The sequence below is a fragment of the Mytilus galloprovincialis genome, chromosome 13 (genome assembly GCF_965363235.1).
Source record: "Mytilus galloprovincialis chromosome 13, xbMytGall1.hap1.1, whole genome shotgun sequence".
Classification (NCBI taxonomy): Eukaryota; Metazoa; Mollusca; class Bivalvia; order Mytilida; family Mytilidae; genus Mytilus; species Mytilus galloprovincialis.
Window position 1 is genome coordinate 30289654 of NC_134850.1, and position 60948 is coordinate 30350601.

The 60948-nt window shown below is 31.8% G+C and overlaps 3 protein-coding genes across 3 annotated transcripts in view; all 3 read left to right on the forward strand.

Moving 5' to 3' along the window:
* Nucleotides 1-17376, forward strand: part of LOC143057467 (uncharacterized) — a 21490-nt gene extending 4114 nt beyond the window's left edge. Inside the window, exons 4-5 of the mRNA XM_076230775.1 lie at nucleotides 9758-10093; nucleotides 15324-17376. Of these exons, the coding sequence (XP_076086890.1) occupies nucleotides 9758-10093; nucleotides 15324-17302 (2315 nt within the window). The 3' untranslated portion in view covers nucleotides 17303-17376. The remainder of the gene's footprint in view (nucleotides 1-9757; nucleotides 10094-15323) is intronic.
* Nucleotides 17377-32114: 14738 nt separating this feature from the next.
* Nucleotides 32115-49147, forward strand: LOC143057952 (uncharacterized). The gene is made up of 8 exons (XM_076231422.1): nucleotides 32115-32178; nucleotides 36708-36900; nucleotides 38609-39656; nucleotides 41344-41636; nucleotides 42706-42843; nucleotides 44731-44829; nucleotides 45882-45973; nucleotides 48901-49147. The coding sequence occupies exons 2-8, from the start codon at nucleotides 36714-36716 to the stop codon at nucleotides 49030-49032; spliced, it is 1989 nt and encodes a 662-aa protein (XP_076087537.1). The 5' UTR covers nucleotides 32115-32178; nucleotides 36708-36713; the 3' UTR covers nucleotides 49033-49147.
* A 7265-nt stretch (nucleotides 49148-56412) lies between these two features.
* On the forward strand, nucleotides 56413-60580 carry LOC143056275 (short-chain collagen C4-like). Its single transcript, XM_076229365.1, has 3 exons — nucleotides 56413-56700; nucleotides 57604-57678; nucleotides 60033-60580. The coding sequence occupies exons 1-3, from the start codon at nucleotides 56454-56456 to the stop codon at nucleotides 60506-60508; spliced, it is 798 nt and encodes a 265-aa protein (XP_076085480.1). The 5' UTR covers nucleotides 56413-56453; the 3' UTR covers nucleotides 60509-60580.
* The last annotated feature ends 368 nt before the right edge of the window (nucleotides 60581-60948 follow it).

Here is a 60948-nt window from a genome sequence, read left to right on the forward strand (position 1 = left end):
GATTTTGTCATTTGCCTAGGGACTTTTCGTTTAGAATTTTTCTCGAAGTTCGGTATTTTTGTTTTTTTTACATTTGAATAGCAAAATAAATTCATTTATCTTTTCAGTCATTTAAGACGCATGTTATTCCATGTGCTTCGTTCCACTGATAATTTTTTTGTTATGCAAGGGAAATTGATATATCGCTACTGAGGTGGGAAACACTTATAATTTCAGTGTGATTCTCATAAAACATTAGTAGGTTCTGGTATCTTGTTGATCATAGTATGTAAAGTGGATATAAGAGAGATAACTCATTTTCTTAAATAGACTTTATGCATCGATGATCACTTTACTCCAAATTATACAAATGTATGCGATAAAACCCTTGTCCTAGACTTTTTGTCGTATATTCGAAATCTCCTAGTTTTATACAAGAAGTATCAATAAAAATTTTGCCAAGCGACCCTTTCTTATCTTTTCATTACTAAGTTTATAGTAAAAAAGCCATTTTTTTAATCTTTTAAATCCTCGTGATTTTCCAAAGATTTTGAAAGAAAAAAAGGCCGATTTGCTGTATGGTAAAAAATAAACTACAAAAAGTGAGTACTATCATTCTAATGAATGTTTTGTGTGTATAATTTCATTTAACGATTAACGCGAAGTGAAAATAAATATTTTTAACGTCGAGCCGGATGTATCATAATCGTCGCTATCTTGTTTGCATTGTTTACAAAAAGAAGTTCGGTCAACGTCGTCTATCGACAAATAAACAACGTCAAGAACAACTACCGGAAGACTTCTCGGCCAATCATATCATCGTATTCCCTAATATGCAAATCATATAAGAATTATTTATATTTAAAATGTATATATACCCTTAAACGCTTTGTCAAAGGTTCTTTAACGAGCAGATAGTATGACTCTTTCCTGGAACACTATTATAATAAAAATATTAAACTTGTAAATACTCTAAATGAAAACATATATCTTCCTTTTATAAATGTTTGATGAATTGATTGGTGTTTAACGCCACTGTCAGCACTTTTGGGATATTTCGTTGAGGTCGGTTCTTATTGGTAAAGGAAACCAGAGAAAACCACCGACCTTGTGTCAAAAATCTAATAATCCAAGTCAATAAAGATCGGAGTCGCACCTGCCATGTATACGTACGGGATTTAAACTCATAACATCAGTGCTGACAGGACACAGTTATAGTTGGACTACGTATTTATATTTTATATAAAGAAATATATCTTCCTTTATTGACAGAGATTGCTTATATCTATAGAAGACTGAAATATATGTCGATGAATGATTAAAATAACACGATCTACTATAAATAGTTCTATGCCCTCTCCCTGCATGTTCAACCATTCCTGTTGTAATTACTGATAGATTCTTTAATAATAGGGATAATTTTATAGAAAATCTATTTACTTGTTGTTTTAGTTTCTTTTTGTAAATATTATAAATAGATGGATTTAAATATTATCACTTATGCTTTCATGTGGCGAACACAGGGTCAGATCTTAAGAATACAAGTAAAAAAAAAATTCACAAAAAGGATAATTTTTAGTGCATGAACAAAACAACATATAGATTACAAACAACATACTTAAGATCTCAAAATAACATGAATCTTGTTGATCATAGTATCAAAGGTGTATATAAGAGAGGTAATACATTTTTTGAAATAGACTTGAAGCATCGATGATCAATATACTTCTAAAATAAAGTTACACAAATATATTTGACGTTACTATTGTCTTTGACCTTTTTTAAGAGATTCGTAATCCCCTTGTTTATCTATGAAATGCCAATCTACATTTTGTCTGCCAACCCCTTCTTTTTTCTTTTCTCAGATCTTTTAAATATATGCATGTAAAGTAACGAAGCTTTTTTTGAAAATTTTATACCATCCTTGTGACTTTTCTAAGATTTTGAAAGAAAAAAGATGAAAATATTAAAATTATGAAAAATCTAGCGAAAAAGCATTTCCCACTAAATTTCCATACAATTTGTTTTTTGACAAGTAAGGTGGTGTGGTGTCTTCTTCCATTTTTGGATTTTAAAGAAATAAATGACAATAGGTCTAGATCTGCAATGAAATGTGCGAATTTTTAGCGTAGTTTGTAATTCATGTGTTGATTTTTTCATGTTATTATAGAAAATTATTTGTTTTATCATATTTTATAAGGCTATATGTGAAACTAATATTATTACTTAACAGTTAACAAACCTATAAATTGTAGTATACGCTATAAATTGATGATTTGGGATACAACACGGCATGTTTGTTAATAGTGAACAAAAAGGTAAAATATGCTTTACAGAGGAATACGTGATCAGTATGCGGGTGTTTCTTATTGACAACATATAATTTTGAATTTTGGAGGAAGACTTTTTCAACAAATTGTCGGCATTCCTATGGGTAAGATATGTGCACCTCTCCTTTCTGACCCTACCTATTTTAATATGAGTCGGAGTTCCTTCAGACACTTGTCAATAACAAGAAGATCAAAGAAGCCGTGTCAATTAATTTCACATTCAAACACGGATTTATCTGCCTCATTTTAGACTTATAGCTCGAATATGACACAAGCGGTCATCTCAGTACCAGAATCTATTACAAACGAGATGATTTTGATATTAACAATTTCACCAACCTTAGTAGTAATATACCAACTTCACCTGCATATTGGATGTAAATTTCCAATCTCAATAGGTATCCAAGAGCTCGCAAGGTTGACCTAATCTGAATATTGTTGGCCCTATAGTCAATTATGTATGACAAAGCGTTCATTATGAACGTAACTCAGAAAACCGTTTGGGGCGGACGAAGTTTAAAAACCGGATAGGTTGGGGGACATATGGACTGCCAATGAACATAAAGTATATTACATAGACCTGTGTTGCAAGGTTTGTCAATGTTAAAAGAGTATGACACTCTCTATGTACAAGCCATATGATTGAAGTCGCCATTCTGGTACTTATACATTCCACACGGCCAAATTATCAAGGATTTTACTACCGATCGGTTGAAGACTAATTATAATATTTCGATTCCAAAGTCACTATCAGTAAACAATACTTGTAGAAAAAATGTGTTTAATCCAAATTTATTTTCATCTACTATTCCACCAGGAGTGCTTTATTATTACACAATTACTTTGCTGTTATATGTATCAGTAATAAAACAGTTTATATATTTACTTACCCGGAAAATGAATTATGAGGAAATTCATGAAAAAAGGCAAAACAGAAAAAAAGATCAATTTATCCAACGAGCTCAAGACCAAATTGGAGTATATCCATCGATTTTTTTTTACTTAATTTTTGTTATCTCACCGTAAATCTAAAAAGTATATGTCCATCTTTTTAATTAAAATCATTCCAGGAAAAGTATTGTAATTTTCCTGCAGGAAGTTTTTCATAATTCGTTTTCTTCATTAAGACCTGCAGTGTCAAATAATAGACGTTGTATATTGAATAGAATTAACGACTGTACATGTATCTTCATTGAAGTAAAGGTAAGGTTTATCTCATAATAACAAAACAAAAAATATATCAGAAATCAAAAAAATTATTATACATATTCATGTTCAACTCAACATGATGTTTCATCAGATACATATAAGGAAATTAAATTAGCGAAACATGGGTAAAATAGTGTAACTCAACGTGCATTTCACAATTTACAAATCACTATTAAGATAATGTTAGGGCATATTTAGTGATACATCCTTTTTACGGAGAAAAAAGGGGTGTAATTGTTTATATTTAAGGGACTGTAAAAAGTGGTCTTCAGTTAACGTGTATAAAATTCGGTACTAAAGGCAAATAGATCAGGGTTTGATTACGTAAAGTTAGTTAAATTCCACCATATTTTGCTATTGGCCCTAGTCCGGATATTGGAATTATATGTGTTTGCAAAGGAACCGTACCCAGGTTGTAATGGTGGTCAGTTGTCCTTTCAAGTAATTTTTGATAATTCTTATTGGTCTTTTAAATTAGCATGAACTATAACATTCGCTAGTTGTTGTATTTTTAGCTATAGATAATTTGTATAAATCGCCCATTTAAAAAAGGAGATGAGATATGATTGCCAACTATCCATAAAAATTCAAATAAAGTGGCTGTTCAGTCAATTTCCTTTAGTATGAAGTTTACAATGCATTTTTAATGTGTGTCTGTTTTTCTCAAGAGGACCAATGTGTGGATAGTAAGTATCGTCCACTGTTCAATTTAGAATTCTATCATATATCAATCTTATTGCTCCCCTTGTCCGTGGATATTTAATTTTGATGTTGTTGACAAAACCTGCATACAAGCCTACATAAATTTTCTTCCTTCAGAAGCACCACGCTAATTATGTGGTAGATTAGATTGATGTTTCACAGTACTCATCAGTGGCGTGAGTATCAAAACGTTTTAAGACCACATATGAAGTACGAATATAAAGATCTAAATAAAACTTGTACCTTATCAGCACAACCCTGACAAAAAAAGATTTTGTGTTAAACATGTTTTATATTATATCTCAATTACGTATTCCAATTGCAATCACTTCGATTCTGTAATAAGATAGGGTATGACTACCAATTATGAATCTGTGCAGATTATTTTTAGATACAGAAAAAAAGAATAACTCCTTATTTGATGTGATACATTTACATCGGTAATGGTTGTTTACAGATTAGAATAGAGTTTGATTTCTAACTAACATCACTAAGATTGCGTTTCGTTTTCCTTTTTAGTACAGTTATTCAAGTGCTTCACACTTATGATGGGTAATGTTCGATCGTTTTGCTTTAATACCCACGAACTGGTTTTTTTTCTCCAAGTTTACGATCCATGTATTGGGACGTATTTCTGTTGTTTTTTTTCAATTTCAAATAGAAAAATTACTGAATTCTACGTATGTATCTATCATGCTAAATTAATTATATAAATATGGCCAATATTTCTGCTGACGTGAATGTTTCAGATATTATACAAATTAACTGGCATCATTGTAATTATGAAATTAAGTAAATGTTCTGTTTATAAGAACTATACAAAACTGTTACTAATAAATTGTTAAATAGTTTGAGTATACCTCAAATGATGAGTGAATGCATAATCCTACACAAATGTTACGCATTCACAATTATCTATTAAGGAAAGAATTAAAAACTTAAATTAAGATGGCAACTAGTGTACTATCCTCTATCGACTTGTGTGTGGCGAGTGCAAGCACGCATTTTAAATTCTGCAATATATTGACACGTTAATTCTTTATATAATTAATAAAAAAAAACCTCGGAGACGTACTTGACGCCTGAACACGAACAGTCTTTAAGGACATACACCACTAATTCATGGCCCCATTGCTTTCTATGTTAAATTTCTCCATTTCAAACAGCCACACCTCATTTGTATTAAGTTCAAATAAAGTGACAATCATTGCATGTCAAAGCAACACTTTATGGTGGCTTGTACTGAAAAAATCAACATACCTTAAATGGCATATAAGAAAGAACTGGTTCCCGGAACTTCGGATGTACCAAAACAGGTACTTCAGATCTGACAAACAGACAAAATGTACCCTCTTTTTAAAATTTGGTGCAGTTTTTTAATTAGTCAAAATATATAAGTCAAAAAGTGTTCAACAATGATCACCAATCCTTCATCTTAAAAAAAATAATTTGAAAGTTACAATCATGAGTAGGAACTATTTTGTGTTAAATATGTACTACTTTCTGGTATGTGCTTTCTAGCCGGGCCAAAACTAGTGGTGTTACACCTTAAATTTGACCCCGGAAGCATACATATGACGTCACATTGTTTAGTTGACATACACAATACCATCAGTCAGGATTTTTCGTTTTTATGAAATTTTATAAAGAATTCAGGACTGAAATGGGCTTATGTTTTAGTTTTGCATTAGCGTAGATATAACTGTATTATATTTTGCAGCTTGGCCGACAAAAAAATAAGTTTTACCGTCGTAAATATCCGTTTACTAGGTTTGCTACACGTTTAAATTTGAGACAGTCTTCAAATACATCAACATTATCTCTTGATTAATGAAAACTGAACTTGTTGAGGTATATTTTGTGTTTCTTATTCAACCCAATAGCGAGATGGTTTCAATATCTTCAAACAAACGAATATTGGTAGATCTGAAATATATCAATATTATCCTATTCACGATCGTTTACCTTTGACTAAGTTTAGAATCGCATTGGTGATGTATGCATAGAACATTTGTATAAAGAAATATTTTATGATTTTGTGATACAAATCACACCATTTGTTTCCTCTTTTGAAACGTTTTAGATTTTGCAACACTGATGGCCTTTAAAGCCTACTGTAGCAAGTATAGGAAATAGTTTTTTCTTTGCTAAAGTCAGTACCGTAACATATAATACTGCTTCAAATTGTTCTCTCTTCTATAAGTTTCAAACAGCGGTATACTACTGTTGACTTTATCTATGAATAGTCGTCACATTGAAAGTAATACAACACATCCGTATTGTTTTATATGTTCTATGATGATTGTATTTACAACTTCTGAGCAGATGCCACTGCTGGTGGAGTTTTTATTCCAAGAGGGTTTCACAAGTCCGGTAGTCAGCACTTCTCTGTTGACATGAATCATTGATATGGTCATAACTTTGAATTTTTAAAATACTAAGACTTTTCTACCTCCGGAATAGATTACCTAAGCTGTGTTTGACATTTTAGTCCTAAATGCTTTTCAGCTTCGTACTTTATTTTTCCTTAAACAGTTTGTTTTCATTTGAGCGTCACTGATGAGTTTTGTGTAGACAAAATGTGCGTCTGGCGAAAATACAAAATTTCAATCCTGGTATATATAGATTACCTTAGCTGTATTTGGCAACACTTTTAGGAATTTTGGATATCAATGCTCTTCAACTTTGTACTTTATTTGGCTTTTTTTTTTTTTTTAACTTTCTTGGATTCGAGCGTCACTGATGAGTCTTTTGTAGACGAAACGCGCGTCTGGCGTATATACAAAATTTAGTCCTGGTATCTATGATGAGTTTATTTATTCGGCCTTTGGTTATTTTACCTTTAAGGTAAAAAAACACTATTGTATAGCATGTCGGACATACAACAATGTTATTTCCAAATAACTTCTTAGAAACAGAACTTATAGTATAACAATTTTAAAATGTATGTACACAAGGAAATGTTACTCACACTAATTTTACGTGACTTTTTTAATTTGATTAAAATCATGAAAATACCATTTGTTGTTGGTAAATTTTACGTGATCTTCATGTGTATCTTAATACACAGGAAATTCACCTGCAAATTTGTACGAGCGTTTCTTGAATAATCTCGTGTGAGATGAACCCACTTTATCTAATTTTACATGTGTATCACAAAATTAAAATAAATTGATATAGGTAAATCCCTGATGATGGCGGGCCTTAAATGCTTAAACTCTTTCATAAATGTTATACATTTATCATTAGCATATAATACAAAAACCGCCGAAACGTTAAATTAATGTCGGATTGATTTAAAGCAATTACAAGTCTAGTAATACTATTATCATGTGATCAATATTTTGAATAAAATACTTATAGTATGTATACGGAGTCTTCCGAATAAAATTGTTTGCTATCGTAATTCGGATTGATGTTGGAATACGTGGATGTTAGGTGTCACTTTTATACTAAATACAAGTTAAGACTATATAATATTTCAAATGATGATTCACTATCATTGTGTTTCGATTTCCTTGAAATTATATTTTATATAAGTGTTTAACAATTTGTTAAGTGACCACCAATCTTTGTTTTGATACGAACAAGCCGATCGGAGACCTCAGTACTATTATTAACAAGCAGTTTTCTCTCTTTGATTTTGCTTATGTAAACGCCTCCTTTAAATCAGGCAAGAACTATTGTGGAGCAACCTGTGTTTATTCAGCGGACCAATGAAAAAGGGTAAGACATATTTGAATATTTTTGGTAAACCTATCCTGGCGTACACCCAGTCTCGATCCTTCAAATGATAACCTCATCGTTCTTTTTTATATCTACCTACTGATGGGATATCGGGATGTCGCATTGCTTTTGATCTTATTGCTGATATTATGTCGTGAAGTCATCAACTTCTCCCTGGATTCGTACTGAATAGAACTAATCGAGTTGAAAATCGCTAACAAGCTTCACTCTGCAAACCGTAATGACGTCATTTGAGTAAAATTTGAATATAGTTTACCTCTAGCAAGTTTTAGTTAAAGTTTTGATTTTTCCATTTGATTATGAACTTTCCATTTTGAATTTTTCTCAGAGTTCGCTATTTTAGTTATTTTACTTTTTTTGGTACTTAGCAGACAATACGACGTTGATGGTAAAACCCACTCTATGAAGTGGTTAAAATATCGTAAATTAGTTTAAACACAGAAACATCGTATAGATTTACCAATTTGTGATGTGATTTAGTTACTTGAGTAGTTTCTGCGTCATGAGAACACTACTGTATATGAAGTCCGTATAGCTTGAACATGCACGAGCATAACGTATTAACTAAGATATGTTCCGTATAGAATGAACATGCACGAGTATAACGTATTAACTGATATATGTTCCGTCTATCCTGAACATGCACGAGTATAACGTATTAACTGAGATATGTTCCGTATAGCATGAACATGCACGAGTATATTGTTTTAACTGAGATATGTTCCGTATAGCATGAACATGCACGAGTATAACGTATTAACTGAGATATGTTCCGTATGGCATGAACATGCACGAGTATAACGTTTTAACTGAGATATGTTCCGTAAAGAATGAACATGCACGAATATAACGTATTAACTGATATATGTTCCGTATAGCATGAACATGTACGAGTATAACGTATTAACTGATATATGTTCCGTATAGCATGAACATGCACGAGTATAACGTTTTAACTGAGATATGTTCCGTATAACATGAACATGCACGAGTATAACGTATTAACTGAGATATGTTCCGTATGGCATGAACATGCACGAACATAACGTATTAACTGAGATACGTAAATGTAATATCATCCGGCAGATGATATATGTTACTGGTGACCGTTATGGAATAATCGTTTCACAAATGATATCGGATATGTTCCTTACGTTGTAACTACAATCCCCTTCCCTTTCATGCATGTGACCTACCGAATTAGACTATTTACTTGATTTGTTATAACAAAAGCAACACGACAGTGCCACATGTGGATCAGGATCTGTTTACCCTTCTGGAGCACCTGAGATCACCCCTAGTTTTTTGGTGGGGTTCGTGTTGCTTATTCTTTAGTTTTGTATGTTGTGTCCTGTGTTCTATTCTTTGTTTGTTTGTCTTCTTTCATTTTTAACCAGGCGTTGTCAGTTTATTTTCGATTTATGAGTTTGACTGTCCCTCTGGTATCTTTTGTCCCTCTTTTACTGGTGAGAAATGAAAAATTGATAATTCGAAAGTTGAAATCATCCCGTGTGTCATCGATTTTAGTGTGAAGACGTCTTTCTGTGTCAATATTGTACAAAGTATCAAGGTATAAAGCAGTCCTTGTAGTATGAGTAGTATTCTTAATGTCAAGGTCACTGGAATATATGAGATGTAAGTACAGACTCAAAAATTGGCTATTCAGTGATAGGACATCATTAATATATATGAAGTAAAATTCAAGAATTTCGTAAGTAACTTTGAATCAATTGCTTACAAATAAATATCAAATCATCTATTGAATTTATCTGATTGTATCTTTTTAACAGGCAACATGGACAGAAACTCTAAAAACAAAAACGACTCTAGTGATGAAAACATATTTGACATGAAGAAAACTACGTACTGGGAAATATACGGTGTAAAACGTTTTCCATACCGTGGAAAGCGTAAGTTTACACCATTACTTTCCCAATCTTTAGGTGGAGGAATGGTGATCTCAAATGACGTGTTTGGATTAACTATTAGTCAGTTTGAACGAATGTATAAAGCTTGTTTAGAAAGAAGGAAATCAAAAGAACAGTGGATACTGAACCTTAGATATCCTGACAAATCTTCAAAAGAATATCTGGAATACTTAGAGAACTGTACAGACTGTAATAAAGGTAATACATTTGTAGCATCATTCCTTAAACACAATAACACTATGGATGTTAAACTAGTTGCTACTGTTAAGCAAATCCAGAAACAGTAGTATATATCTTTAAATTGTCAAATAGAAATCCATCAGTCAAAAACAATAAGCCACGACAAACAGCAAATACAATGTATAATAAAGGGAAATGAACGGTAAACAACACCATGGCCAATAAGTTAAAACACAAGGATAATGATAAACAAATTTGTCATAAGTCGTTTTTGATTATTTATAATTGTTGACCAGTGCAAGGGCAAAAACTAAATTGACAAAATGAATATAAATCGTGTTAAAATTTAATCTTAATCAAAGGCAAAATCAAAAGCTCAAACAAATCAAACGAATGAATAGCAACTGTCATAGTCCTGACTAGGTAAAGGCAAGTTCTTATGTAGAAATAGGTAGATTAAACCTCATTTAATAGCTTGTTAAACCTTTCAAGTGTAAGACAGTTGCATAAAAATATCATATCCGAGATGTAAAAGTACCGAGCAAAGTTAACGTCAAAGAGATAGTAACAAAAGTAGAATCAATATTAAAGGGATTAATTTACGAAGACATATTTTAAAAACCTATAATACGTAATTGAGAACGTTTTATAAACAATGACTCTTATTTGTCTACAGTCTGATGTTATAACCCCGACAAAATCAATAACTGCCAATAAAACATAGTTAACATTCAGGTACAGTCTATGAACACGTATAATATGTGTTAATAGTTCAATACCTAATTCTGAAAATATTAGTGAATGATATTAAAACAGGAATAGTTGAAAAAACACAACAAATGTGGTATGATATCCCATGAGACAACTCTTTACAAGACACCAAATGGAACAGAAATTAACAGCTATAGGTCACCAAATTGCCTTCAAGAATGATCAAAGTCCATATTGCATATGGAAATCAGCCATAAAAGGAAATCACAATTCTAACAAGAAAACTAACGGTCGATATCGGTCGATTTGCAATTATTACATGCAATTTAAACTCACTCACAAATTAGGGTTGCAATTAAATCTTTATAAGTCATGAAATAACACCATTATCAGTTAGGTGTGTCTAAACCACTATTCTAAATTTACCCCAATGACGGTAGGTATAGTGTCCGGATAGGATCGTGGTTTTTCGAGTGAATCGGTCACCTTTTTTTCGATTGTAGATCGGGATATTTCGAGTGAATAAACATGCGATAAGGTCAATTAACTGCTATTTCGTAGTTACAATAGTTTTGTACATGACTACCCATCTTATTTTGAATATTATGATTTTTTTGAGAAAGAAAGAATCAAAATTTCCATGTATTAAACCAAAAAAATAATACTGTCCGGGTTTCGAGAGTAACAATGAAAGAATCCTGGTTTTTAAACAAAAATTCCGGGTTTTTTTTTAAAGAAAATTTGAAAAAAAAGTATTTTTAACCTTAAAAAATGACGTTTTCTAGTTAATACATATACCTATAGTTAAGGGAAGGACATTATCATATTTTACCAAAACATTCTGCTTCGTATATCAAAATTAATCTTTTTCAAGTGGATGCAAATTGTCCGTTCGGAAAATGTTTTACCACAATTTTCCAGTGTTAAATTAGAAACTATTGGATACTATATCAAACGGTCTTTAGAACATAGTACAGGGGACTCATAATCTTTTCAACTTCACTTTATGCTTCTTATGTTTTTAAAAGTTAATATTATTTCTTGTGATGAACCATTGACTTTTAACAAAAAGGAGTAAGAATAGTTAATAATTTTAACACAATATATGTATGTAAGTCTCTATCCAAATTGTCTATGCTTACATAAGATTGTTGCCATCACGAATATTAATTCAATGTATACTGTACATGTAATTTATAAGCACCAATGGAACCTTTCTAACCTAATATGGAATAAACACGGTCTCCACGAGGTTGCTCTTAACCAATCATATTTTAGAAATGTATAGGAGGCAGATATGGGGTAATCGTAATCTATTATCGTAATCGATTGTAATTGATTACATTTCCCCCAGTAATCGACAGTAATCTGTAATCGAAGACATTTTCGATTACATGTTACGTAATGTAATCGATTACAGCAAAAAGTATGATGTAATCATCGATTACTTTTCGATTACATTTCGATTACTTTTAATTTGTAAAATAGTTTGATAAAATATAACCTATTTTAAAGGAAAATATGTATGTATGCAATATTCATCACTTTGAAGTACAAATAAAATAGAATGTTCTGAGCTGCATTATGTTCAACCAGATCCCTACCAAAATTAACTTTATATATATCTAGATTTTGAAGCAAATGAATTCATGTGCTTGTCAATAATTCAAGACCTTTTATATTAAAATGAGAAAATAGATTTAAAGTTCTGTACTACACTTAAGTAGTAAGGTAATAAGCTTATTTCTATTAAAATTCCTCAAGTCATAATTTTTAATCAGAGTTGGAATTTAAGTTTAGACTTGATAAACAGTTGATTTCTTACAATGTTATGATATACGTGTATATAAAGATTGAGAAAATACACAAAATCCTTTTCACAATGAACTAATGCTTATGCATTGAATTCTTTTCAGAAATAGATACATGTATTCCTCTTTGACACTATAAATATATATTGTTTATAATTTGATCAGAGAATAAACAAAATCTTAAAAACACTTCATGTCTTTACTACTAACTTACTTACTTACTGTCTTTACTAATCAGATGATAAATCTCTTCAAATATCAATAAGCTACAGACTTTGTTTTTATTTCAATTACTGTATGATTATGTCTAATTAAGAGTGATATTTACATGATTTTGCCCCAGGTTATAAATTGTACTCCATTGGCAGTTTTATAACCTGTAATTAGGGTGTTTATCCAAAAAAAAAGGATTAAATTATGCATCTAATTATAAATTTTAATCTTTAAAATAAGCTGAACAAAAAAATTCTTCTTCTTTTTATTTTTTTTTCAGAGAAAACTTCAAACACTGTAATTAACTACATGTATGCTGAAATGTACCTGTTTTCAATGAGTAAAAACAATAAAACTATTTCAAGTTATTATGAAAGTAAAAATTTTCAAAAACCTTTAAAACAAATAAGTGCTAGATGAAATGCGATGTCATCTCTCATTCATGTTGAAAGTAAAAATTTCAAGATTTATTTTTTCTTATCCTCAGTAACGTAGGAGATTCCATCTAGAAAACTACTGTCAACTTATAATTTGGAAACAATAAATTTTTTTAAATGCTTTTTTTGGTAAAGTTCTATACTTTCACTATACAAATGTTGAGAAACGTAGTTGTGTTTAACTAACTTTATTTTTTGTTGCAATTTTGAAGCATGTAATTGTCAGTATTCGAGAAGTAATGTAATTACTTTTGATTAAGTAATCGATTGCAATCGATTACAAACAACAATCTGAGTAATCGTTTATTAATCGATTGCACAAAAACCACTCATGTAATCGATTATTAATCGATTACATTTGTCAGTAATCGTGCCCATCCCTGATAGGAGGTAAGATAAAAAGATGTATACAGTGTTTCACAATCCACTTCATTAATAACGGGGGAATGTTCAATGTCACCTAGTCCAAAATGTTTCGATTCTGCGAAGACGGCTTTAAAGTTTGCGTTACTGTCATTTAATAGAGAATCCTTTACAATATCATAGTTTTACTGTGCGGTTGAGCCTTTAGGTATCTGTTAATGCCATGCCTGATGGCCTCCAGTGACGATGCTTTGTATCGTTCACCATCCCCTTTCCGTAGATCGACATAAAAATGACACAGAGTCTCATTCAGTCGGACACAATCAAATTTTTCAAAGGTATCATCTTGTTCTTTCTCCTGAAGATATTTCCGGAGTATATTTGCACAATTTCTGTTTGCTTTCAGAGTGTTTTCGGCATTCACATTCAATCTTTTGGCATCAATTTGTTCATTTGTTGTGCTTTCAAAACGTTTCGAACCTCTCGTCGACGCCATATTTACTATATAAAGGGACGTAACTCCAATACTAACCGTGTATGAAATAAGCCCCGCCCCCAACTAACCTTACATTGAATATACACGGTTTGCACGCGAACGCTTTTAACCAATCATATTCCTAGAAATGTACTGGAGGTAAGATAATTGATTATAACATGTCAGTGTTAGTACACCGTTATCAAACTGATGAATTTATTAGGTTTCTTGTCTTAAAAACAACTTAAGTTGAACCTGTTTTGTTGTTTCTAAACGAAAATACACTTACACATAATATTTAAACCTATAGGAACTATGCGTTATCTGTGTGTTATCACTTGATAAAACACGGACGCATTCGAAAAACCCGGACTACCCTCGATAAAACCAAGACATGTAGAAATGAAATTAGTCTCAAAATGTCGTTTTCATTCAATAACAAGATTTTTGGTAAGGTGTCTGTAAATCTAAGGATATATTGATTCCATGTTTATTTCGTTCGATATTGGCATTGGTATGCGCATTGAAATTGCCTTTTTCTGTATTTTGGAATAAATCATTTAACGGATAAATTTTACTTTTTTAAACGAAAAGTAATATTAGATGGATAATTGTATCACCTTGTATGTATAACCCAAGCTTCTATATCACGTCTTGACAGAAAGGAAGTCTGTTTGTTTAGATTTTTGATTAACTCGACAAAAATCGGTCACACTCGAAAAACACGATTCTAGCCGAACATTATACCTACCGTGTTAATCAGGAGTGCTTTAAACCAAAAACACAGCTAATGTCTTGAAAATCATAGTGAGAAAACTAACGGCCTTATTTATGTACACAAAAAAATGAACCAGAAACAAGATGTAACACATCAACACACATGGGACAGGCACATACATATACAGAATGTGACGTGGTCAAACATGTTAGCAAGATCCAACCCCCCCCCCCCCTTCCACCTAACCTGGGACAGTGGTGTAATAGTACAACATAAAAACGAACTATAAATATCAGTTGAAAAAGGCTAAACTCATCAGATGGAAATAAAAAGAAATACATCTAACAAAAACACAGCGTAATGCTTAGTATTGTTCTATTGGTTGTAACTTGAAATATAACAACCCTAGTTGTCAAGTGCGTCTACATAACACTCACCATCAACGATATGATAAAAAAAACCTTGAAAAATATCAAGGGGTGATTAATTTTACATTGATAAATATGTATATTTCTTACAGATAACTTGTCGTGGATTGACCCGATGGAGCATCACTTATATGAACACCTTGTAAATATAGTTGGTAGTGAAATAGATATACGAAAAAGACAACGACTTTTTATAATACAAGATATGATCTACAATTCGTCAGATTTAACTAATCATATACAAATATTTAGTGGAAGTTTGGCTGAAGGACTAGATTTACCAGGCAGCGACATGGATGTTATGTACGTAACAAAAACCCATAAAATAATTCATAATGAAAAGAACATCTTAAACCTAGTTGATGGTGTAACATTGCATGTTATGGAAACAGATGTTGATTATCCTGGATTTGCAAGACTAAGATTGGTAGCAGCACAAAATGGAAAATCCCTTCGTGAACGATGTGTACGCTGTCCCACAGGTACATGTACTGGTACACAATTTTATCGAACTAAAAACAGTTTCCTTAATTATTATAGAAGATATAATAAAGAGATATTTATACACGGTCCATGTCTAACAGACAAAGACCAGGCAATTGATAAGGCATTCTGCGTACGATGTAAATATCTACCTTACAATGCAATGCCATGGGCATCTCGTCATGGACGGCAATGGCCACCTAGTTTTGTTATTGACAGGGTCGTCAAATATGGATGTTTGTTAGTACCTATAGGACCTAAGATTTCGTCAGATAATGACACGTTATGGAGAATATCTTTCTCTGTGGCAGAAAGGTTATTGGTACATTCGTTTAATTTTACTCAATTATTATGTTACGGTCTACTCAAATTAACACTGAAGCGTATAATTAACACAAACGATAGAGTAAACGATTTATTGTGTTCTTACTTTTTAAAGACGGCTCTTTTTTGGGTGTCGGAGGAAATAGATATTAACAGTTTTCAATTATCTAAAATTTATCATTGTTTTTTTCTTTGTCTTGATAAATTAATATCATGGGTTAGCACATGTTACTGTCCGAACTACTTTATACCCGAACAAAATATGTTCATAGGAAAGATCGATCAGAGTAACAATAAGAATCTACTGTGTGTTCTTCAGAGTATACAGTGTGGAGGGATCGATGCATTGATACATAATTTATTTCCGCTTGAGAATGAACATCATCCTTTAATAAGTACAAAGAGGGAATTTTCGTTCATTTCGCTGGACTTTCTTCTTTACAGGACTACTACTCGTCTCATGATGAGCACGATACCTCAAGACATTTTAATTTATTATAAAACACTTTCATGTATATATTCTTTACTAAAATCCGAGTCGTCTACGTTTATTATTGATTCATGTAAATTATATAAATACTATATGAGTCAATTTATAGTACAACTACTACCTTCACCAATCACAATAGGTAACACGATCTACATACGCAAATGTTATCATAGACATTTACAAAACGGCACAAAGACTGATACCGTAACGGGTTGGTTGTTATATGCGTCGTTTTATTATGTAATTGGACAGTTCAATGATACACTCAAAATAACGGATTATGTTCTTGGTAGATGGTCATCTTATATGCTGCTTATAGACTTTGACAGAAATGACACATGTACAATAAATTACAAAAATAATGGTCATTCTTTCATGACAGTTAATGAGAGGATGTCATTAGCTACTGCTCAACATGTCCATTACGTGAAACACTCACAATTAATACCAGAAGAACTTCAGTTGGAGGTAGAACACAGTGGGATGAACATACTACCAAATGTAATGTCTTATTGTCTTAGATTTCTATGTTATCATCATCTTGGTGATATACAAAACAAACGACAGGCATTACGCGATTTATATATAACTGTGAAAGATAATTTAATAACATCCACAAATACGGTTTCTAATGAATCAACAATACTTGGAGTATGTTTTGAAATATCCGGAGATAAATACATGGCTTACCAATGCTACGAGCAAGCTTTACAGTGTGATGAGGATGTATGTCCTTCAGCAAAAGCAAGGAGATTAAAACTTTTAGAGAATTAGCATAAAATTAAAACATACTGTAATGGAGTACGCAATGTTGCTGATATAAATAGTGTGAGAAACAGCTTGTGTGACCTAATGTGTTATTAAATTATATCATAAAAGTGATAGAGTTGGGGTTGGTTTTTTAAAATCTTATTATCCCTTTCTGCACCCATTGTATAAAACGTATGGTTCGTTTGATCTCAGTTCTTAATTGATTAAAATCAGATTATGACGTCGAATTTTCTTCTTTTTCTCTGAATTTCCTATTGTGACGGCATGAAAAAAGGCACAATGCCTGAATACGTCACATAGAAAGAACACATCTTTTTGTAGATCAGTTTGAAGGAATAAGTAGTATTATTTGAAAATTATTAGAAAAACAGATTCCACAAGCAAATCTCGTGTAATACGATATTTATCCACTCTCGACAGTTAAAGTTTTAAATGTTTAAAACGATCATCGAGCCTCTTGTTTTAAATTTGAAAATTAAACTGTTTCGAGCGTATAAACATCGTATCACACTCGATGCAGTGGTAGAATCTATATTACCATAACATATAACTAATCATGGTTGACGTCAACTTGACGACAGAAAAAAATATTAATTTGAGCGGTACAGATGAAAGAAACATTAACTATTGTATTCGGGTTAAAAGACAAAACCATTATGAATCAAAATTGAAGGACGATACATTTGTGTATTTAGGGTTGGGAAAACAGAATTCTGAGTGCATTAGAGACATAAGTGTTAAGAATCTAATAACTATTATAACATATGTTTGAAGACGGGAACATTAGAAATTATGATGGAAGAAAGACTCATTATATATTTCGGTTGAAGACAGAAAATTTATGTATTGCGGTCGGGGAAAAAGGCATTACAAACTCGTATTTATAACAGAAATATCAGCAATAGTCGTAGAGAGAAAATTCACTTAAAGGTTTTAGTAAAGAAACTTAGTAATCGGGATCAATGAAAGAAACATTTATGTCTGGGATCGATTACAAAAATAACAGTATTTCGGGTCAAGGCCGTATGATATAAAGTTAGGGATGAAGACTTAAACAGTAGTAATTGGGGTCAATAACATACATATTATACATAGGGGTTCCTAAACAAAATATTGTAAATAAATATCGAGGACAGATTTTTTTTTTAGTTGGGATCCGGGACGGATATATAAGTAATTTGGAATCGAAGATATGAACATTAGTAGTTGATATATTGAGAACATAATCATCGCTAATTAGGATCGATTCATTGACATTGATTACTCAGGTCTAGGTAAAAATCATTACTAATAAGGGTAGATTTATAATATTGATAACCCGGGTCTAAGACAGAATCATTAATGATAAGGGTCGATACAGTGCCATTTATAATTTGGATAGAAAACAGAATAATAATGTATAAAGGGTCGATTCAGTAAAATTTGTAAGTGAGGTTGAGGGCATAGTCCTGTTTAATTTGGATCCAGGACAAAAAAAAAAACCAGTTCTTTTACAGATACATTAAGGATTTTGGTTAGGGACAAAATTATAAGTACTTGGGTTTGAGGATATCAATGTAAACAGGATCGAGATAGAAACATTTTCAATAGGGCTCTACGACAAAAACAGTAATTCTTTTTAATCGAGGACAGAACGATCAGTACTTTGGGTCCAGGACAGACACATATGATTCGAAAGTTGAGGAGAAAAGCATTATCAATTGATGGTGAGGACAGAACTATTTGTAGTTTTAATCGAGGATAGAAGTGTGAAAAATTGAAGTCGTTGACAGAAACCCAAATTATTTGGGTCCTGTACAAACACACTTACAATTCGGGTCGAGAACACACATATTGTTTATTTTGGTCTTGAGCAGTAAAATTACTAATTGGGATTAAGAATATAATCATTGGTGTATAGGGTTGAGGAAAGAAACATTAGAAATTAGGTTAGAGGACAGAATTATTTGTGATTTGGATTGAAGACACATATTTGAGCAAAACATTTGTAATTGTGGTCGAATCAGTTAGGAATCTGATGTTCAGTAGTTGTCGTTTGTTAAAGTGGTTCATATGTGTTTCTCGTTTTTTATATACATTAGACCGTTGGTTTTCCTTTTTGAATGGTTTCACGCTAGTCCTTTGGGTGCCCTTTATAGCTTGCTGTTCGATGTGAGCTAAGGGACCTTGTTGAAGATCGTCATTTGACCTGTAATTGTTGACTTTTACAAATTGTGATTTGGATGGAGATACGTCTCATTGACACTCATGCTATATCTTCTTATATCGAATTAATAATCGGAGTCGAGGAAAGAAATATTAATAGTTTATGTCAAGAAAGAAATGTTAGCAATTCGTTTGGTCGTTACTCAATACGTAATTGGGGCTGATGGCAGAAACATTAGTGATTTGGGCCGAGAACTGAAAATTAATTAATGAGGTATAGGACAGTAATATCACTCATTAGGTCCAGGATTGCAATTTAGTATTTTAAGTCGATGACAAACACTTCAATTGAAATTGAACACAAAAATATATTATATAAGGGCCGAGGCAGAAACATTTATATCAGAATATTCAGTTATTTAGGTCGAAAACAAATGCAGTAATAATTATAAGACTAAGGCCGTGTTCTCATTGACATAAACTCGGTGCTGTGTTAGTGTAATTCACACGTAAACTAAACGCAATTACGTTCCCATTGATAAAACTCAATGCTAACATATCTTTTGTATCGTTTATTCTTAATCGGGGCCCGTGGGTTACATACACTATGTCATATAATAGTTATATCTCATCTGTTAATAGTGGTCTCATTGCAAGTCATAACAAGTTTTCATTCATATGTTAGGTTTTTGACAATTTTAATTTTAATGTGAAAAAAAAAACACTTTTGCACCATATGTGTGATATAACATAGTTATGAGCAAATAACTTATCGGGTAAAAAACAGGACGAAATAATATAATACATTGGATATAATTACATATTGTCATTGGTGAAAATGTGTTAAAAATAAACGTCCATGACCTTAAAATACTAAACCCATGGAATGTGTTTTGGTTGATTGAAGTCTCTGATGCATTATTTATTTTTTATTATTAGTTATGTTTAAATTGTTTTTTTACTTTTAACTAGCTTTCAGTAACTGCAAGTACTCTCAAATCGTATTTTTTTTTGTTAATTTGACATGTTGATTCAATTTGTAGTGCTCTTTTGTTATAGAAATAGAGAGACGAGATATAACACGAATTAAACTAATTTGTGTTACATCTCGTCTCTTTTACCAGCTTTGATAAGTGTTTGGTATGACTATAAATTTTCATTTTTGTTGTAGTGATATGATCGCATACTGTCCTTCTTTTAAAACATGTAAAATTGAACAAAAATCAGATAGCATCAGTACAAGTATGTTTTCATAAGGAAATTTTTCACTTTTTGGTTCAGCTCATCTTAACTCTTACTTCAAGTCAGTCAAGTAATAGTGTAAATCAACAACTGGATATCAAGCGACCCAGTAAAAAGAATGTCTATTTTTAATGAAGCATGCATGGTAAAAGATGATTATCCTGTCGACGCACTCCTTTTAACACTGTAAAAGGTATTGCAATAAACATACAGTCATATGTTAAGTCTTAAAACTTTTACTTTTTATTTAGATATATATACTGTCAGCACAAGTAATAATGTGCATGACAAATTGTCAAAATTAACATTTATACATAAAAATTGAATGTTTGATACCAAAGAAACAGCAACTATGCGATGCTATGCGGTCAACACAAAGCTTTCATCAACAGATTAATTGTTTTACATTTTTGATTTCGGGGATTTTATAACTGCTTATGCGGTATAAGTTTTCGTCATTGTTGAAAGCCGTACGATGAACTGTAGCTGTTAATTTCTGTGTCATTGTTTCTCTTGTGGAGAGTTCTCTTATAGGCAATCATACATCTTCTTTTTATAGCACATGTACTATCATTACCTCTAACAAATCCAGCGTACAATACATAAAGGATACAAACATGTAGAAATGATGGCAAAAATCAACAAATAAAAAAATGTACGGTCAATTAAGGCAACAGTAGTTTACCGATGTGCAAGTACCTTAATTAAATTAAAAAGACAAACCAAAGAAATGAAAAAAGGGAAATCGCGTTGACTCCAAAAGGAGCAAGACAGGGTAAGAATATCCTGTTATGGTGGCATTGTCCACCACGCGAGTCCACACTTAGTCAAAATGTCTTTATCGGGAATGAAACACTATTATTTAAATACAAATTAAACGAGCATTTCTGTAAACAAAGATCTAAGAGTGGGCAGACAGGTGGTAAGTAAGTTGAGACAGATTTATTATACTGTTTAACCAAATCGGGATATTGATCGTGCAATTGATGGAGTGCCGAATTCGATTTTTCTTCGTCATAACTCTCGAACATTATCGTATATATATAAAAGGCACAGGTCTCCGTTTGAAGTCCGTAAAGTGCGAACACGTATGAACGATATTGAGACACGTATACGATATATGATGGGGAAGATGGTATGTTTTGAGAATTGGGAAGTTGACAACTGAAAAATTGGAATTATCATGTTTGCCATAGACTCTTGTTAGAAATCGTCATTTTGTGTTGATATCGATGAAATGATCAAAGTATGAACCAGATTTTCTACTTTTTTAATTTTCCTTTATCAAATATACGATATCCTGCTTCATATGTGTACAAAAGAAAAGCACCAGAATATAGTCTTTTAGTCGTCATAAGACCCCTTTTAGTAATATTTCTATCAATGATCCCAATTAGTTCTGTTTCTGATTGACCCCAATTATCAACGTTTCTCTCTTGACCCAATAAACAAATCGTTCTTTTTGACACCGTTATTGATAGTTTTGTTGTCTTCGACCCATAATTATTACTGCATTTGTTTTCGAACTCAATACCCAATGTGTTGTTAACTTTTCAGTCTTGACCTAAACTATTTATAATTCTGTCCTCGACTACGATTACTGATGTATGCAAATGTTTCTGCGTCGACCACAATAAGCAATGGTTTGCCCCTGATCACAATTACAGATGTTTTTTGCTCCTCATATGCGTCTTCGATCCAAATCACAAATAATTCTGTCCTCTAACCTAATTTCTAATGTTTTTGTCCTCAACCCTACATGTATATATATAGTTTATGGCAGACACTTTATGATTAAGTTGCTTTTATCATTAAAAGTAAAACTTAGTTATGACCTAGTATATAGAAAAATAAGGATATTTGATCAACTTCCGAAGCAAGGTTGTCGGCTCTCCGAACTTTCCCGAAGTCCTGAGTTTAATTGATTACCGAGTTTATGAGCTTCGGTCCTTGCTTTGAAGTTGGATATTTGGTATGACTTTCAATTTGACAACTGATTTCAGAAAAGAACAATAATTTGAAATAGCATTATATGTTACCGGACGGCTATCAACGATGAAAAAAACAATTGTTTGCATACTAAGGTAAAGTTTAAATGATATCCAAGATACTGTAAACAAACACAGAGGCGGATTTAGGAGGGGGCCAGGGGGCCCGGGCCCCCCTTTTTGGGAACAAATTTGGTTGCTTATATAGGGAATCACTGAAGCGTGACTGGAGCGAGCCCCCTCTTAGATTAGTCAGTGGGCCCCCACTTATGAAAATTTCTGTATCCGCCACTGAAACACATTTTGCGATCGATCTAATTTCGCGAATACTTCAAATGTATGTCTTCTGTTGTGTAAATAGATGGAAAGAAATATAAGATCGCAAATTAGATTACCATGAAGACGCCTTGGAAGCCCTAAAAAAGGTAAAGATAACGTATCCGCAAAAATAAGTCGGTTATTAGTATAACAAAGTATTAAAAGTTTCAAATAAACAACTAACAGAGCGATTTTTGATACACTAATGAATGAAAATGCAATAGATCACACGTTTCTTTCTATGCATACTTCACCGACCTTGCTGTCTCGTTTAGTCTCTTGTGAAGGTTTGTCTCATTGGTAATCCTACCACATCTTCTTTTTTTATATCCAATTCACAAAAGCAATTATGCTGGTCAATTTTGCTTTCATCTTAATCATTCCCATGAGTAGAAATGTATTCCTCACATTAACATATTATGACTGATATACAGGGTGTCAATTAATAAAAATATATTTTACTGTTGCATTATAAGTTGCATATGTTTCCAGTTTTATTTCATTTTCTGCAAACGTATAATTCATATACATTGTATGTGGACTTCAGTCACTTTACCATGGATTATGAGTTTGAATGTCTCTCAGGTATCTGTCGCCCTTTTTATTTATTGAAAACAAATTAATGATAATTTGAAAAAAGACTAAAAATATTTCCTTATGCAAGGGCTGTAAACTTGTTAATCTGACTAAACATCAGTCTGTGGGGAATAAAATAAAACGATCGATTATTACCAATCATAAGTGTAAACCACTTGAATAACTGTACTTTAAAGGAAATCGAAACTTAATCTTAGTGATGTTAGTTAGATATCACACTCTATTCTATTCTGTAAACAACCATTACCGGTGTAGATATATCAAATAAAATAAGGAGTTCTTTTATTTTTGTAACATAAAATATGCTGCATAGATTCCTTTTGGCAGTTATACCACTTTTTATTACAATGTGGAAATGCTTGCAATCGGATTGCGAAATTTTCATAAAATATAAGACATGTCTAACATTAAACGTTTCTTTGTCATGGTTATGCAGATAACTTTACCGTACAATATAAAAAAGAAGATGTTGTATGGTTGCCAATAAGACAATTATCCACAAGAGACCAAAATGACACAGACATTAAGAACTATAGGTCACCGTACGGCCTTTAACAATGAGCAAAGCCCATACCGCATAATCAGCTATAAAAGGCCCCGAATTTACAATGTAAAACAATTCAAACGAGAAAACTAACGGCCTTATTTGTATAAAAAAATGAACGAAAAACAAATATGTAACATATAAACAAACGACAACCACTGAATTACAGGCTCCTTTGTTTCTTTAAGATGTTAAACTTGGTACTTAGTGTGATGTCCTCCAGCTTCTTGATACTCACGCCATATGATACACCTGTACTGTTCAATTTTAAAGACATAGTTTTTATTGCAAAGTCTGAAGCTCTAAAAGTCTCCATATACATTAGATAATACACCAAGCCTATACCAAACATGATTAAATGTTGACTACTAGACTTTCAATTTCCAAATGTCGCTTCAGTACTGTTCAAATTAAAGGCCTATAGAAAATATGTAATTCTTTACCTAAATATTGTTTATTTACATTTTGTTTTTATTTTCCTGATAATTTGTTAATTAAACAGCAGTCGTTTAAGGAAGCTTGCACAAAGTATAAAAAAAACTTCCCGGTCAACGATTTGTTAAGCACTTGTTCAGATGATATCTTCTATTGTTTGTGTCACAACAAAGAGATGAAAAGCTACTGATAAAAATAACAGTTCTATAAATACACAGAGAGGAAATTGGAACACAACTTTACTGAATCATCTTTTAAAACCAACTCTCTTCCTGATTTTATGCATACATTTGCCATGGTCATATGTAACAGTCGAATTTGACACAATTGATGATCTAAGTACCATAATCACGATTTTAATTTCGATATTTCAAATTTCCTAAATCTTCGCAGCAATTTATTAACGTGACATCCATATTTGATATATAGATATAGGAAGATGTGGTGTGAGTGCCAATGAGACAACTCTCCATCCAAATAATAATTTTAAAAAAGCAAACCATTATAGGTCAATGTAAGGCCTTCAACACGGAGCCTTGGCTCACACCGAACAAGAAGCTATAAAGGGCCCCAAAATTACTAGTGTAAAACCATTCAAACGGGAAAACCAACGGTCTAATCTATATAAAATTTAAAAAACGAGAAACGAGAAACACGTAAAAATTACATAAACAAACGACAACTACTGTACATCAGATTTCTGACTTAGGACAGGTGCAAACATTTGCAGCGGGATTAAACGTTTTAATGGATCCAAACCTTCTTCTTTTTTCTGAAACAATAGCATAACATAACAACATAGAAAAATACACGCTAAAATATCAATTGGCAGGCTTAACTCAATCAAAAAACGTACATTAATACACTATAAACGAATAAATTTGATCTGCGATATCTGAATGCAAATGCACAGTAAATAAAATATTAGAACAAACATTCAAAGACAAAAAAGTCCAAACAAAACAAAACATTCAAAAACAAACAAGTCCAAACAAAGCCATGTCAAGTCACCACTGCCAAATATTTAACCCTTCGAAAATATTCACTTTAGAAGAAAAAAAACGGTTTTAAAAATATACAGGTAAATCTTGAAGTTTATACAAATGTACTAAGAAGAAGTGAAACTTAGAATGTATTCCAAATAATCAAAGCTGGTATATAGACACAAGATCCATATAAATATCAAATATCAAAAAAAGCATTATAAACAGTATCAACATGAAAATACGATTTGAGAGTACTCGCAGTTATATATATTTTTCTTTACTCATTCGGTATTCAAGAGCTTGTAACTGCTATTCAGACGTTATAAAGCGTCGTCAGTGTCTGAGCAGAAAGTAGATGAACCAGAGTTACGTCAAAGAACGTCTCGTCTTTTTTCTTAAAAAAAAGAAGATCATTGGAAGATACAATACCTTGTCGGTAAATATTCTGTATCAGCAGAACAGATAAAACATTATGGTTTTGAAATATATGTTCTAGGTACTGACGTTGTGTGTCATCTTAATTAGTGAACTCTTTACACCTATTTGCATATTATTTGCCTTTTATGTTTATTTCATTTTTTTGTAAATCACCTTAAATCTGATTGCGTATTTATACATATTGACTTAGTGCTATGGTCATTTTTTTATTTTGTCTTACATTTTTGCGTATTTGTTCTTTGTCTATAAAGTGCCTAAATAAAAATCTATAATCTAAAGGCTTTTATAATGACTGCTCATAAATCATGCAAATAAAATTGCATCATTTCTGATAGTCAAAAGAATTATTTGCATTTTTAAGCAATTCGAAGAAAATGCTTGTATCTTTTCCCTGAAATTCAGCATATTTTATGAAATCAACCAATTCTAATGTACAAAAATTTTTAAATTTTAATGGCGGTCCATGATTTCCATTAAATTCTAAAATAAAAAAAAAATAAAAAAACTGCAACACAATAAAAGTTTAAGTATCTTTATCCTTATATTATTCACCTCTTGTACATATTGTACCATTAAAACGTTTAATCCCGCTGCAAATGTTTGCACCTGTCCTAAGGCAGGAAACTGATGTAAAGTAGTTGTCGTTTGTATGTAATTTACAGTGGCGGATCCAGATATTTTCATAAGTGGGGGCCCACATGACCTACCTAAGAGGGGGCCCGCTCCAGTCACGCTGGACTTTTAGTGATTCCCTATATAAACAAACAAATATTTTCCCAAAAAGGCCCCCCCCCCTAATTCCGCCTCTGATTAATACGTGTTTCTTGTTTCTCGTTTTTTTTATATAGATTAGACCGTTGGTTTTCCCGTTTGAATGGTTTTGCACTAGTAATTTTGGGGCCCTTTATAGCTAATTGTTTGGTGTGAGACAATGCTCCGTTTTTAAGGCCGTACATTGACTTATAATGGTTTACTTTTATAAATTGTTATTTGGATGGGAAATTGTCTCATTTGCACTCACACCACATCTTCCTATATCTAATGATTATCATACAGCATTTTTAATGACTGATCGCAAATGACATTGCATCGTTTCTAATTAAAAAAAAAGAAATGTTTGCATTTATAAGCAATGCAAATAATATTTTAGTATCTTTTCCCTGATAATCAGCATATTTGTAAAAAAAAAAGACACTAGTTCTAATGAACAAAAAGCACTTAATTCAAATGGCGTTTCGTGATTTCCATTAAAAAAAATACATTCCTATTAAACACAAACAAATTTTTCAGCATCTCTTTCATTATATTATTCCCATTTTATACATTTATACAAAATTTGCTACTTTCATGAAGATAAGTGTTTTAAAAATTAAATGTACCAAAGTTTAACTATCTGGTTTGAAATTCTAGACGCGCGTTTCGTCTACACAAGACTCATCATTTTGATCTGTGCGTCACTGGTGAGTCTTATGTAGACGAAACACACGAATGGTGTATTAAATTATTAGCCTGGTACCTTTGATAACTATTAGCATGTCGAGATGTGTGTATTTATTTGTCCTGAATGTTTTTGCATTTATTTGTACTGTAGTCCTGTCATGTAATGTTGTCGTTTTAATGTTATATTTAAAATTGCCATTAAAGCGCGAGGTTTGGCTAGCCAAAAAACTATGTTCAACCTTCCTTTTTTCCTGAAAATTTCCTGTACCAAATTAGGAAAATGGCTATTGTTATATATAGTTCATTTCTGTTACATTTTAGTGTTGTGTTTCTGTTTTGTCGTAGTTACCCTCTTATATTTGATGTGTTTGCCTCAGTTTTAGTTTGTAACTCGGATTTGCTTTTTTCTCAATCGATTGAGGGTGCAATCAACAGTTTTTTTCTATGACGTCATATTTTGAGGGACCATCTATAAGTGACCCTTAGTGGTGGACTGATTAATAAAGATACTTGTATAAAACTAGAAATCACTGGAATCAGAATGTTCTAAAGTTTATAATGGAATAAAAAAAAGTGTACTTTTAATGGTATAAAAAAGTGTTATCCAGAGAAACTGGGAAAAACATTGCCTAATTCAAGCTTAAAAAACCTGAAATCAGGTCATGTGCACACCCCTGAAGACATGATACTTGCACAATAATCAAAATTGTATGAATTTCATAGATTTTTACCTGGTCTTTCAAAAACATCATGCTTCAGGGTACGTTCGCCTGCTCCGAAAAGAGCTACAGTGGCTGCAAATCAGTTTTCAATTTTTACTGCCAAAAAAACAGACTGTTTACAGTGTTGTCTCCCCTCAAAACATGTATATTTAATCTATTTTTATTTAAATTAGTTTAATCATTCAAACTGCTTTAATTGAAGTTAATTAGCATACATGTATCTTTACAACCAAATACAAAAAACATGATACTTTTTCACCAATTATGTTGATAAAAAGGGACTTCCCTCCATGTCTATTTTTAGTTGGGGAATAACCCCTAGGTTTTTATACGAAACTGTTTATAGCACCCTAATGATTTATTCATCAATAAGAAGCTCTAATCAAATTATCAAGTCGAAGACTAAATATTTCGAAAAAGGAATGCTTTTTAGAACAGCAGCGATTTGAAAATTTGAAAACACAGACATTTTTATTGTTATATTTCGTTGTCAAGTTAATATCAAGTGTTTAAATCTGAAATCTCAGACCTTTTTGATCGTTATATTTCGTTGCCAATAGTTATCAAGGTACCAGGATTATAATTAAAAACGCCAAATGCACGTTTTGTCTACATAAGACTTGTCAGTGACGCTCAGATCAAAATAGTTATAAAGCCAAACAAGTACAAAGTTGAAAAGCATTGTGGACCAAAAATTTCAAAAAGTTGTGCAAAATACGTCTAAATCTGAAAACACAGAAATTTTTGTTTGGTATATTTAGTTTGTCAAGTTATCAATTGCAAGTGTCAGGAAAATATAGAAAACATAGACATCTGCCTAATTGAACTATTAGTCTATATCCTGTCTAATTGGACAATAAGTCTATATCCTGCCTCATTTGACTATTAGTCTATATCAATATTATCGCTAGCATCATTATCGGATTAAAATTGTACGTACATCTTCTCTAAAGAGGTAGAATTGGTAGGACATATGATAAAGTTTTCCATTTATTCGTATTTTCTTTTGATAGCATACGTTTGACTGTTTATATTTTTAATTTGTTTATACTGTCATGTTTGGATAACATAAATCTTCTAAAATTAATTGTTTTTTTTTCAAAATAACGGGATATGATAAAAAAAAAACAAAAAAAAAAACAACGACGTATACAATATAATATTAAAAAGAAGTATGGCGGGGAACAAAGCACACGGAATAACATGTGTCTTAAATAACTGAAAAAAATAGCAACTACCCTGCTATTCAAAGTATTTAATTTTTTCCTGAATATCTATAAAAAACAAATATTATATGGTTAAATAGCACTTCAAGGTTTAAGCTATTGCTAAATATATTTTTTTCTTTTATTTGAACAATTAATGAAAAAATTGTACTTCTGCGTTGACATGAATTATCATTGATATAGTCTTATTCTGCATTTTTACTGTTTAAAAACTTTTAATTTTTCAAAATACTAAGGATACACAAGGAATGTATAACCTAAGCTGTATTTTGGAAAACCTCACGGAAATTTGGGATTTCAATGCTCTTTTTCTTCGTTTTATACTTTTTCATTTTTTTATTGGAGCGCTACTGCGAAGTCTTTGTTGACGCAAATCTCGTCCGGTTTTCACAATTTAAATCCTGGTATCTATGATGAGTTAAAGGTAAAACCATGGAAGAAAAAATGTACTTCAACACTTTGTATTGTGATGGTTGGTTGGTGGTGGTTAATAAATATTGATATACATCCAGGTTTTAAGTAAATTAGCATTATTACCAGGCAGCTGTAATTAACCAATTTGTTTTTGTATTTTCCTAGTGCAACAACTGATCGATAAGGATATGAAGTGTGTTGAAGTTTGATTTAAAATATTGAACTATTAGCTTTAAGTCTATAATTTAATGTCATTACTTTAACATGACAGAGGGCATTTTATACATGTTATGAAAAGCAAAATATATCAAAGAATAATTCAAGCTCCTAAGTCGTAAACAAACTGACAATGCCATTGCAAAAAATAACGAAACGACAAAGACACAAACATCAGTATACAAATCGTAACATAGAAAACTAAAGATATAGCAACAACCTGAACCTCAATAAAACAAGGGACGACCTTAAATGCTTCGAAGGATAATAAATATTTTGAAAACAAATGACTACAAGTAGTCAGTACTTCGGTATTGGCATACACATACGAATATTGTGTTGTTAACATTTGTTATAATAACATTTTGGATGTAATTTTGAATAAAGGAATGTATCTGCTTTATGCATTTCTTTACGTTGTTTTCCTATTTTTGAATGGGGTTTTTTTTTGTCATCTTTTGTTTTAATTCGTCCATCGAATTTTGTCTTAGGTTCTGGATTTTTCAAATATTTTGGTGAAGAGCATCTCTGAAGAGACATTCTTTGTCAAAATTTGAATCTGATGCAGTTAAAATTAGTATCTTTTATGTTATAACTAGACACTTCTGTTTGTAGGCTGGTGGTCTCCGATGTTATCACATTAGCCAGCTCTTCGGTACTAGCATACGAATATTACTGTGTTGACAATTTTTAAGTAATTCTAAATGAAGGAATGTATTACCTTCATAGCTCTTATTCCTTATCTGTTTTTTTCCGATTCAATTAGTCCTTCTTGGTCGATTTAGCTCTCTTCAAATATCCTGTCATTGAGAATCACTGAAGAAACATTATTTTTAGAAACGCACATCATCTGGTGGACTAAAAATACTACCTTTCTAATTGCCTCTCTTACTTTGTGGTCAATTATTTCAAACCCGCAATGTAAGGCATTCATACAACTTGAATATTTTCGGTATAACTATCATCTTTTGATTGAGGGTTCAACTTTTTCAGAATATCTTTAATAAAATTGAAAAAGAAAATCACACAAATTAAATCGCATGAAATATTTTTTTCTATTTGTCAAATATTTATGTATAGAATTAATGGGAAAATATAATTTTCATTTATATGATAAGAACATGGTTAATGCTTTGATCAAAAAGGGTTAAATTCCACATCTAATGAGTAACTATTAAGTTAATATATATTTTAGCCGTCACGATTATTGTACCTATATGTACTGGTTTTTAATTTATTTGAACTTAATTGAATTGCATAAGTTCTGATTATGTCCCACTTTGATTTGCCTTAACATATCATTTTGTTTAATGTCATTAATTTAACATGACAGAGGGCACTTTATAGACACACTGCATTCCTTATAACATTCCTACCAGAACATTTTAATGTAGAATTGAGAATATGTTAATATTTAAAGATAGATCATTTATGCCAGAGTCAAATTTCCTATTTTAACCCGGATTTGTATTTTTTTTTCTCAATCGATTTATGAATTTCGAACAGCGTATACTACTGTTGCCTTTTATATATATATAGATATCCTGATGAGCTTTTAATTTTGCCATTTAAAAACGCACTTTTGTATTTTTGTTATTTTCCTTTTTTTCTGAGACGGTCCTTGAAAACTGTCTTGATATTATTTTAATTTTAGTTTCTTGTGTACAATTTGGAAATTAGTATGGCGTTCATTATCACTGAACTAGTATATATTTGTTTAGGGGCCAGTTGAAGGACGCCTCCGGGTGCGGGAATTTCTCGCTACATTGAAGACCTGTTGGTGACCTTCTGCTGTTGTTTTTTTCTATGGTCGGGTTGTTGTCTCTTTGGCACATTCCCCATTTCCATTCTCAATTTTATTGAATTCATTTTTTGATACTTTTTTTATTTAAATAATTTCGTGTATGCTTCACATCAAAAACAATATTTGCAAAAAAGGAAGCAAAATAAAAACTTTATCAATTACTGCCTCATTATATATAAGACTGTTGCTATTTATATTAGTTGCTGCAGTTGTTAGAGTGGTAAAAAAATAATTTAAATATAGACATCTGCCTAATTGAGCTATTTCGTCATTATCGCTTACATTTTTATTTGCCTTATTTTCCTTTTAAACTGGTAACATTGATTTCCAGTATATATCATTTTCTCTAAAGGAAAGCACAAAGGTAAGGTTTTAAACATTGTTGTATTGTATTAGTTTTATTTTAATAAACTTTCAAAAAGCATTGGTTTATAAAAATAAGAAGATGTGGTATGATTGCAAACAAGGCATTGGTTTATAAAAATAAGAAGATGTGGTATGATTGCAAACAAGGCATTGCTTTATAAAAATAAGAAGATGTGGTATGATTGCAAACAAGGCATTGCTTTATAAAAAAAAGAAGATATGGTATGATTGCAAACAAGGCATTGCTTTATAAAAATAAGAAGATGTGGTATGATTGCAAACAAGGCATTGCTTTATAAAAATAAGAAGATGTGGTATGATTGCAAACAAGGCATTGCTTTATAAAAATAAGAAGATGTGGTATGATTGCAAACAAGGCATTGCTTTAGAAAAATAAGATGTGGTATGATTGCAAACAAGGCATTGCTTGCTTTATAAGAATAAGAAGATGTGGTATAATTGCAAACAAGGCATTGCTTTATAAAAATAAGAAGATGTGGTATGATTGCAAACAAGGCATTGCTTTATAAAAATAAGAAGATGTGGTATGATTGCAAACAAGGCATTGCTTTATAAAAATAAGAAGATGTGGTATGATTGCAAACAAGGCATTGCTTTATAAAAATAAGAAGATGTGGTATGATTGCAAACAAGGCATTGCTTTAGAAAAATAAGATGTGGTATGATTGCAAACAAGGCATTGCTTGCTTTATAAGAATAAGAAGATGTGGTATAATTGCAAACAAGGCATTGCTTTATAAAAATAAGAAGATGTGGTATGATTGCAAACAAGGCATTGCTTTAGAAAAATAAGATGTGGTATGATTGCAAACAAGGCATTGCTTGCTTTATAAGAATAAGAAGATGTGGTATAATTGCAAACAAGGCATTGCTTTATAAAAATAAGAAGATGTGGTATGATTGCAAACAAGGCATTGCTTTATAAAAATAAGAAGATGTGGTATGATTGCAAACAAGGCATTGCTTTATAAAAATAAGAAGATGTGGTATGATTGCAAACAAGGCATTGCTTTAGAAAAATAAGATGTGGTATGATTGCAAACAAGGCATTGCTTGCTTTATAAGAATAAGAAGATGTGGTATAATTGCAAACAAGGCATTGCTTTATAAAAATAAGAAGATGTGGTATGATTGCAAACAAGGCATTGCTTTATAAAAATAAGAAGATGTGGTATGATTGCAAACAAGGCATTGCTTTATAAAAATAAGAAGATGTGGTATGATTGCAAACAAGGCATTGCTTTATAAAAATAAGAAGATGTGGTATGATTGCAAACAAGGCATTGCTTTAGAAAAATAAGATGTGGTATGATTGCAAACAAGGCATTGCTTGCTTTATAAGAATAAGAAGATGTGGTATAATTGCAAACAAGGCATTGCTTTATAAAAATAAGAAGATGTGGTATGATTGCAAACAAGGCATTGCTTTAGAAAAATAAGATGTGGTATGATTGCAAACAAGGCATTGCTTGCTTTATAAGAATAAGAAGATGTGGTATAATTGCAAACAAGGCATTGCTTTATAAAAATAAGAAGATGTGGTATGATTGCAAACAAGGCATTGCTTTATAAAAATAAGAAGATGTGGTATGATTGCAAACAAGGCATTGCTTTAGAAAAATAAGATGTGGTATGATTGCAAACAAGGCATTGCTTGCTTTATAAGAATAAGAAGATGTGGTATAATTGCAAACAAGGCATTGCTTTATAAAAATAAGAAGATGTGGTATGATTGCAAACAAGGCATTGCTTTATAAAAATAAGAAGATGTGGTATGATTGCAAACAAGGCATTGCTTTATAAAAATAAGAAGATGTGGTATGATTGCAAACAAGGCATTGCTTTAGAAAAATAAGATGTGGTATGATTGCAAACAAGGCATTGCTTGCTTTATAAGAATAAGAAGATGTGGTATAATTGCAAACAAGGCATTGCTTTATAAAAATAAGAAGATGTGGTATGATTGCAAACAAGGCATTGCTTTAGAAAAATAAGATGTGGTATGATTGCAAACAAGGCATTGCTTGCTTTATAAGAATAAGAAGATGTGGTATAATTGCAAACAAGGCATTGCTTTATAAAAATAAGAAGATGTGGTATGATTGCAAACAAGGCATTGCTTTATAAAAATAAGAAGATGTGGTATGATTGCAAACAAGGCATTGCTTTAGAAAAATAAGATGTGGTATGATTGCAAACAAGGCATTGCTTGCTTTATAAGAATAAGAAGATGTGGTATAATTGCAAACAAGGCATTGCTTTATAAAAATAAGAAGATGTGGTATGATTGCAAACAAGGCATTGCTTTATAAAAATAAGAAGATGTGGTATGATTGCAAACAAGGCATTGCTTTATAAAAATAAGAAGATGTGGTATGATTGTAAACAAGTTTGTGTATGTTTATGTGACGAACTGATTGTCATACATTAGTTTAAACTTTTAACAAGTCTAAATAATAATATACAATTATTTTGTATTCATTAAGATTGGTTGTGAAAAGAGTCCAATTGGAAAAATATTCCATCTCATTTTTCTCTATGTCACGTGATAAACGAATTTCGGATGTTCGCTCCTCTTGTTTTTGAATTTTTGCCAGATATCGGAATCCTCTGGTTTTATCCATGTACATGTAGTGGCATTAAAAAATCCCCTCTAACCCCTCCTTTTCTTTTGATAATTTTTTTACATCTATTTTTTTTAAAAGCCACACATGAAAATCCTATAAACTCTTTGTTATTTTTAAATATTTTTTTTTAAAGAAAAAGGGTTCTAATTTTCAATGGCTTATATCTCGAACATCCTTAAACAAGAAAAATGTATCAAATTTCTTACAGCACAGGTCTATCCACAATTTTTCTTTTATGAAAAATACGAATTATGAAATGTAAAATGTTATTTTAGGATTATAATTGGTTCTTTTCAACTCAAACAGTTTAAGAAATACAATCATTTGAATGATAGAAAGTGATGACAGGATGGACAAGACAGAAATTGCTACGTACGACTCATCGATGAAGCTCCTTTAAAAACAATGTAAAGCCGAATCAACAACAATGTTGAAAAACAATAAAAGCCGAAAAGTTCGAACAAATGTTGCTTAATAGGTTTTCATGTTAGGGGTAGAGAGTTTTCAATAGTTTTCAACATTTTATGAACAGTTCTCAGAAATACATGTTTTGAAACATTTGATTCTAAAGGAAAATATGTGTTTAAAAAAATGCCAACAACGTAAAATAAAGAACTTTTCATGAGAACATGAAGAAGACTCGAAGACGAAGATTTTAAAATCAAAAACCATCAGCAACAAAATCAAAAGGTCTACAGAAAAATAGCCAAATAGTAAAATCACAAAAATAATGAACTCCGAGGAAAATTCAAAACGGAAAGTCCGTAATCAAATGGCAAAATCAAATGATAAAACACATCGAACGAATGGACAACAACTGTCATATTCCTAACTTGGTACATGCATTTTCAAATGTAACCATGGTGAATTGAACCTGGTTTTATATCGCTAATCCTTTCACTTGTATGGCAGTCGCATCAAAAACAGCTTAAATTGTAATTTATTTGACAGAATTGTAACCCTTTTTTAGAACAATTATTTAGACTATTGACATGATGTCTATAGATATTATGTAAACTTTAAATGATGCCAGTACCGAAAGACTAGCTACTGAGCAAATGTTACATTTGATACTTACAAGAAGAAATCCAAAGGAAAGACACATTGACTTAAATTGTATCATTTTTAGTTCTAAAACAAAATTAGGGGAGTCACAAAAAATTAGTCCGGAAGCTATAACTTACAAACACAGTATAAGCTTTTATTAGAAGTATGAAATATAGTATTACAATTATTCAAGTATCTGCCAATCAATTTTGTCAATCTGATATAACCATTGCATCAATCTGTAATGACCCATTAATTACACAACTGTAAATAGAAATAGAGACCTGGGGTTGAAGTCATAAAACTTTGCTCAGTGCTTGGAGCACAAAAATCATGATTGAAACATGAAATCCAACATTTTGATTGGTTGATTTTCCAGTACGAGTACAAAAAACTGACTCGAAAGTTTTATTACCGTAAGGCCTGCTTCCCAAATCTTTATTAAGGATTAAATGTACATGTAAAAAAAAACCAACCAAACGATGCATGTCATTTTAGGCAAGTTGACAGAATTTTAACCGTTCCGTTATCTCCAAGAAATATATAAACAGAAGCTTTTGGTCAATATGTATAATGACCCATTAATAACACAACTGTAAAAAATATATAGTTCTGCTTTCCATACATTTTAGTAAATAGTAAATGTAAAACAACACATGATGCATGTCATTTTAGTCAAGATGACAGGAAATGAACCATTTCGTTATCTTCTATAAAAATATATGGGTCAATGTGCTTTTAAAAAAGAATTTAGGGATCCACAAATTGCTATTTGAACCTCTGCTCTCTTTTTCTGCTCTACATATATTTGTTATTCGTTATATTTTTACAGCTAAAAATGGCTGGTCGTAACAGAGTGATTCCTGTGGAATCGATAAAGAATCGAAAATCTCCAGGCACTAAGTTACATCGTTCTAATAGTCTTTCTTCAACGCTATCGTTATCACCTACAGAACTGAATGAAGCTATAATGGGAATGCTAACTGTTGGTAAACGACTAGAGCCTTGCAAAAGAGTATGCATTGGTATGTCATTGCTAAAGTTTAACTTCTTAAGCATATACCAGTATTTATCAATCTTTTGCTTTCATTTTGTTTTTTATTTATGCGTTCAAGGTGAAGTTGAATTCAGAAAAAAGCATATCCACGTTTTAATCTTTTCTTCATAACTCAAAGATTGTTTTCTTGGGCTCGTAGCTGATTCAATTCCTCCTATTATATGTATGATACGCAAAATGTTTTACTATGTACCAACATAGAGTCAAGTGAATAAACACCAATTTCATCTGCTTCTTTCTTATTTAACACATGAAAACCCAACGTTACCCTACAAAGAAAAACAGGCGAAAAAAGTAAATTAACAAAAATACCGAACTCCGAGGAAAATTCAAAACAGAAGGTTCCTAATCAAATGCCGAAATCAAAGATCAAACACATCAAACGAATGAATAACAACTGTCATATTCCTAAATCGGTACAGGCATTTTCTTATGTAGACGGACACCAAAGGACATTTGAACTTAAGTCGAAAATAAACTGACAAATCCATGGCAAAAAAAAGAGAAAAATAACCATCAGTACAAAAACGCAGTAGTATATCAGTCAAAGAGTTGTAACATATTTTGATGTGTAAAATATCAATGTGTGGATACGACCGTCTGGTTTGTTGACAAAACTTCCTATCTGCAAGATACTTCATCAAAATGCTAATATATATAATGTAATGTGTGACAATCCAAGATGAAACTGATGAGGACAGTAAGCAATCAATTTAAAGAACAGTAGGAATGATTTAAAAGTTGTCATGGATACAATGCAGACTCATTTTCTACGATGTTAATGGAGTATCAAAAATAGAGGAATGACCTAACAACTCTACTAATCAACAAATATATTTGTGTTGATCATATTTCAGACAAAGGTTATATTTATACAAGGCATGTGAAATTTAAGGAATACACCTATACGTTTTAAAAATTGTTTATAGACAATCGATATACGAAAATTTGGTATAAGTGTCAATGAGACAACTCTCCATGCAAGTCACAATTTGTAAAAGTAAGCCATTATATGTCAAAGGACGGTCTTCAACCCATTGACTTAGCTTAAGGTGGCTGCTGGGTACAAAAATTTCAGCAAAAAATTGAACCTTTATTTTTTCATTACTAATTTTATTTATTACACTATTAGTTATTACTTTATGATATGGTACAAAAATCAACCCAAAAAATTCATTCAGTTTGGCCCCAGATGACTTTTAAAATGTTTATATCATTGAAAAAGCTCCAAATTATCTCCCTATAGTGCAAAAATGCCATGTTTTGGCATTAAATTTGAAATATCTTTTTTAACTCATCGGTGACCTATATTTTTTATTATTTTTTCAAATAAGCTGTACATAAACTAAATAATTGTAAAATTTAAGCGATTTCTGTAATTAGGTTATTTTTTTATTTCGATATTACATCTATTTCTCCTATTAGTTCAATAGAAAAAAAGGACATTAACAAAAATGTATGCTTCTTTCAGAGGCAGATTGTGAGCTTAACTGAACGGTGACCCAACTTTTTTATTTCATTTTTCTTTTAAGTATATGATAAAGTTCATTTATGAAAAAATATAGCGAAATCCTATATTAGAACAAAAAAATTATTTATACCCAGGAGCCCCCTTAAAACATTGTTATGTTATTAAACGTTAAATCATAATCAGGAGTATGCTTTCCTAATTGTAGGCAATCCAATAACAACAGCTGGTCAAAGAAAACAACTTGTAAAGATGTTGACTGTTGTTTTATTCCCGCTGGCCGTTTTAACAGCAATCACTGCAGTCGATTTCTCTAACTCTCTATCAATGTATATGAATACAGCTGAGGTGATGATGCGGATTGAATTCGGTGTAGAACTCGGAGATTTCCTCATGGCTCTCCAAAATGAACGTGATATGAGTTCGTTGTATTTAAGTAGGATTGGTTCCGATACTAAATCAGATTTATTACAAGCATACCCTCAGACAGACGAGGCTTTAGATAAGTTATCATCGTGGCCAGTTAGTTCAAGCAACAAGTTAAAGGAATTCCAGTCACGTGAATGGTATATTAACTTTATAAATAGACATCGTTATGAACTAGACTCAACAAACACCAGCGTGACTGCCGAAATTAACTTTTATTCTAATCACATCGATATATTCATACGCTGGATGTATGAAGCGGTCAGCGAGCTGAACACAGGATTGATTTGGAAGACATTGGTAGGATATCAAGAACTTATAATCTCTAGTGAATATATTGGTCGAGAACGAGGCTACGGTATTTATTATTACTCGGTCGGTTCATTCCGTGATAGATCTCATTATATACTTTTTATTGAAAGCCAAGATACGGCTAGAGCACATTTCGAATCTGCAAGAATGTACTCAGAAACGGCATCAGACATATATCAAAAGAACCTCGACACAAACAACGAAACTCTACAAGAGATCAATAAATTGAGGAACGAAATAAAAATTAATTCGTCGCTTGTACAAGAGGGTTCTACATCTGCAGCAAAATGGTGGTTTTCAAACATGAGCATTTATCGTGATGTCATGCGAAATACTCAAAGACTACTGACATCAAAAATAAATAGACTACTTGAACAGAATGCAGCCATTGATATGACAAACATGATTATTGCAGCAGCCATCTTTTTAGGAATAATACTGGTCAGTCCAACCATTACTTTCTCGGTATACAAGCTGACGTCTAATATTCAGAAATACTCATTGCAGATTGCAAGGAAGTAAGTAACATTATAAATATATATAAGTTTAAAGACTTTTTTATATGCCGATGACTGTTCGTACAATGTAGATATAGTATTTGATACAACAATGATATTTGTAGTTGGGGGTTGAGATCCATAAAAAATGCGACTTTCTCACGTTAAATGTTTAAGTCTTGAACATTGACAATTCTTGTCGTGTGACATGGCTTAATATTTCTTGTTATTTGTAACAGTTGGTGGGGGTAATTTATCTTCGGTTGATTAATTCATGTACATCGGTTTAAAAATAAACTCATGTCGATTCGGAAGAACCGACTACAGAGTTGGAGCGACGATATACAAATGAAAATAACTATGTCAGACAAGTTACGTCCCCCAAAACATTTATTGACATTTGTCTGTTTTGAGCATATATCGTTTTTTTCTCAATTGCATACAACCATATTAAAACTGATGCGACTCTTGGGATTCAACAGTTATACAATTAAGAATCCTTGTACCATACAGCGTTAAACACGATAAACGCAGCTTTACAAATTTCCAAAATATTGTAGCATCATATGGCAATACTTATTTTAAAAACAAGCTTCAAATGAAAATCTGGAGTCTCGCTGATATTCAAAACTTATATAATAAAATGAAATAAGACATCATAGTCTTTGCCAAGAAAACATTTTACGGAATTATGACTAATGTAATGCATAAATACGTTGGGTCTGTCTTTACGTATTTGTGACTTTCGGTTGGGGAATCGTTTAAGTATTACCTAAGTTAGATGAGAAGACAATAATATGAAACTTACTTGACAAGAACGTTTAGCCTGTTCAAAAAGGGGGAGAAGACAACGCCTCGGAAATCTGACATCATAAGTTTAAGGAAATCATCAAAACTCGCAACATCATTTTAGAGGACAGCAAATTTAATCTGTTTGCAAACTACCTACTAGATTGAATAAATTTAGATGTAATTAGCAATAATACGTCACAGTACAGTAATCAACAATGCTAAACTCGTGCAGTATGTTCAGCTATAAAAAAAAAGGCCGACAGATTCCCAACGCGTTTATGACAGGGCTACTTGTTTATAGTTACCTCAGATCTAGAAATGCCAAAAGACTAAACATTGACAAGTGCAAAAACAATCTAGAAAATACCATTTTTATTCATAATTACATAAGACAAAAATAAATAAAAGTTCAGATATTTCATTAGCAGGAAAAATGCTAGTTAAGAGTTATATGTGTAGTAAACATATTAACAGTATTGTTTCTACTGACCAATACAGAAAAAGATTACTAAATCTTCAATTTGAAACATGTTATAAAATCAACAAATAACATTGTTATATTATAGTTCGTTTTTGTGTGTGTTACAATTTAACGTTGCGTCGTTTGTTTTCTCTTATTTTTGAGTGTAAATTGACATTGCGATAAGACGTGTCACGGTACTTGTCTATCCCAAATTCATGTATTTGGTTTTGATGTTATATTTGTTATTCTCGTGGGATTTTGTCTGATGCTTGGTCCGTTTCTGTGTGTGTTACATTGTAGTGTTGTGTCGTTGTTCTCCTCTTATATTTAATGCATTTCCCTCAGTTTTAGTTTGTTACCTCGATTTTGTTTTTTGTCCATGGATTTATGAGTTTTGAACAGCGGTATACTACTGTTGCCTTTCTTTATAAAAAAGCATTATTTTATTTCTAGGACTAAAGCATTGAACAAGGAGAAAAAACAGAGTGAAGCGATTCTGTTCCAGATGTTACCTAAGTCTGTTGCACAACACCTGAAAGAAAATAATACCGTCAATGCCGAACAATTCCAAGAATGCACCATTCTACAGAGTGATATGGTTGGCTTTACCAAGTTGTCGTCCAATAGTTCGCCATTACAAGTGACTGAAATGTTGAATATCCTCTTTTCCTGCTTTGATAACAGAATTAATTTGTATGATGTGTACAAAGTAGAGACGGTAGGAGACGGCTATTTGGTTGTATCAGGTAATGCTTTCAAAAAAATCATGTTAGCGTGAAAAAAGTAAAATGCCAAAGATAAGGAACTCCGATAAAAATTCTCAAAGCCGTGTTTTCCTAATTAAGCTTTAAATATTTAGTCAGAAAATGCTATTCATCCTTGAAACTCCATTCACGACTTTAGTTACTTTTAATTTTGTTCATTTGCTCATACATATAATCATATTGTTAATTTGTTGGTCTATTTTTTAGTAATCCATATGACTATTGTTTAAATAGCTTTGTTTTAATCATAAGAAATCATATTTAATAACAAAATTTTCAAACTTGTTACTCACTTTAAAGGTCTCTTTCGGTCCTGTTCCTCTTCGCTTACTCCACTACGTAAATAGCAGTGGCTGATATATGGACTTTCCTGATAAAGATAGATAATAAAACGGTTTTGAGGCAACCAATTAAAACAAAATTTAATAGGAACAGAAACCTCAAAATTAGCTACCACAGTTCAAGCATATACATTGTAGTCTGACTTCGTTTATAATTCGCGTGATTCGTATTAATTATTCCTTCTTTTTATTCAAATACCTTGCGATATTTCAAAGGACCATGATGAAATACGATCTTTATATGTTAGCAAATGAAATAACTGCCTAAATCTCTATGACCTCTTTTGGTTATCATGTAAACCAGTCTGAGTTGACTAATTTTGCTATCCAAGCAAAACTAGACAACAAGTTGCAATTAAAACCATATTTGTAAGGAAAACAAAACAATTTTTGTACATGAATTTGGCCGTTAGTTTTATCGTTTGAATAGTTTTACATTTGTCGTTTTGGGGTCTTCTATAGCTGACTTTACTGTACGGACTTACTTAGCTCATTGTTGAAGGCCGTACGGTCAACTAAAGTTGTTTATTTCGGTGTCATTTTGATTCTTGTTGAGAGTTGTCTCATTGGCAATCATACCACACCTTCAAAAGATCATACTAAAACAGATTCTCACCAGTGGCAATCCCCGCCGGCGTATTGATTATGCAAAATATACATTTTTTTTATTATTGATTTATCTTCACTATTAATTTACTCGATGATTGTAGGTGTGCCTAGAAGAAACCACCACAGACACGCGTCTGAAATTGCAACTCTATCGTTGGATTTATTGCATCACGTGACCAGACTTGAACTTCCTCAATTTCCTGGCGAGAAATTCAAAATAAGAGTCGGCTGTCATTCAGGTAACGATTAAAAATCAGATATCGATTAACCTTGCCTTTATAATATGTAAGAATATGTTCCAAGAGTGCAAAATATTTTTATAGATGTCGCTTTCATCATTATCTATTTATCATGTGATACTTCTAATACACCTTAAAGCTAAAGTTCCAAGCAAGAACTGAATCTCATTAATTCGGCAATCCTCCGGGAAAGTGCGGAGAGCCGACAACCTTGCTTTTCGCTATTTGTTCGCCGTTGCAAACGTCCCAGAAGTCAATAGTTCAAGTATCACAATTTCTGGATTCATTTTGACAGTAAGGTCTATACTAAGTATTTATGGTCAAATAGTTATATCTTAAATCTTGGGTTATTAAGATTGAGTACATATTATGATTATGTCTTTTCAAACAGGGATTTTCTACTTTAAAAATACGGAGTTAGTATTCTGTTTATAAGTTTATTGATATTTTAGTAATTTTTATACTATTGATACTCTGTATAGGGTAAATGAGGTGATTAATCTAATTTGTTTAGGGGTCGTAGGGTTATAAATTGGATTTAACATCTCTATTCTGACCGAATGTGTTCGCATATCTATGCATCCAACACAGCAATATGACGCACCCCATTGTCAATGGTTTTTCTGTCGATTTGAAGCAGACCAATGTGGCCATACTTCTGTATTTACAAAATATCATCAGATAACCATGATACTTTATACCATTCCAGATTTTTAGGTAACATCCTTAATTATAACCTTATATATATATATATGTATATGCTACATTTTCGCTTAAAATTTTATATCAAAATTATTACGCTTGAAGGTTCGGTTTGATGATTTTGATAGGGGTTGTGTTATATATAACAGATTACGCAAAAAATTATGTGGTCAAAAACATTTACATAGACAATACCTGTTTAGTGTCTTTAAATATCAGCTGTATTTGTACGAGGCTACGAAACAAGGTGTATGCGAGCTTTTAGCAAGCTACTACACCTGTTTCGAGCCGAGTACAAATACAGCTGATATTTAAAGACACTAAACAGTTATTGTCTTTATCCTGCCATTAATTCTGTATATTATTTGTGTTTTAAAAGACACAGAAACACATGTTTCGCATTTATTTTTGATTTGAAATCTCTTGAGGCCCACGACAGTAATCACACATTCAGCTGAAGACGGGTTCGCAAAAAAAGAATCTCGAATGGTGAACAATAATACATCGCTCAAAGTGAATAATTATCTATTTCAACATAACAACTAATTTCAACAGTAAAAACAAATAACAAAACATTGTTCAATTTGAAACAGGGGTGTACGAGTTGCCCTACGCTTCAGACTCGACATTCACTAAACATGTCTGCTGAAATTGGCATGGTTAGTTTTGTTACACAATCATAAACATTCAAGTTTTTGTATCGATAGTTGTCATCGTAGAAAAGACTGCTGTTTATTTGTGCATGTTGTGTGTGTTATCAGAAAATTGGTGTGATTATTATTGCTCTAAAGAAATGTTATAAACCGTATACAAGAAATCGTTAATTCACAACTGATACGTCGTTGGAATGCGATTGCAATACACATTCTGAGGTCACGCGGGTTCATACAATACCGAGTCCGACAGTGGGCGGAGCTTTAAAGCGATATCTGTATAGTATACAGATACAGCATAGCGATATCTGTAGGGCTATATCTGTATAGTAGAACACCCAATTGCAGGATAAATTATTTTATGCTAAAAACATATTAATTGTGAAAAACATTGTATATTTATTTTTTGGGGCGATCAAAGGTAACGTAATTCATCTACTCCTCCTGGATCCGTCACTGCACTTGAATGAATATGTTTTACATATATTGTCATCATTAAACCTCAAACCGTATGCATATATTTACTTTATAGGTCCTGTTGTAGCAGGAGTCGTTGGGAATAAGAATCCTAGGTATTGTTTGTTTGGATCAACAGTACGTGTTGCTGCCATAATGGAATCATCAGCTGAAGGTATATATACTTACAAACTTTAAAAAAAAATGTTTTAATTAACTATGTGTGCTACATCACGAAACTATCGATTCAAACTACATGTAAAAAAGAAGATGTGGTAGGATTACCAATTAAACAACTCTATATAGATATAGGATGATGTAGTGTAAATGCTAATAAGACAATTTCCAAGTCACATTTGGATGAAAAGTTGTCTTATTAGTATTTACACTACATCATCCTAAATCTATATAGAGTTGTTCATGCAATACCCAGTCCGACAGTGGGCGGAGCATTTAGGCGATATCTGTATAGTATACAGATGCAGCATAGCGATATCTGTAGGGCTATATCTGTATAGTAGAACACCCAATTGAAGGATAAATTAGTTTATGCTAAAAACATGATAATTGTGAAAAACATTGTATATTTATTTTTTGTGGCGATCAAAGGTAACGTAATTCATCTACTCCTCCTGGATCCGCCACTGCACTTGAATGAATATGTTTTACATATATTGTCATCATTAAACCTCAAACCGTATGCATATATTTACTTTATAGGTCCTGTTGTCCGGTCGAACTTGTTATATTCAATGCTCAATACCTAAAATATTTTGAAAACACATTCATTCGTTAAATTCATTTATACCTTTATAGATATAGGAAGATGTGGTGTGAGTGCCAATGAGACAACTCTCTATCCAAATAACAATTTATAAAAGTAAACCATTATAGGTCAATGTACGGCCTTCAACACGGAGCCTTGGCTCAGACCAAACAACAAGCTATAAAGGGCCTCAAAATTGCTAGTGTAAAACCATTCAAACGGGAAAACCAACGGTCTAATCTACATGTATAAATTACATAAACAAACGACAACTACTGTACATCAGATTCCTGACTTAGGACAGGTGCAAACATTTGCAGCGGGATTAAACGTTTTAATAGTACCAAACCTTCTCCTTTGTTCTGAAACAATAGCATAACATCACAACATTAAAAACACACGATAAAATATCAATTGGCAGGTTTAACTCTATCAAAAAACATAAATTATGCATATTTTAGTTAATAAGATTCAAATCAGTCAGTCCACATTCACATTGCTGCATGAAATGGGTGGATTTGAGATGAGACCGAGAGATGTTCCTAAAGTTACGGTAAGATTTTACCTTGTATTGGACGGATAATTTTAGTTATCGCTATTTTACGAAATTTTTCTTTGAACTTACTGACTAAAAATTGCCTTCCTCTAATATCTGTGCTGTTTTCACACTTCTTGAGCAGTGCGAGAAAAATATTTCTCCTCACTAGTAAAAACATCTATCGGCAAATGATTGGTAGAAATTTAATTTTGACGTTATATTTTCTTGTTTTTTTTTTCTCAAAATTTTCCTATTTTGACGTCATGAAAAAATTCGGCTATGCCTGTTGACGTCACATAAAAATTACACAACTATCACCAAATCTTAAAAAAAAAAAAGGATAAAAATCATAAAATAAACAGATTCCACCACTATAACTACGAGTTTTACGATACGTCTCCACTCTCAACAGTTAAATTTTAATACGTTAAAAAGATCTGCAAGCCTCACGCTTAAAATATCAAAAGTTAACTGTCTCGAGTGGAGAAATATCGTAATACACTTGTTGCAGTTGTGGAATCTATATTTCTCAGCAAAGTAGAATAATATGAAAAATTATCGCTAGAAACAAAGGCCCACATTGCGTTGTCAATAAAATAAACAACGTAGTCATGGTAAAATAGCGATAAACAGATTAGCATTGGTTATCTCATACGTACCGGCTCAAGCGAGAAAATCCAACAATAAACTATAAATACATCACTTGCAAAAATGAACACGAAGAGTGCTCAAAAGAAAATGGCATGGTTAGATAGTAACAACAGGGCCGTAACTACCTATGAGGCAGGGGAGGCAGTTAATTTTCTACACCAAATTTTTTTTTTGGAAGTAATAAAATGAAATTTTGACATTATGTACACCAAGAACTTGAATTTATATAATAAACAACACAAGTTTACAGTTTTAACAGTGTTATCATGATACGTGATATATGTGTCATTTTCCGGATTTTTGATCGAAAGTGAACCGTTACAGTATTTATATTTTGGGGTTTTTTTGTGTGGCCGTCCGTCTGTTATTCAGTATTCGTACGAAAACACATATGAAACTTTGCTTTCGACAATTTTGAATAAAGCTATTTATTTAGGGACTCAATTAAGCAGAGGAAGTTCCCTTTGAATTGTGAATATTTTATGATATCAGGAATTCGTTACCGGCTGAATCAGCTGTTTTAACCGCTTCTCTTGATCGTACGAGAACATTATGGTTAATGCCTTAGTAGTTCACCCCCATTCGTTGTAGCAGGGACTTTCTATACTAAGTATATACTTGAATGTATTTAAAGTCCCTGTTTTTAGTTATATACATGTCTTTTCAGCTTTCAACTATATTGAAATTCAAGGTCCTCGATAAAAAAAATTATCTTGCGTTCCATGATCTTAGTTGCTTTATATGTTTTTTTAACTTACCAGTTTGATTTCTAATAAAAATATCTTTAAATACAGGTAATAATTGTTTGCATAAAAAATGCTTCAAGGATCCAGCATTACTGATATTTCTTAAAGTAAGGAAATCGAAGAAAAACGGGTCATTTATAGCCATATTGAGAAAAAAATCCATGGTCACAATGTATTTAATGTTAATAATTATTGGCCACATAACAGCATTTAAGAAGGAGCCTTGGCTCACCCCAAACAGCAATCTCAGCTTGTTTTTGCATAAAAATTGTTTCCAACTTCAAGCAATACTGATGTCTCTTAGAGTAAGGAAATCGAAGGAAAACGGGCAATTTTTAGCCATTTTACCACCCAACCCCCTCTCTTGGGGCCTCACTCAGTCGGCGGCCCCAAATCCCTGCCTCCCCTGAATTAGAACACTAGTTACGGCCCTGGTCAATACTATTACCATTCCATTCGTCGCTTTATGCCTTGAAAATTGAATAATTCATATATGATTTGCATATTATGTAATACGTATGATTGGTCGAGAAGACTTCCTGTAGTTGATTTCGACGTTGGTTATTTTTCGATAGACGACGTTGACCGAACTTTTTTTCGTAACCAAAGTAAACAAGATGGCGGCGATAATAATACAGACGTTAACAAAATTTATTTCACTGCACTTTAATTGTTAAATAAGATAACAAAAAAACAAAAAGATTCGTTTGAATGATAATAAGAATTTTTGTAGTTTATTTTAATCAGATTGCAAATTTCAAGGAGTACATATCTTTGCCTAAGCCAACAAATAAATTCATGCGCCAGGCCTATTCAATGACACACATATACAACTTACGCAGGATAGAGGTAACGAGTGTGGAAACATATTTTCCCTATTTCCAGTTTTAAAGAATTATAAGGATTAAACGCCTTTTTAAAGGAATTCCTTTAAAAAGGCGTTTAATTCTATAATAATGGCTTTTCATTTGAGAACTACAAACTGATGTAAGTGTACCAACAAGATTTCTTTCATTGAAGGATTTTCTATTTTTGTGCCCCGTGTATGGGGATTTTGTTTTTAGGCCTGTGCGTCTGTCCCGCTACAGGTTAAAGTTGAACTTCAATTAACTAGAAACTTAATACACAAGTTTCCAATGATGTGATCTTTCTAATTAATATGCCAATTTTACGGTCTACTGAACATACAAATGAGAGTTTGATTGGGGCTTCCTTGTTCTATGGACACATTATTGTTTCGAAGGTAATCGGTAGTTTACAAATGATTTTTTTTTAAAGCAAACCTGAAATCCGATGGTTGAAAACAGCATTTGATTATATAATACATGACATTTCGGTATGGGCTGTGCTCATTGTTGAAAGCCGTACGGTGACCTATGGTTGTTAATTTCTGTGTTATTTGGTCTCTTGTGGAGAGTTGTCTCATTGACATTCATACCATGATGGAATAATGATTATTATATAATTCTACACACTAAGCATAATTCAAAATGCAATATTTTATTCGTTTTTAGTGTTAAGATCAAGGTAATTTGTTTGTTTCAGGTTGGAGTTGAACTTAGGAAGCACGGTTCCTCTGAAAGGACATTCTGGTTACTAAAGAAGGAACTTATTGAATGGGAAGAAGAATTCTGCTCATCCCCATCCGATGGGGCATCATTGGGGAGTTCTTTGTGATATTCAAAATATGTGCATGCAAAACTGATGATGGTACCTATATAGTACTTGTAATCATTTGTAACATTGAAAACGAAATCTATTTTAAAATATAATTATTCTCATAATAACTACAGCTATCGTCCCATTGTAAATTGGTGAATACTTAATATATTTTTTTTACATATGAGAGAAGAGAAGGATATGGCTTTTAAATTCATGACAACAATCCCTACAAGACCTTGACAAAGGGTTGCATCGCATTGAATGTTAAACTGGATATGGGTACACTTCAGTTCACCATTAGATAAACTAACTCAAAGTTTAATATAGAATAAGATGTGATATGATTGCCAGAGACCGAATGCTGTACAAGTAGCAACTGTAAAAATGGTCGGTGATTTCACCTCGACTAGTTTTTTTATTATCAAAGTCAAGCAGAAACTTTCTAAATAATCATCTAGTAGGAGGCAAAAAGGATGGAAAGCCAAAGATTTAAAAAAAAATACGTTTAACTTTCAGTTTCTATACATGGTCAAATCGAGAAAACCTCGAAAACCTCGAACTAAAAAAAAAGTACACTGATTGGAGGATAAAAAAGATATGATAAAATAGTTGTTGCATTTCACCATGTTTAATATGATGTTGTATTGTTTCTGTAGAATCGATTCTTCTTGTCAAGAAGGTTTGTGTGTTTGATTGTTATACAATTGTAATTTGTTTGTGATACAAATAATGTGATTATTGCTCTTTGAGATTTATATTAACTATTACAAGTTCAAATGCGAAAATATACGTTAAACCAAGAAACCGAACTTCGTACACGTTCCAAAAGTGCTATATAAAAAAATGAGATCTGATATCACCCCTAGTTATTTTGGTGGCGTTTGTGTTGTTTATTCTTTAGTTTTCTATGTTGTGTCGTGTGTGCTGTTGCTTGTTTGTCTTTTTCATTTTTAGCCATGGCGTTGTCAGTTTGTTTTAGATTGATGCGTCCCTCTTATATAACCATTGTAATTTTTCTGAAAAAACGGTTGGTTCAAAATTTTGAAATTTTTATATTTTTGTTAAAGGGTCAAATAACATACATTTAAAAAATTTTATGTAAATTAAACGAAACTAATTAATTGTAGTGTAAGTGTTGGGTACCACCTTGATGTAAGTAATATATCTCATTAACGTATATAACGTATAAAATAGTTGCCATGGTGATGGATATTGCTAACGATAGATTATTCAGAACCGTTTTTGTACATTCGGAGGAACTGCAAAAACGTTCATTCTTCAATTTGAAGTTTACAAACAAGGGTATTGATGCTATAAATATAAGTAATATTCTTAAAAGAGTAAAAGGCAACATTCCTTCTTCCTTTAAGGATCACTCTTCTCCTATAGTATCGTATTCCTACAATAAACCTGTTGCATCTAAAATTTTCAATCACAAAAAAGTGTTACAAAATCTAAATATTGATGACCTCAAAGCTAAACCACTTGATTGTGCCTGTTCACATTCCCATTTCGTGTAAAATCCTCCTGGCCATGTAATTTCTGGAGACCTAAACATAGTCAATAACTACAAGTTCAGACAACTTTTGTCCAAGGGTCCGAAATACAGAGAGCCTCAGCCAATCAATTGGAAGCAGAACTTTAAACTACTAATGGATTATGTTGAGGGTTATGCAAAAGACTGGACAAAAAGAGAAAAGGTTGAGGTTGACACTCTTTCGGAGTGGGTAAAATCAGTGAGGTCATTGCTTCAGATAAGAGTAAGTAAGCTTAAAGGGTCAATGAGCACCAAAGCTCCTTCTATCTTTAAAGACACTCAGGTCATAGAGGAGTTGTCTTACCTCCATAACAAATATGTTGTCGTTCCAGCTGACAAAGCCTCAAACAATATTGTTTTTGTTTGCAAGAAACACTACATTGACTGCCTGATGAAGGAACTCGGGATAAATAACAAACTTGGAAATCCTACATATACACTAAGTACGCTTACGAAGCTGGAGATCCTGGAAAACCAGTAATCGGTTCTAATCTCCTTTGGTGTTAATTCAAAGGATGAAGACAAGGATCTGTAGGTTTGGTCTTCAAACAGACTATTGGAATCCCAATGAGTACCAATTGCACTCCTCTACTTGCAGATTTGTTTTAGTATTCATATGAAGCAGAATTTATCTAAGGGCCTGTACAGAAAGGAGAAAAGAAATTAGCCTAGTCTTTTAATTCCACCTTTTGGTATATTGAGGATGTGCTGTCTCTTAATAATAATAGATTCAGTGATCACTTAGTACATTTAATATATCTAAGTGAACTTGAAATTAAAGATACTATTGACACAGATAAATCTGCTTCATATTTAGACCTTTTTCTCGAAATGACTACTGATGGTAGATTGAATACCAAAATTTATGACAAACGCGATGATTTTAATTTTCCTATTGTCAACTTTCAATTTCTGTTTAGCAACATCCCAGCGGCACCAGAATACTGAGTATATGTGTCTCAATTGATACGTCACTCTACAGCTAGCTCAAAGTACGTTGATTTTGTTGAACGAGAAATACTGCTTTCTCAAAAGTTGCAAAGACAGGGCTATGAATCAATCAAATTAAGATCATCACTCAAGAAATTTTACGGTCGCCATCATGAGCTGATTGGCCATTATTACAAAAGTGTGTCAGAAATCATATCTGATATTCTTCCTCAGTCATAATAACCTTCCATCATTACCGAACTGAACAAAGAAATAATACGACGGGTGCCGTATACGGTGCAGGAAATGCTTACCCTTACGGAGCACCTGATTTCACTCCCGGTTTTTAGTGGAGTTTGTGTTGTTTCTTATTAATTAAGAACGTACGAACTATAGAGGTCAACACAAGGTCTTGAACAATACCGAAATGTATAAAAAAAAAATATAAAAATAAAGAATACACATGACAGAGGCAAGTTGACAGATCTGCCGTCCATTATCGTCCGGAATCTAGATAATTTGTTTTGGTAGATTATATATATCTATATTAATTACGTTATAGAGCGCAATGTGTCGAGGACATTATTGTTACCTGAAAGAAATTTTTAAAGAAAACAAAAGAAATAGTATTGCAACATAAGAAGAAGCCACCATATTTCTGTTTAAAATATCATTTAGTATGCATTGTGTGTTCTAACATCAGTTTTCGGTCAAATTTCAATAATTATTAACAGTTTATTGTATAATTTACTGTTATCAGCCTCCCAAGATTCAGAACGTTTTTGTGTCTAGGAAATCAAGATCACCATTGACAATTTATGGCTCCAGAATCCTAGATTGCGACCAAGTGTTTTCTCATACAAGTGTTCGTCCAAAAAATGCACATTATTATCGTATTTTCAAAATTTCAAAATGTACTGATTCTGAAGCCAATACTGTACTCTTATGAAGAGATTTATTCTAACAAAGAAGTAAGGCATTTGAAATAGATCTATTTAAGAACCAGATTATGACAATTTAAACATTTTATGATCAAGTTGATGTATTCAAGTCCATATTTGTCATAAAGTAAACCTTGAACACATCAATTTTGTAATTTTGTTTCATACCTTAAGCTATCACTAGATACATTTTTTCAACATTCGCTTTGTTAAACATTTCACTAGATACATTCTTATAACAATCATTAAGTACATACTTATAACATATCACAAAGTACATAACTTCTCAAGTCCATTCTCTTAAAAAAATAAGATAAGTATAAAACATAGTAATAAAGTAAAATAAGATACATTTTTAGCAGTAAAGACTACCTAAGGTAGATTAGGTGTCTTCCTCCGTCTTGGATTTGGAAATACCAGAAAACAAGCTCTAGGTCTTTAATTGAATGTGTAAATTTTAAGAGTAGAAGGAAATTCGTGTGCAAGAACTTTCATTTCAATAAAAAAAAATAACATGTTTTATCATATTTATGGTTGTATTTTACAAAAAGCAAAAAACTTTTGTTTGATGATTTTTTTTCCCAACTTTATCACATAAGGGTAGACAACTCAAATACAAGGGCAGATAATTCAGATAAAGGTAGTTTTACAATATAATGTGTTAAAAATTTACCTATTTAATTATGTAGCAAGAAAACGGATCCAGTTACCCCACTTTCTTTTTATTAACTGAAAGCATACTATTAAAGCTATCTTATTATATGTTATCTCAAAGTTCTAATGTGTAGTTTACGCTTTATTGCCAAAAAAATGGGTTCTCCATGCATAATCTATACAAAATCTGTCAATTTTGAACACTGTGTAGCCTGAAAATAAGCCCCATGACCCATTCTTTTTGTTTTTTTATTTTATAAAAAGCATGGTATGAACTATATTTTGGCAAATTATGAAAAAATTCTATGGAGCAAATTTAGACACCCCATCTACCTTAAACGACCATAAGTGTTAATGAGCCGTTGTTATTGTAAACATGGTAAATACATAAAATATTATGAATAAAATCTGTTATTAATTTCTTCCAGTTGGTATTTGGTAGCCAACGCAGGGTCCAAATATTTCAATAAATAGCGCAATATCTGTGAATGAATCAGCATGGAAATTTTGTCTTTCCATAAACATACATGATCGTATAATGAAGTCTTAAAATATCTACATTCTAAAATAAGAACATTCACAAATGTCTCGGCCTAAAAATCTTAAATCTAATTATGAATGTACTAACATTTTGCCACATGCAAGGTGTGTAAAAATTAGATTCAGTATGTTTTCTAAATATAGAGATACTTTTATATTTAGTAAATATGTTTCAAAAAATAGTCTTTAAAAAAACAGCTGTTAATTACCAATAAACAGATACTAAACGTGTGACAACAATGGTAAACTTTTAAGATAAGATACACTCATAAAGTCGTTATTTCGATCAAGGTTAATGCAAAAGAAGGGCAAACTATAGCATGGGGACAGTCAAACTTATAGATCTAAAATAAACTGACAACGCCATTGCTAAAAAGTAAAAAGACTAACAGACAAATAATAGCACACAAGGAGTTTTTTTCAAAACTTTATGAGGGGGTCTTTACACAATATAAAACTAGTACCGTTTAAGAAATTAAACTTTGTATATGGTAAAGCAAGGTAAATGCAGGATATAAAATTACAGGTAAAGTCAGTCTAGTGTGAATTAGCATAAAGTACAGTATATAAATACAAAAAAGTAAAATATTTTATAAAAAGCATGATATGAACTATATTTTGGCAAATTATGAAAAAATTCTATGGAGCAAATTTAGACACCCAATCTACCTTAAACGACCATAAGTGTCAATGAGCCGTTGTTATTGTAAAAATGGTAAATACATAAAATATTATGAATAAAATCTGTTATTAATTTCTTCCAGTTGGTATTTGGTAGCCAACGCAGGGTGCAAATATTTCAATAAATAGCGCAATATCTGTGAATGGATCAGCATGGAAATTTTGTCTTTCCATAAACATACATGATCGTATAATGAAGTCTTAAAATATCTACATTCTAAAATAAGAACATTCACAAATGTCTCGGCCTAAAAATCTTAAATCTAATTATGAATGTACTAACATTTTGCCACATGCAAGGTGTATAAAAATTAGATTCAGTATGTTTTCTAAATATAGAGATACTGTTATATTTAGTAAATATGTTTCAAAAAATAGTCTTTAAAAAAACAGCTGTTAATTACCAATAAACAGATACTAAACGTGTGACAACAATGGTAAACTTTTAGGATAAGATACACTCATGAAGTCGTTATTTCGATCAAGGTTAATGCAAAAGAAGGGCAAACTATAGCATGGGGACAGTCAAACTTATAGATCTAAAATAAACTGACAACGCCATTGCTAAAAAGTAAAAAGACTAACAGACAAATAATAGCAGACAAGGATTTTTTTTCAAAACTTTATGAGGGGGTCTTTACACAATATAAAAATAGTACCGTTTAAGAAATTAAACTTTGTATATGGTAAAGCAAGGTAAATGCAGGATATAAAATTACAGGTAAAGTCAGTCTAGTGTGAATTAGCATATAAAGTACAGTATATAAATACAAAAAAGTAAAATATTTTATAAAAAGCATGATATGAACTATATTTTGGCAAATTATGAAAAAATTCTATGGAGCAAAATTAGACACCCCATCTACCTAAACGACCATAAGTGTCAATGAGCCGTTGTTATTGTAAACATGGTAAATACATAAAATATTATGAATAAAATCTGTTATTAATTTCTTCCAGTTGGTATTTGGTAGCCAACGCAGGGTGCAAATATTTCAATAAATAGCGCAATATCTGTGAATGGATCAGCATGGAAATTTTGTCTTTCCATAAACATACATGATCGTATAATGAAGTCTTAAAATATCTACATTCTAAAATAAGAACATTCACAAATGTCTCGGACTTAAAATCTTAAATCTAATTATGAATGTACTAACATTTTGCCACATGCAAGGTGTGTACAAATTAGATTCAGTATGTTTTCTAAATATAGAGATACTTTTATATTTAGTAAATATGTTTCAAAAAATAGTCTTTAAAAAAACAGCTGTTAATTACCAATAAACAGATACTAAACGTGTGACAACAATGGTAAACTTTTAAGATAAGATACACTCATGAAGTCGTTATGGGGTCTTTACACAATATAAAAATAGTACCGTTTAAGAAAGTAAACTTTGTATATGGTAAAGCAAGGTAAATGCAGGATATAAAATTACAGGTAAAGTCATTCTAGTGTGAATTAGCATAAAGTACAGTATATAAATACAAAAAAGTAAAGTAAAATAGTAGGTTACAATAGGTACTCCTTTATAACATGAACATTTTAATGTTAATCAGCATATAGCAAAGTATATAAATATAAAAGCATACAATAAAATAGTGTGATCCAATATGTCATTCATTATGACATTCACATGATCTGTAATTTCCGAAACGCATAGAATGTTGCATACTAGTATCTATTATCAAAATGTGATGAGAATAAATAACACAAGGCAAAATTCATAACATTTTTTTTGGGGCTGAGGAGTGAAGAGGGTATAAGAAACTTAAAACAATGAAAAAAGTACTGATGTTTCAAAAATGCTGTTTGCTTATGACTGGCATGCTTTTCATATTTTAAGTTAAATTACCATTTCAGACTTTCGTTCTATCCGTATATAATAACATTAATACATAGATATCTATTGATTAAGGTTAGAATAAAAAAAACAATAATCATAACTAAATGGGCATACACTCAAGTTCTAAGACGTTTAAAAAAAAATATCGGATATGTTCTAATTTTTTTTTTTGAATAATTTTGTTTTCTACGTATTCTTGAATACATTGTCGTTATTGAAACAGCGACCGATTTAGTAGGAACATTATCTACATAGTAGATAAAAACAACTTGAACTGTGACACAGTTCAGATTGTGGTGAATAATGTTACCGTTTGTGGTTTTTCAATTTCATTTGATTTTTGTGCTTGTAAGTGGAAGCCGTGGCGAAAAACGGTTGCTTCTAAACGACCCAGATTATGCAGCTCGAATACAGCAACTTGAAGTTACTGTGCAAACATTAGTCAGTGAAATGACTTCAGTAAAACAACAGAAAGTTACCACAGAATCTAAACTACTTGAGGCTTACACTAAAATTTCACAACTTCAATCAGCTTTAAATTCACGAACACGTACGTACATATTGATTTTCTTTTTGTATCCTTTGCAATTTCTATGCTCTATCAATTTTAGAAAAAAGGGTGTGGTAAGATTGCCAATCAAATAATTCTCTACTAGAGACCAAACAATATAGAAATAAGCAACTATAGGTCAATGTAGCAAAACCTATCTCGAATAGCAAGCTACAAAAGGCCAAAATGATTTTCATACATTTACTTTGGGTTTTTATAAAGGAATAAACAAATCGAATAAACTGCCAATTTTATGTTACGAAGTCTGTTTGCGCAAACAATAGAATACCTTGAATGAAAAGTGTTGTAATAAAAACTATATATTATCATTACTCAATCATAATTAGTACTCATACTTCCATTACCGTGTACCCTGATTTGATGTAATTATTATGTATCCAATTTGTTTCGATGCATTTTAAATTTGAATGTTAAAATATGATATACTATATAAGATAATAAAAGGAATGTACATTAGAAATGACAATTAAGGATTTTCCTTCTACTGCAATGTTTATAAATCACCGCCATATTATGTCAGTCTTAACCAAAAAATTATAAATCATAGAATTATTTTATTTGAAAAACTCATCATAGTTACTAGGATTGAAATTTTATATCTGAGCCTGCTGAGCGTTTCGTCTACAAAAGACTCATCATTGACGCTCTTATAAAAAATGTTAAAAAGTTGAAGAGCAATGAGGACCATAACTTCGAATTCGGCTACGGTAATTTATGCCTGAGGTAGAAAGGCTTAGTATTTCAAAAATGCAAAGTATTGTAAACAGTTAATTTATTATTATTACCATATCTATAATAATTCATGTCAAAACAAAAGTACTGACTACTGCGCCATATGATGTCAGTCTAAGAAACTATTAATCATTACATTATTTTATAAAGAGAATGGAGCTGTCTACATAAGATGGGGAAAGAAAACTTGTCCTCAAAACAATGGAACAGAACTTATTTATTCAGGTATGTTATCTGAAAAAAACTGTAGCGTTTTTAAACAAGAAGAGATTTGTATAAAAAAAAGATAAATGACCCGTTTATGGAATATGATCTGTTATACATAATCTATAAAAGTTTAAAATTAGTTTAAGGATGTAGTTTATTTGTATCAGAGAAAAAAACAGACCAAAGACAATCTGTCTTGTTTTTTTCTATCTCGCAAACAACAAAAATTCGTGGATTCAAGACATAAACACTGGGTTTTTATAATAGAATTTTGTGTTTTTGTATAACATATATAACAGTATGTAACGGAGTTTTAGAATCAACAATTATTTTATAAAAAGGTAGTAAGACATAGAGCTTAAGCATTATTTTATTTAGCATGCACATAGTAACAAAAACAATATCGAGTTATACTTGCAATAGTCCATGTGCCAATTCCCCGTTATTGACCCTGTATTTAGAGATCCCTTTTTAGTTGTCTCCCCTTATGAGAGACATTAAATTTTATTTACAATGGAGCTAGCAGAAAGAGCAATTTACTTGTGCGTAATGTGAGTAATCTTTGAGGTTTTCAGATCTTTTAAATACATTAGCTTATACAATTGACATTAGAAATTATTTTTCATGAAATGTTAGTTAAACCGCCGATACATCACTTTCAATTCATCATGTTTAGCATTGGCAATAGCCAATTTTGTCCGGTATAGAACCGTCTACGATTGACATAGGGAGGTAATTCGTTTAAAAAGTATGTAATAACAGAATCAAATCGATAATTGGCAAATGGACTATTGTCCTAATGTGTCTAATTGTTGGTAAAGTCAGGAATATGGTAGATTTTTTGCACTTGTCCCGTTGATTGATAAAGTTTTAATTTGTCAGTTGTAATTGACTTCATTTATTTTTGCCTTGTGCAACGTGGCGCTTATTCTATACATTTGACGTTTAACTACTTCGACTTTTCGAGTTAGTTGTGTGCAAGTAGTTGAAGGCGAATGATGGTTGTATTAAACAAAACAGTTTTTGATATCTATTTATTTATCAGGGCGACACCACTTTTTTTCTAAATTATTGTTTTACTTTAGCGTCAAAAATGCATTCGTTTGTTTTGTCTAATTTTGTGTCAACAACGTATTTGTTTGAGATTAGGTCAGTTCACTTAAAGTTTATCTAGATGGATTGGATTTGGCTATTATGTGTAAGCCTTTTTACTCATATACTATTCGACTGTTTTGGTTCTTTAAATTTAATGACTTTCAACATATGGCAAAATTTTGGGGTAATTAGCTATCTTGTATAGCGTCTATTTTGCCTTATCATGACGGCAGCCATTACAATAGGATTACATAAGCCCCTTAAATAAAAATGCCAATATGCCAATAACTACATTGTGTATGTCGAAAGAACAATTTGTTCGCATATAGATGAATTGTACATATTTTTAAGCTTCTGTCCGTGTATATATGGACATTGTCTACTCTGGAATCTTTCGGCCTTTTTAGTTTAAAAACCGGAAGCGTAACCATAGTATAATTGCTATATAAGATCAAATAACATGACGAAAAATCGTAAAATAGCAAGATTCAAAACAGAAATACAGATGGAAGAAGATATTGTTCATGATTTGTTCGCATATAGGTAACACTTGTAGGTTGAATTTTAAAGTTAAATAACTTTTAACTTACTTGCTATCATAAGTTTTCGGTCAAATTCTTTTAAAAACATGATGATTTCAACCTTCCCATTTCGTAAAAAGTCAAATTTTAAGCATTTTCCCTTAGAATTACACAGCCAAATGAAGTTTTAAAGATACATAAGTTTTAGATACATGACGGAAAAGGACTGGATTTTCAACAATTCTAAAATGAACTATATTTTCAATCTTAAGCTAAGGAAAGAAATTTGATCAAACGGGACAAAGTCACGTGGTGCAAATCATTTGAATAAAGAACCTTTGATTTTACCATATGAGTACTCGTCTTTTAAGCGTCTTTGTTTCAACTGTCACATTATTTACACCCAATTATTCGACTTTGGCACGTTCATGTAGAAGCTGACCTTATACGATATGGGTATGAGACATGCGCAACTTAAAATTTACCTTCTTGTCCTTTAATATTAAGGAATCCAGTCCAGTGCCTTTTTCTGATATAAGGGAAAATATGTCCTTTGTTTCTACTCAAAGTAAAACTAAGTGTGATATAGATTTGTTCTTCATAATATCAAACACATATACATAGAGGAAGCAGGTATACGAGGATACAAAAAAATATTATTACAATTTTTCTTTTCTCTTTTATGTATTTGTTTATTTGTCTAAACAAATTCATTACCTTAATCAGAAAAAAAAAATCCTTTGAATGTTTTTTAAGGAACCATGGGTGGAGGCTGGTATGATAGAACGAGCTCTCCGGCGGAACCAATTTGTATTCCACATGATCCTGATTTTGTCACAAAAGACACAGCCTTTGATGATTCCAGTTGGGTTTCATCATTGTATGGAGCTGAGTATGAAGATACGTTTGGTGGTCTGAGTTCACACAATGATGACGTACCTTGCGCTGTTTGTCGTGCAACACATAAATCATCTGTAATTATGATTCCGGGAAAGACATCTTGCTATACTAGCTGGAAAACAGAATACTTCGGAAGAATGGCTGCCAGTTCGAATCACAACAAAGCTTCCTCACAATACACTTGCATTGATGAAAGTCCAGATGTTTTAGAAGCAGGTAGCGGAAACTATGACGGTTACCTGTTATTCCCAGTTAGAGCAGTCTGTGGGTCATTAAGATGTCCACCATTTCATAATAATGCATTACTTACATGTGTTGTCTGTTCAAGTTAAAATGTAAGCTTGCATATTTTGAAAGGAAAAGAGACACATAATTTTAGTTGAATAAAATAATTAGCATTTAAAGTTGTTTTGTTTTAGCCACTGTAAAATTATTTACACAATATAAACGCAAAATTTAAGAAACACTTACAGTTCAGATAAAATTAGCCCCACACATCTAAGCTGTTCAATCCTAGCAATTATTTAGTTTAACGATAATTGTATGTTTTTAAAAGGATATCAAATAAAATCGGTATTCTACCTTCAAATACATTAAAAACTATAAGAAATATCATAGATTTTACAACGTGACCGTTCATGTCATTGCGAGTCTCTGGTTTAGCAAAAAATAGTTAATCGATGTTTGTATAGCATAAGTTAATAAAGAAGACATATCAGATAAACATACAAAACCTGAGCTGATAAAATTGCTGCAATAGGAACGGCATTGA

What these genes read in the sequence shown, in the direction of transcription:
- LOC143056275 (XM_076229365.1), top strand. Translation starts at nt 56,454, where the DNA reads ATGTTACCGTTTGTGGTTTTTCAATTTCATTTGATTTTTGTGCTTGTA. An exon ending in AGCTTTAAATTCACGAACAC is followed by an intron (nt 56,701 to 57,603) that starts GTACGTACATAT and finishes TATTTTATAAAG; the next exon opens with AGAATGGAGCTGTCTACATA. An exon ending in AACAGAACTTATTTATTCAG is followed by an intron (nt 57,679 to 60,032) that starts GTATGTTATCTG and finishes ATGTTTTTTAAG; the next exon opens with GAACCATGGGTGGAGGCTGG.
- LOC143057952 (XM_076231422.1), top strand. Translation starts at nt 36,714, where the DNA reads ATGGCTGGTCGTAACAGAGTGATTCCTGTGGAATCGATAAAGAATCGA. An exon ending in TTGCAAAAGAGTATGCATTG is followed by an intron (nt 36,901 to 38,608) that starts GTATGTCATTGC and finishes TCCTAATTGTAG; the next exon opens with GCAATCCAATAACAACAGCT. An exon ending in AATGGAATCATCAGCTGAAG is followed by an intron (nt 44,830 to 45,881) that starts GTATATATACTT and finishes TGCATATTTTAG; the next exon opens with TTAATAAGATTCAAATCAGT.